The sequence below is a fragment of the Pempheris klunzingeri genome, unplaced genomic scaffold, assembly GCF_042242105.1.
Source record: "Pempheris klunzingeri isolate RE-2024b unplaced genomic scaffold, fPemKlu1.hap1 Scaffold_105, whole genome shotgun sequence".
Taxonomy (NCBI): Eukaryota; Metazoa; Chordata; class Actinopteri; order Acropomatiformes; family Pempheridae; genus Pempheris; species Pempheris klunzingeri.
The window spans coordinates 1-66,533 of NW_027255008.1; the positions used below are offsets into that span (position 1 = coordinate 1).

The following is a 66,533-nucleotide window of genomic DNA, read 5'->3' on the forward strand; positions in this document are numbered from 1 at the left end:
ACTTCAAACCACGGGTGAATGGGAGGATGAGAGAGCAGGTTAAGGGGGGAGACACCCGTGGGAGACCAGTAGGGGGTGGGGTTGGGGGGAGATTGGGTAGTGAGGGAGTGGAAAGGCCTTGATATCCACGGAAAGCACAACAAAGCCGAAGCTTTTTACATTAAAAAGAAAGGAGATTGCCTTTTTTCCACTAGATGCCTTTTCGAGCAGAGTGTCATGTCCTCCCTAGGCCTGCAGGAAGTGAGAGGCTGAGCCTGGCTATAGCATTTGGCACATCTGAGGCACATCTGAGGGGGCTGAAGTTCTTGCCTTGCATCAGATTTACGGGAGACCAGAAATACTAGATGTTACTGTGTGAGGTTGGTGATCCTGGTTTAAATGTACACTGATCTGACCACACCACACACAGAGGTGCAAAAATGAAAATTAATCTAACAAACTGGTGAGTCACAGTTACAAGCAGGCCAATGCTCTTTTATTCTTTATCCACTAGGACTATCCTACTGCTACCTTCTGCTTTGCATTTCAGTACTGTGGGCCTTGACACATACAGTTTCAGTATGGCGGTAATCATGTTGAGTTTATGTACTGTGCTTGCATGGTTTGGCTTTATAAAGTGGGTGAAGAGATGGCAACTTTTTCCAGGTTAAAGAAGCACATTTTCCCACAAATGCCCCAAAAGACAGGCATGAAAATGCAAGTGATTAAAATTAGCACCAATATCAGCCACAGCAGGTGTTAACTGCTTGATGATTAAGCGCGGTAAGTGTGGGGAGAAGAAAAGCTAAAGATTAATCGCCAGCCAATTAAATGCCCATGGTGAGGAAAGTAAACTGTCTTGGCACGGAGATCTCCTCTGTGATCTCAGTTAGCACATCTCTGTGGTGTGCTCACAGATCACTAGCACATGATATCTCCATCAAAATGGGTTGTTTATGCATGTTTACTTGTTTGTTCTGCCTTTGGAATTGTGATGGACTGGGGACCCAAATTTAATTCAATATGGATTTTGAAAAGCATTTTACAGTGAATGAAATTAGATATTGTGCAAGTGGTTGAGATAACAATTAAGGTGAAATATGAGCAGGTTTTGATTCAGATTATGGGATGTGGTAGTACAAGGCACAAGATGTTAAGTTACAGATATGTTATATGTCGTCATTCACAGTATTATTCTATATACTATTTATAAGACCATTCAAAATATCAAGTTTCTCATATATTAGTACATTTTTGTTTAAACTTCATTCTCACAACTTTCATTTCATTTCAGTAACTGCAGTGCGGTGGCACCAGTGATACCAATATCTCCGAAACTCCTTTCTCTCAAGCATCGGTAACACAACAAAAAATGCACCATTTAAGTAAAGAAAAAGTTCAGATCTGACTGGAGAGCTACCTCCAATTCATTTCAAGGTTTTGAGAAAGGTTTGTTGATTATTTTGCCAAAATCTAAAGGGAACAAAACTTCAGTGGAGCCGCATTAACAACAAGATTCAATGTTGCGTCTACTACAGGCCAGCCTTTTGTGAAACAATTCCAAAGTTCTTTAATGCTCAGTTCACTACTTACATTTTCCAACCTATGCTGAGGTTGTGGGTTTATTTCACATCACATTTGATTTGTGGATGGACTCGTCTGCTCTCCAGCTCAAGGTCAGTTGCATTTCCACTAAGGGTTTATTATCTTGTTGTTAGCACCAGCACAACAAAACTGATAACAGAAAACAATAACAGACAACAGATGTAACAAAGATATCATTAAAGATACATATTTTTGCAAGGTAAAGATCTGAATACAAATAATGAATTAGTGATACTTTCCAAACCGCAAGAAAGAGGAAAAGCTACAAAGGTACCAAACAAACAAGCAATGGAACATTAAATTATTGCTCATTTCTATCATATTATTGATTAAGTGAAATACTTTGAGTTATATTGGTAGCCAACAATGTGGACTAAAAGCAAGGGCCTCACAAGACTGGGCTGTTCATTAAGCTTTGATAGAGGCTAGAGATCAAGTCAAGACATACAGTGATTTATGAATTACTAAACAAGGCCAGAATCTGCAGCAACAACACAAACACACATAACCTGTACTCGAGAGAGAGAGAGAGAGAGAGAGAGAGAGAGAGAGAGAGAGAGAGAGAGAACAGAGAGAGAGAGAGACAGAGAGCCAGAGAGCCAGAGAGCGAGTTTGGATGAGGGGGTAAACAATGGATGTGTGTATAAACCACTAAGGATTTGAGAAGGTGACGGATTATAACTACCGTATGTCACTTGAATAAATAGTATATTCTTATATAGATGCACATGAAAAAAAGGACTTGCTAAATGTGGACGATTATATTCGCAATATTCAAATAACCACTAACAAAGATTTAAGAAGGCGTTACAGTACTTACAAAGTCCTTCTCGAGCTTCTCCATCTCCTGCTTGTAGCTCTTCAGTCTGCTGTTGTACATGGCCCGGCTCTGGATGGGGATCTCCCGAACCTCCAGGTCCATCTGCTCCAGCTAAAACCCAGTTAACAAACATTTCAAACATGTTCTCCTGGCTAACACTTTAAAATCAATCTCACAACTAAGAAATAATTCAGAATATGAAACATTACAAAACTGATGAGTTTAGACTCTGTTCAGATCCAAATTTCCATCATTATATTAAGGCGCCAACCTTGGGAAAAGTGCACTTTTAATTATAGTCAAGGCCGCCCTATCCTCTAATGGTCATCTACATATTTCTGTAAATGTTGTATTGCTAAGGATTATATATATGGCTAAAGTTCCTCAAGATAGGAAAATTGTGACAACTCTGAAAAAATTAAACTTTCTGAAACTAGTAACTTCAGCGGCATTAACTTTAATATGTTCCAATGTTGATTGTAAAAAGAAAATGCCTCCCGCTCATGTCACTCTGCTGTGATGAAAGTTGCAACAGAGGAAAGCTGTTCTGTAAATAAATACACAATCAAATATGAGGGCCCCTTCATTGCAGCGACATGCACAGGCCCAACAATGTCACCGCGAGTGAAGTAAAAGTACATTTGATGCGCGGTTAGACAGGTCTCTGTGTGGTGGATTTGGAGGAAACTAATCACTGTGACATAACAAGACAACTGCAACAACAATTTGTCTCTGTCAGGTGACTTTGCTCATTTTTAAACAGCAACATGAAGACTTCCACCTCAAGATAATGGCTTGAAATGTGTCATAGGGGTGTCACTTAAAAGCAGATTACTGGAAAGTAATCATGTGAGGAGGAAGCCTCCTTTTCACCATGTGAGGTGTGTGTGTGCGTGTGTGTGTCTGCAAGTGTGTGTCTGCATGTCATGTCACCACTAGGATAATACAGGTGCTGTTGTCTGGTGCCAGTGAAAATTGTCCCCTCCCTCTTTCCACAAATTCATTATTTAGGAAATGGGAAGAGGAGAAAATTACTGATCAAAGACATACCAACTCTCTGACTTCTTCAAGCTGTTTGTCGACATTTAGAACCAGCTGTGTCTTCTCCTCTGAAAGGGAAAAAAACAGCAACATATTGATCAGCCGACAGAGGAACAGCGCTTCATGACAACAACCTAACTCCCCCGCAACGGGGGAAGAGAGGGGGAGAGAGAAAGAAAGAGACTGGGAGAAAACAACACACGAGGACACATTTGAAGATATATTTACACATTCTCTCTACACGACGAGCCAACATTTGATGTCTCTTAGTTATTGGCGTCTATGAGGCCTTTGTTGGTTTCTGTTGAGGAGCAGTGAGACACCTCGTGCCAACTCAAAGGGAAGGGAGGTGTCAGCTTTGCTCACTTGCCAGAAGTATGAGTCCCACTCAGAATGACTAACGCACCGTTGTGCTCCTCACCCCATGGCTGCTCTTCCACATTTACCCATTGAAACTCATTACAACTTGCGAGAGTTCCAAAGAGGCATGTAAACTACAGTGCATCCCATTGTTATTTAAAGCAACAACATCACCACTTAATTTCTGTACATATCAGAACTGGTCTTTGTTCTGAAATTAGCTCTTTGCCATGAAAGCGAACCACGTGAAATGTAGAGGTCTGGTTGTTGTTTTTTTTAGCAATCAAGCATCATTAAATGTTCATAATTAACACCGCTTATTTTAATGGAGACAAACAAAGAAAGATGATTGAAAAAAAAACGTTGTAATATATAACAAAATTTATTTTAAAACCTCCATTTTAGGTATAGTCACATAATAATAACAAAGTCATTATTAAAGCTATAAATTGAGAGTTTTTTGACAGTTGGGTCAGACAGAATTAGCTATTTTAAGAAATCAGTTGGAGCTCTGGTAGCATGTGGTGGGCTTATGTCATTATTTTGAGATGATGATTAACCAATTAATAAAAGAAATGATAATAAGTCACAGCTCTGGAGCAGAGTTTACAGTAGTAATACTGAACATTTTATAGTCTTACACTAGTGTTTAGATGTTATTATCCAAAATGCTCTCAACAAGGAATGGGATATTGTAATAATGGATAGACCTTTTTCAAAGCAGATATTTTGACATGTTACAGTCACAGGTGTGACTAATAACATGAACGATGGCTCTGTTCTACTAAAGCGTCCCAGTAAGCCGTGAGTTTCTGCGTGTCCCAAATTCATACTATGCAGCACATGCTACACACTTATTGGCTTAGTAAACTAATTAAGCAGTGAATGTACAAAAAGAAAAAAAATTAACAAACTTTACTATTTCACTTGAACAAAAAATGATCCAACATACTGTATGTAACAGGTCAGTCAAACTGTGACTTTGGAAAGTGGCTGCTAATTAGACCTCACAAGTCAAAGCGAAGTGTCTCTCTTAAGATTTAATATGCTTAATTAATTCCAGCTATGAGCAGCTCCATTATTTCCGATGTTCATTGCATTGTGTGAGAATAGTGCCAATCGACAGCACACTCAAAAAGCATTTACCATATTTAGCATGTATGCTTTGTGTTTTAGCTATGCTTCCATGAGTCACTTTTCCAGTGTAGGAATTTGGGAGTCCAACAGTGAACCAATCTGGACCCTCAAACCAAAGCAGCAAAGTGGAATTCAGACATCATTTATTCTATTATTTACGCTTTTCCTACTGTGAAAATGTCTTTTGTAAAAGAGGCCCGCTGAGTATCTCTGATGGTCTCTGAAGTCTTGCAAAGCTGTGGCATTATCTGTGTGTACATTTTACTCTCTAGGGGCATTAGTCACGAACCAACGTTCACCTAGTCACTCCTATCACACCAAAAAATCCTAACTTATATTACATGAAAAACAGAAAGCAGCCTTTTGCAAGAATATTACAGCTGGAAGTATCTATTTCTCCTCTGAGCCATCCTTTTGCAGGAGTCCCTGAAGTACGGCAATCCTAAACAACACATTGTTATAAGAATAACTACAACTACATTTTCTCCACTTTCTGATCACGGTCATCAGGTAAAAAAGAAGCTAGAAAGCACTAAACATCTCAGAGAAGACAGTCAACCTTAGTAAATTAGTTTTGGCATCTTTTGGAGAGGACAGTGAATATGAGCATGTTATTATCTCACTATATAAGCAGAAAAGAGATTATCTGAGACAGCATAAAACCTCACAGATCTCAATTTTCTTTCTCAACAAAACATTCAACAAGTCATTCCAAAAACTTCAACAGTGATCAATTCAAATTTTTCTTTTAGATTGTAATTTTCAGTTCAAATATATTCATATAACTGAAAATGGGTTTCATTCAGCTAAATCAATAATCATTAGTAGAACCTTTAACATGACACAGAATTTTAAATAACTGAAATACAAAATCAACAAATCTTCAATTTCCAAAATAAATCACAAGGCTATAGGTTAAGCTAAGCCAGCCCCTTCATTTCTCAGGCACCTTGGGCCAACATTACCTTTTGCCAGTCCTCAAATTCATTTTTAAAACCTGTGTCCAGCCCCACAACCTACACAGTAAACAGCCAGAGGCGATTCTCTGAAAGGTGAGATGGTGCTTTCTTGCTCAAACTCAGGCCCGAGCAGGACGACTGTGAAATATGTATGGATATTTACCGAGACTAGAACATGCTGATGGACGGATGCGGAGTGTTATACACAATGGTAAGTCAAATAAAGAAAAACTAGGGCTTCGCAAATATTTCTTTACTCGAAAAAATTTTTCCATATTTGAGCTACAATGATTGGCAGGCAATCTCTTTCCATAAAAACTCAAAAGTGGGAAAAAAAATGATATTCATGTTTCATGGAACAAGGCCTAACACTTCATTGTATTCTTATTTAAATATTCCTTGAACCTTGTGTTTTGGGGGATGGTAACAAATAAATATATAAACACACATTCATTTGATTGCTACAGGAATGAAGACATTCAAGGACATTTTTTCCACATGCCCTGGTCATTATCTGCAAATGTGCACATGTGAAATGGAGAGATACAACAACAGCGATGACAAAAGCTCTTTGTCTGGAGCTATATTAATGTATTAAATAGAGGGCTGTCAAACCACGGGCAAAATTCAGCCACTTCAGGAAGAAGTGCCAGAGAGACTTAAGAAATGGGGAAAAAAAGAAACCTTAATGAGAAGGGAGAGAATTGAAATTCAACTGTAAACTATTCTGTTGGTGGCAGAGACATTGAACAACTACTTATGGTTGTAATGCGTTTCCTGGCTTTGTACATATTCATATGGGCTTACACTGACACAGTCAACAGATGGCGAGAGGAAGCAATGTGGAATTACACTGCGGAATGGGCTGCCATGAATCTTCAAAGATGCCAATTCCAAACCAGAAATATTCAGTCAGGCGATGTTTTGCGAGAGGCAGTGCCCTTTGAAAAACACATGAGTGAGTCCGCGTCCAAGTCCACAGAAAGAGACAAATGCTCCAAGTAGGGGTTGGAGGCAGTTTTAGCAGTCAAAAACAACCTACCAGCAGCAGTCAACTAGTTGTGGACAATGCAAGTGGACGGCAGCACCACTGCATTTACAGTAGTAAAGTAAATAATACTTATGCTTATTTATATTTATCATATCTTTTTTGGGTTTTGCTCCACTGTTAATTCAAGCAGAGTATTTCACACTGCAAAATACCAGTTAAATTTAAAATTAATATTTCACCCCCTCCTCTTATTGTGACTGTATTATATTCACCAACCTATAGCAACTCAAATGTATATATAGTAGTGTGTGCAAAACCAGCGTTTAAGTTGTGTAAATAAGGACAGGTCTTCACACACCTACGTGAAACAAAGAGCGATAGTGGCACAGAGATGGCTCACTGATGATGTCTGTTGTGTAGCCGGTAAAACGAGTCATGTGTTCGACTGTGAGAATATAGCGTCCCAGTAAAAATATACCATGACTCTTATTTCCCATTTGTGTCCTAAATGTAAACAAATACATACTCAGTGGCAAGTTTACTAGCTACACCAAGCTAATACTAATGCAGTTTAAAGCAACAGCCCTGCAATAATTCCTCCCTTCAAGAAGGTTATAATGTTCAGCTTTTTGTTAAACAGTGTTTCTTTTAACTCTGTATAATGAAATGCAGTTCAACAGCACTAAAAGTACATCCTCCAAAATTATCATACACTTAAATTTACACCTCTCTAGGGCAGTTTCAACAAACACTGAACATTATAATATACATAGAAGTAGGACTTGTTGCAGGGCTTTGCCTTGGTGTACCAAATAAACTGGCAACCCAGTGTAGCGGGATGGACCAGAAATTATGCTTTATAATAGAAAAAAGGAAACAATTCTCAGCTCTAAAGCCTTTTTTGCTCTCTGGCAGATTAAAGCTTATCACACTAGGTTCCTACTTGTGATTAGAGCAACACTACAAGTGTGTGATCTATCAAATCATCTTTACCCTGTATACAAAAGCTGCTTCCTATTGCCACCCATTTACAAATCCATTTTGCGGCCTCATAGTGTGTGCTTTGGTCAAAACAAACAATACATTTATTCAATCAAATACACCATCAGACAAATAAATTCTGAGTGGGACTCAAAACATGTCATCAGGTCGCAAACTTCAATTCAGACTGATCATCACTGCTGCATGCCAGCCCCACTTTTCACACTGTATATGGACTAAATAAAAAGCTGTCACTGAAAGATATTACTATACAAGACAATCGTGGCAAAGTACTTGAATTGAATATTTATCCAGTCCATCACGCAAATAATATACACCTTGAGCGAATTGCCTATACCTGGCAGCCACTCCGAGGCAAAGTTAGATAAGATAAGATAGATAAGATAAGATCAACTTTATTGACCCCGAAGGAAATTACTTCTATATGCTGTAAATCAGGTCCGGCAGGGACTATTGCAATCTATATGGAGAATACAAGAAATCGGTCTCATTTTAACACTTAATGGTCATTTGGCTGGCATTAAATGTTTAATAATGTCAACCATACTTCTATCAATTTATCTATTTTCATTTTTATTTCTAATTTCTAAGAACCTGTTGGGCAGAAAGCAGTCCACAGCAAAAACGACAGAGAAAGACACATCTATGAACGAGACCGTGACTAATTCACCTGACCTACTTGCCAAATCCACACAAGTTTGACATCCAAATCCAGGTGTGACCTTTTGTTGTAAGACTACAGTGCTTATGATCCTATGTTTGACAATGTTGTCATGGAAACACAGATAGCTGCTGTGCTGCCATGGTGATTTCCAAACTCCCAGTAATGTCCATTCAATCAAATTAATTAATCAACATTAATTTAAAAAAAATGAGTGTTATAATCTAATTAAACATTTTGTTTTCATGAACAAAACTCAGTGTATTGAAGCTGTGTGAGATACACCACAGGATATAAATGTGATACCAGTTAGAAGTTCACTTCCAAGCCATTAATTTCTATAATATCAAATCTATATAATAGAAGCAGTAGAAAAGCATACAAACATTAACTACTGGAAAACACAAGATGTTATCTGCCACTAAGCTCTATGATACACTTTTTCAAACAGGCTAAACCCATTAAATGATTGAGTGATGTCTCATTTTATGTAACAGCCAAGAACACATTGGAACTGTGTTTCGCCATTTAGGGTCATAAATAACCAGGAAATAATATTGCACATTGATAAAATAACACTACAACGACTGTAATCTACACCTGCTACCAGTTAGCTTCTCAGCTAAGAAATGCCAGCTAACTGATAGCTAGTTGTAGCTCAGCGAGTCCAGCTAATATATTCAAGTAACTTACCACCACTTAGTTTAGGAACTCTGCCAATTTTGTTAGTTATTTCTGCTGTAATGGTCCCAAAGTCCTGCTCGTAGGTCTCAAAGTCTGAAGACATTTTGACGGTTAAATTTAAAACAGGTGGCTTTCTGCTTGACAGTTAGCTCAGAGTAATAACAACAAGGCTCGAATGGAGTCACTTCCTTGAGTCGCAGTATAATGTGCTCGACAAGGAACTGGACTTTATTTTATGTTTTTCCGACAGTGAAAATGCTCCAGCTTGTGGATATAAAAATGTCAGCCCCGTTTTTAGTTTGCCGAATTTAAATGCATAAATTATTTTTACAAGTCTGTGGTGTTTGAGTAATAAATTGCTTATATTACAAAATGTCCACAAGGCGTTGAGAGCAATAGTTTCTGAGACACCATGAGGAAGGTTCCTCCCTGTACACACAAGAAATTTAAGGAAAAAAACCAAGGAAGTGTCCAGGTTTGTAATTTAAAGTGACAGTTTTTCCTCCATTCATAAATACTGTGCATATACGTCTACTGGTAAGCATACCTTAAGTCTTTAAGATGCAATATTATTCTCTTTAATTATTATGGCTGTAGTACAGCCTGATACGTTAGTCTTGCCAGGCTGGCTAACAAGCTAGCTAACCAGCTAACTGCTATAACGTTAGCCCCTGATCTGAACCGATTTTTGCCAAAGCAAAATTATTTATGCAGTGTTCATTTTCTTTGCCAAGGTGGTCTCAATTGTCTGGCTTGTGAATACGATGGACAAGGCGTACGCTCACATATCATGTCTTAAAGCACTGTATTTTCTTGATGCGAATTAGCTAAGCTAGCTTGGTAACATAGGCTTATTAGTGAACATTAGGTCGCTGTTGAGTAAATGCTGTGGCTTTGCATCCTGTAAGTCACTGTCCACTGTGGTGTTTTGTCTGTTTTTTACGTTTAGTGTGCTTGCTCGTTCCTTGTTAAAGATAGCTATTTCTGATCGACAATATGGCAGTGATGGCCAAGGTGTGAAGGCTAGAAAAAAAATTGCAGTAAAAATAATAGTAATAGTGGGAGAAATAAAACATACGTTCTGATATTATGTTCACCTCATTTATGTTTGTGAGGTTAGGTCGCATATCAGCACCATAAACTACAGCCTCCCAACAATAACTGAACATTTGTCCTCATGAAGGTATGATTTATTCCAGAGTTGTTGCAAATGCAAAAGGAAAGAAAGTAGAAAGTTCAACAAAGTTTATCTAAATATCTATCGATATTTAAGCAAAAGAAAAGAGGCATAACTACTGTAGTGTGACAGTTAATACAGATAATGGCAGTAACTGCTGACTAATGATCACATGAATGTCACTATTGCGCAGTTAAACACATATTTAATGAAATGTAGCGGTTCTGGTTTTGATGCTTTAACATTTTTCCCCCCTCTCTTCTCTTAGATGGGGAATTTGAGTCTGTCACAAGGATAGTGTGCTCCGAAGATTGTCAGGAGAGGATGCTGCTCTTTGCTTGGGCAAGGAACTATGGGACGCAAAGAGCCCCAGTGACCCAAAATCAGGCCAGTTGCTGGGTACTCAGAAGACGAGAAGAAATATGTGCATCATCTGCACCGCTGACTTTGCAAGATAGTAGAGGAAAAAAGTAACACATTGAAGCTTGGTCGATACATTTCAGGAACTCAACAGCCTAAACATTTGTGTTAACCTTGTGGCGAAAAGATGAACTTCCTATCAACCTTTGTGACATTTGAGAACCTCCATGAGGTTCGGAGATTGTGCCACTGGGGTCCGGTCATAGCCCTGTCTGTCATTGCTATATGCTCCACCATGGCAGTTCTGGACTCCATTATCTGGTACTGGCCGCTAGACACTACAGGAGGCAGCATTAACTTTATCATGCTCATCAACTGGACTGTCCTCATCCTCTACAACTACTTTAATGCTATGTTTGTTGGTCCTGGATACATCCCTCTTGGCTGGAAAGCAGTAAGGACCCTCAAATGGGCTTATGGCATTTTTTCATGTGTATGTGTAAAAAAACATGTTGCGACCTTGTCTGCGAAATTGCCACATAAAGATGTAATATAGTGAAACCACTGAATCACAGGAAAAATGTTGTATCAGACATATGGCTTATTTGTTTGTCCCAAAACAGGAGAGTCAACAGGAAACCCAGTACCTACAGTACTGCAGAGTGTGCCAAGGCTACAAGGCCCCCAGATCCCACCATTGTCGCAAGTGTAACAGGTAGCTACATTTATTACCAAGGTTTTCTCTCACCTGCGTGATATGGACTTATAGAAGAGCACTGGGACAGGGCTAATATAGCTAGAAAATTACCAAGCTATTTCCAGCACACCGAACTAGAGCTGGCTTGTGCGTGTTTGTGGATTGTCCATGTTATTAGTCGACCCATATATATGTAAGGTGTCAGTGCAACCTTACAGCATCACATAATCGATTTAGGTGATGTTAAATAGATTAACATCATATTCCTGTGGTGTTGATCTATTTTTTGAACAAAGATGCAGTGTGACTCGCTGATGAACCTGTCACTCTATGTCCTCCCAAACAACCAGTCAATTCCCCCAGCACTCCTCTCCTCCTCTGCCTCCCCTCCCCTAGGTGCGTGATGAAGATGGACCACCACTGCCCTTGGATCAACAACTGCTGCGGCCATCTGAACCACGCCTACTTCACCAGCTTCCTGCTGCTGGCTCCACTGGGATGCTCACACGCTGCCATCATCTTCATTATGACCATGTACACGCAGCTGTATGAGAGGGTCAGTAGTCTCCTGACTCCACTACACCATGCTTTTGATTATGGCCTATTATCACCACAGTTTTTCTCTTGGCAGTTGCCTCATTTTTTTCATACTGATGTTACCACACATGTCAAGCTGTTTTCTTTTTCCTCACTGTAGATATCATTCGGCTGGAGTACTGTGAAGATTGATATGAGTGCTGTTCGTCAGTTCCAGCCCCTCATGCCCTTCAGTGTGCCTGCCTTTGCTGCCACACTCTTCGCTTTAGGCTTGGCACTGGGCACCACTATCGCCGTTGGCATGCTTTTCGTCATACAGGTAAGAGTTTCATAAGGTTTTCATTGAGGTGTACAATTTGATGGAATGTGATATTTAGTATGATCATTTTCACATTAATCTTGCAATGTCAGACTACCGGTAAGCTCACTTTTCACTAGAGAACAAAAGTAGTTTTGTAAAATATCTTGTGAAACTCTGCATAATATGACAAGTATTTAGACTATGAGGTGACTTTCAAAATTCCCATACTTAAATTAGTTGTATCAGATTTAAACATGCTGCATGGTTCTACAAATGCACGGCAAATTGAGAACAAATTATAGATCCAAAGTGAAATGAATAAAGACACAGAACATAGCACAGAAACAAACAAAAACATTGATTAATAAATGTGAGTCAGACAAATTTGAAATTTAAATGACAGCTGTCCTAAGGAAATGCTTTCCTTCTGAAAGTCACAGAAGTCACAGGAGAAATCAGTGATGCAATAATAAAGTTATTTATTGAAGAAAATATAAGTTGGCTCTGATAATGAAATAGTCTGTCCTTTTCAGATGAAAGTCATCTTTCGAAATAAGACCTCGATCGAGTCATGGATCGAGGAAAAGGTCAGGATGTCTCTTTGATAGCCAATTACTTTGTTTTTTGATGACATTTAGTGTTGTTGGTGTAATTTAAGATTCATGAATTTTTGTTTTTTTTTACTTGTTTAATCTACAAACAATGTAAGATGTCAAACCACTTTTTTTACCACTTTTTTTACCACTGTGGAAGGATTTTTAGTCAATATTGTCAACATTTCATTGTCACAGTTCTTGTGAATTAAAAATGTCAATTTATAACTAATGCATGCAAGTTCCAGGATCATCTCTCACAACAATATAGTGCGCTGATGATGGAAACTTGACACCACTCCGATCCCAGTGACACAAACACTACCACTCCCTGTCTCTTTTCCACTAGGCCAAAGACAGAATACAGCACTACCAAACCGGGGAGGAGTTCATCTTCCCGTATGACCTCGGCAGCCGCTGGCTGAACTTCAAACAAGTGTTCACGTGGTCAGGGACGCCCAAGGGTGATGGCGTTGTATGGCCAGTCCATCCCAAGTGTCACCAGCACACCTTAACTGTAGGTTCAGTTTGTTCGTTATGTTGAGTAATGCATGCAATGCTGTTGTTGATTTCTATGTTCTTATGTTCATAAAAATATCTTGCATGTTAAATGTTTCTTTAATTGTAGATTGTATAAAAGCAGTTTAGGCAGTATGTATAATAGTAAACCCTACTCATGAAACATGTTGTCTTGAACAGGGCGATAAAAGCGACATTGTTGAACAATAGTGACTTTAATTGTCGTATTCCTCTTGTAACAGATTGAGCAACTGAAACAGAAAGCTGATAAACGAGTGAGAAGTGTAAGTACCTGCCAAATCCAAACTGTGGCATCTGTGTGATGTTGATATAGTTAAGTACCATGACTTTTTAAACACGTAGCTGTAACTTGTCTGAATTTAGGTTGTGGTCAGAACAGTAGAATAACCACACATCTTGTATACCTTGGCCAGCAGGTCCAGTACCGAGCAGTAGAGGACTATAATGGAGCTTGCTGCCCTCTGAGCAAAGGTCTCCAAACCTTCTTCAGAACCCCCTGCACAGAGGAGCCCAGGATCCCCCTCAGGAAGAGGGATACCATCCTGGCCACTCGCGGCACCAAGTGAGTTCATTCAATTCAGTTCAGTTCAACAGCAATCATCACGGTTACTTGTGTAGAAGTCTGGATGGTTAGGCATCCAATTAAAAGTTTATTTTGAATCAATGAGTAATGGACCACAACTACGTCGTTTTTGTCTATGTGAATCTGCCTAATGAATGTTTCTTTTCTCTTTAGGTGGTGGATGTATGGAGACAAAGTTTTGAGTGAGGAGCAAATGAGAGGTGGGATGAGATGAGATGCTGCTTTTTGTTTGTATTTTTTTTAATCACAGCAACAAATATGTAACTGTGTCCTTTCTGTCTGTTTTGGCTTTCAGCGGGAGAGCGCATAAGGGGATGGTTTCCAAGGCGATGTGTGGAGAAGTGCCATTATGACACAGCTGCCAGTGATAGCACCAGCGATAAGAAAGTAAATTAAAATATCTGAGCAGGCTTTATGTAGAGCAGGGGAGTTAAACTGAACAAAAGGTGTCCGTGTTCATAAACAAACATCCACTGAAGATGTCACGCCTGATGCTGCAGGCTCACCATCAAGAATTTCATACTTTGATTAAAATTTGTCACAGATTTCAATACCAACTTGAATTTTTTAAAGGACACATAGTTCTGTAAGTCTTACTGAGCACCTTGCTGTCAAATAATGTCTTGAAGAGGACTTCAGAGTCCATGAGAGGACCTGGTCCCAAGGGTTCAGTTTGACTCCTCTGACCAAAAGTGAAACCCAGCACCTGTCTTAATTTCCAAGAATCGCCACCAGGCTTTAATGTGACTGCATTGTGATTACATGACTTTTTACTTGAATCTGTTGTTTTTACTTGTGTTGATGTCCTTTTTTGCTAATTATGCAATGCCTCTGCCCAGCTTACCCCGGGGCTTCGTCATGCAACTCTTTCTACAGTATGGAGATAACACTTCATTTCTTTTTATTATTTTTGTAAAAACAAATTGTTGGCCTCAAACTATAGATTGAAAATTAAAAAATCTTCCACAAGAGTTATTGTTTGCCTCTGTCTTTTTGATTGCTCTGAGTGCTAATGTTCATTCATTCTGAAGTGCTTTGGGCTTAATGTAAAACAGTAATTCTGCTTTTGTATACTGTTGGTGTCACTCACGAGTCTTGTGTGTTTTTGTTTAAAAAAAGAAAAACGGCTAAGTTAAGCCTTGACAACAATCTAGTTATTTTGTTTGCAATATTCATTATATTTACGTCATAGTTACAGGAAAAGCGAAATAAGATTGATGATGAGAACTCATCGTCAATTCATCATTGACGGAAGAAGCATTCAGACAATTAAATGTCAAATCTCACCTAAGTAAAAGTATAGACATATTAGCATCGAAATATACTTGAAGTGCCAAAAGTCAAAGTGCTCATGCAGAATGGCCAATTTCAAATCATATGTATTATATAAATGGGTTATAAAGTGATGCATAATTAGGTGTGTTATTTTAACATTTAACAGCTGCTAAAAGTGGGGCTAATTTTAATTACTTTGTACATTATATGTTATATTATCGTCGGGTGTCTGAGTCTTAGATAATATCACAATTTGTACATGGATTTATATTTTCTATTAAGATTAATCTGCAAAGTAGCTTAATTAATCAATTAAATGTCGTGTAGTGAGTGAAACATTTGCCTCCAAAATGCAGTAGAGTAGACATATAAAGCAGTATGAATTGGAAATACTGAGGTAAAGTACAACAACTTCAAAAGTACGACAGTAAATATACTTAATAACATTTCACCACTGCCATTCATTTATTAGATTAAAATATGACAGTTTTAAACTTTATGATATTTTGTCTGGTCATCTGACAGTGGCTCTTATGTAGTTACATGACTACATGTCCCAAAGGCCACCGCTTCTTTTCCCCTCAACCAATCAGGCTGCATGTAAAATATCACGTGATTATCCAGCTCTTTTCATGTGTGAGTGACTTCCACTAGTGGGTGCTCAGCTATTTGGACTTCAGTGGGCTGGAGAGGACAGATTCCCCGTTGAAAATTATCAGGAAAACGAAGTATTCATCGGACATGAGGACAGGTTTGCTCATAAAGTGCACGATTCATCCGTTGGTCTTCACGTCGCGTTAGATTTGTGCCACACAGGTAAGTAACCGTCATGCTAAATTAGCCGGACTGTCAACAATTTCTCTTAATGTGGGCCGCAAATGTCGCTAAAAACAAAATACAGACAGCTCCGTTATTGCTTGCTCTTATATAACATCACCAAAGTTATTCTTGAGTATTATTTTGACCCTGCAGGGTTTTTTTTTTCTTTTTGTGTTTTTCAGTCAATGTAATGTTAGCACTAGATAGCTAGCTAGCTACATCCTTGAGAGAACACACACAGAAGTTCACCTCAACTAACTAAATGACATTGTTTCAGATTTTACGACTGTCAAACATTGTGTGAACAGTTGTTCTGTTTCCCTCTTGACAGCAGCTAGCCAAAAGGAAGTCACAGTAGGTAAACATTGACCAGCTTGCAGCTCATGTCCTTGTTATGTGCAGGATTATCGTGCTCAAAGTGCGACCCAATAGTGTTACAGGTTTAGGGTCCATGCAGAAATGAGATATTCACTTCATGCATGTCAAACACGTCGGGAAGTCACAATGTAAGCAATGAATGTTTCAACATCAGCACTAAGGGACGTTTTTTTTAACAAGAGAGCTATTGTCAACTTTAGTGAATCATTCAACAACCCATTACATCTGTTAAACATAACAGAGGGCCTGTAGAGACTCTGCAAGTATGTTGATAATATTAAGTCTAATTTAGACATTATTTGACTATTCCCTTGTTTAGACCATGGAGCTTATAACTTACTATAAACAATGAAATGCACACAGCCATGTTAGTAGACTAAAGCATTAAAAATGATCAGGATGTAAAAATTGAATTACTAATACAATGAATGTATTTGTAACTATATATTTTTTTTAAAAAGTATTATATGTATTATTATATGTATAAAATGTATTTCCTCTATATTTTTATACCAGCGTTGCAAAGAAATAACCAGCATTGTTGTGCAGTTAGCATTGTAATTCCATTGTAGTTCTAACTAAAAACTTTTAACATCACAGGTTTAACTACTACTGTTTTTGGCTTGTCTTTCCAGTGTTTACCCACCCCCTGACAGTGACTCCTCAGATACTGTGTCGACTGTGATCCCCTGCGATATCGGCCAGTAACATGTCCATGTTCAGCACGGGCATCCTTGTGCTGACGTCTCCTCTCCACACCCTACCTCTGCGCATCGCTCCAGTGCTCAGCTCAGCTGCTCAGCTTGTAGAGCGCACGCTGTATGTCCACCTCCACCCCGGGCTGAACCTGGGCAGTGGGAGCCAACCGCGACCAGTTTTTATTCCACCGGTAGTGGATCTGTCTACGCTCATCTCCCGCCTTTACAGCAATGCGGCTGATGTGTGCGGGCACCTGGATGTTCGTGTTCTTCTGACCAATGTTCGCGCTCAGTCAGCTGCCTGCAGCGGAACCGCGATCCCAAACTGCCCGTTTCCCACACCACAATCTCTGTCGCACTCCCCGGAGGTGGTGCTAACAGACTTTCCTCTGCAGGACCCAGGTCAGTCTCATCAGGTAACGCAGTGTCTGCAGAGGTACACAGGCCACTGCTACGTCTGCAGCCCCAGCCTGCCCTCAGTGCTGCTCCACCCACAGCTAATGAAGCTGCAGGAGAAAGAGGAAGGGCTTAAAGAGCCTGAGGAAAAGGCAGAACCCTTGGAGACATACAGTGACGTGGTGGTAGGGGGGACGTTTGACCGCCTCCATGGGGCCCACAGGACACTACTGAACATCTCATGCCTGCTAGCCAATAGAAGGTTCCTTATCGGTGTGTGTGACCAAGCAATGCTGAAAAGTGAGTTCTTCATTTTCATGTAATATTTCTGAGGCTAATGTCTCATATTTCGATGATCTGTGAAAACAACAATCAGAAGGCGCTCACATCCTTTTCTTCCCAACTTTAGGAAAAGTGCTGAAGGAGCTGGTTGAGCCTTACTCTCTGCGGGTCCAGAGACTAGAGGAGTTCCTGCAAGACATCAAACCCTCACTGCAGGTGGAGATCGTGCCCCTCGACGACCCTTTTGGAGTGTCTGTGGTGGACCCCTTGCTGCGGTGCATCGTGGTTAGCGAGGAGACTAGAAAAGGAGGCGAGGCTGTCAACAAGAAACGCATTGAGAATGTAAGTTCGGAAATACCTCTACATCTCTTCAGGAATGCCTACCTGCTGGCTGCTCACAGTTAAACACTGAAATTATACAAAATGAGCAAATTGTCATTTTGATCCACCGTAATGCAGGAATGTCACATGACCCATAGAAGAAACAATGGACTAGGACACAACTCAAATTTCTTCCCCCACCAAAATATTCTTTTTGAATTGATAAAATACTGTACACTGGAAAAGTGATCAAATTAAAGAATACTTTACCAGCATGTCCAATTGTATGCCACAGCTGATTCTTTAACATCTGTCAATATCATGCTACCATAGTTTAATTTTTTTTCCTCTACATGTTCATTTTTTCATCTATTCATATGTTTATTACATGACATCAACCATGTCTGAGTCACTGAGCGTTACTGCTAACGATTGCAGGCTGTCCATTGGTTTTTGTGTCACTGTGAGCTGAAAGAAAACTGTGCGCACATATTTGATGTTTTGTGTTCTCTGCTTCCTAAATCAGGGCCTTCCAGCTCTTGTCCTGCATGAGATCCAGCTGCTCAAAGACGCCCACCACACTGAGACAGAAGAGGAGAAGATCAGCTCCTCGAGTCTGCGCTCTCGTCTGCTGGGCACCCTCCTCACCCCGCCTAAGGTAGTTCATGTTTAAAAATGTTTACATTTGAATAAGAGATGTCACTGCAGGATAAAGGATACTAGTTAACAAAAGACCATCAGTGGAAGTCAAATTAATTCTGACTTTAATGAAATGCCTCGCCAGTTTGTGCTCCCAAGTGCATTTATTTTATGTTCACTCGCTGAAACAAAACATTTCACTCTGCTGGCTTTTTCTCACAGCATTTCATTATGTGAGGAACAGTTTTCTCATTTTATAACATGGATCAAACTTTAAAGATCAGTCCTTGGAAACTTAAAAAAAACTTAAAGAGCTGTCTTATTTTAAAAAAAGGTTAGTGGCAAATAAACATGATTTGAGTTCACTGAGTTGACTCTGTTTGTCTCTGGATATATAGATTATTATTACTATGTTATCAGAGAGGCAGTGAACTCCCCTGCAGCAGGGGTGGAGATCTTTGAACAGGCCTGACTTGTTTCAGAAGCTATTTGTGTTACATGCCACCATAAATATACAGCTTTGTTCTGTTATCACCTCCACCCATTGAATCTTCATGCTTTCATGTGCCACGCTACTATATTCTTCCATTAAGAAATATCAAATTTATTTAATTTCCATAATTTTTTTTCTTGTATCTCCTGCTTCTTCTTGACTAGGACACATCCCACCTCCCTCCCGTCCCGTATGTGATTGGCCTGACAGGAGGCAGCGGCAGTGGAAAAAGCTCCATCGCCAGGCAGCTGGAGGCTTTGGGTGCAGTTCGGATCGACTGTGACAAGCTGGGCCACGAGGTGTACCAGCCCGGCACAGCAGCCTATCACAGAGTGCTTGAAGAGTTTGGGTCAGGTGAGGAGGGTTTGGCTGTGGTTAGAGATGTGTCATCCACCCCCCTGTGGTATCTGCCATTGTTTTTTCAATATTTAAACACTGTGATTGAAACATTGTGATTCACATAAATGAGTGCAGTGTAGTGAGTAAAGGTCAGTTATGATGTCTGAGACACAGCTGATTTGATTTTGATGAGAGTTGACTGGGTGACTTCTGGCTTTTACAATTTGGAATGGCCCAATGAGTAGCTATATTATGAAGTCAAAATGTAACATTTTGAAAGGCCATGTCTCCTGCATTACAACAAAAATGTTCTATTTTTTTACAGCATATGCTTATTTTAAGATCTAAGAAGAAAGAGAGAGGGTTCAGTGAATGTCTGAAAAGCTTATGCTCAAACATGATTTCTCTGACACCAATTTTTGACTTTGCTTTAAAGACACATTTTCACCTTAAGACCTTATCCCGCTAGACTTGAGGGAGGGATAAGTGGTAAAAATGAAATGTTGAAATCTGAAACTTCTCTTAAAAAAAATCCCCGAATGCCCTCTGGGTTGTGTCATATGTAGTTGATAAAATAATGATTAAAAGAAGATTCAATATCTTGGCAGCACAGTATCTGGATTTTGGCATAATTCTGTACAATTCTTGTACAAATTACACTGATTCGCTGATCATTAGTATCTGAGATATGAGCACGACAAACTAAAGAATCCACCATCAACAGATTTACTTTACACAATGCAAGCATTCAGTAGCAGAGTCGACTGATTAACTACAGCAAACGGAGGTTCCCCAAAAGCTTGATTTTCATGCTGACTTGTAAATGAATGCCCGTGTGTTGCAGCGCAATGATGACCTGTCACCATCACTTTTAGATCTCCTGAATGAAGATAAAACCATCAACAGACGTGCATTAGGAAGCAAAGTATTTGGAAACAAGGTAATATGGCGAGCATGAATAATGTTTCAGGATATTGTGATGTTACGAAGGACATGACATCACTGTGCGTCGACAAATTTACCAGAGATGCTGTTTTTCATGCAGGAGCGGTTAAAGGCCCTAACAGACATTGTGTGGAATGAGATTGCACTTCTGGTGAAGAACATAATCAGCCAGGCCAGAGAGGAAGGTATTGTATGGATTTACATGTATTGATCTTAGTCCTGTAGAGCTGTATGTCGGTAAAGATGTTTTTTGTGAGTATAGGGTGTTGAAGATGAAGAGTTTTCTGTTTTGTGTAGCCATTAGAATGACTTTACGTTCATACACAAGGACGTTTATTTGTCCCAAAAAGTCTGTCAAATAGACTGCCCCGGTGTTCATGTGAGTCTTTGCTCTTTGCAGGTAAACAGGTCTGTGTGGTGGACGCAGCAGTTCTTCTGGAGGCTGGCTGGACAGACATGGTCCACGAGGTCTGGGTCACCATCATCCCTGAGGAGGAGGTAATGTCCCTTCACAGAATGTAAATAGCTTATTTATGTCCATAGTTCTAATTAGTAAGTGAATAGATAAATGCAGTTGTTTCTCGATGCACTAGTCCACTAGTCGAAGATAGAAAAGGCTGTGGGTTGGAGTGTTTTTTTTAAACTGCCACTGGAGGGCGCCAAAGTCAGACATTTTGAAACTCTGCACACACACACAGTGGCTTTAAACAAAAGCCTTGTTAACCCTAACCCACCTGCCTCCCCTTGTTTCCCCTCCTCTCCCAGGCAGTGTCAAGGATAACCGAGCGAGACGGTGTGACCTCAGAAGATGCCCTGCGTCGACTACAGAGCCAGTGGTCCAACGGCAAGCAAGTAGAGCACGCCAACGTAGTGCTCAGCACACTGTGGGAGCCAGAGGTCACTCGGAAACAGGTCACACACCCATCATGCCATCAGTACAGGGTCTACACATCTGCATTACTTAGAATAATTTGATTCTGTAATATAGGAAAATGGTACTTTTTTCATTATTTCCCCATTGTGTTGTATGTTAAAGGTGCTGAAGGCCTGGAATCTTCTTCAGAAGAGAATCCGACAGAGGCAAGACGGACAGTAGGAACACGTGTGGGACGCTACATCATCTCAGCTGTGACCCGTGTATACAGAGCAGGCATGTGTCATGCGCAGCCACATGTGCACACAAATGACTGATCCATATAAGGAAACTCTGCCTTAGAAAGAAAAGTGAGAACGGTTACTGTGCCACTCCTGCATACCCAACAAGCTCCCTCACTTCTTTTGACCAAGACTCAGTGCCTGATTGACTTTCCACTGGTTTTTAAATTCTAGTTTTATTGTAAGATGCATAGTTGAGAGATGGATGGATGAATGAATGAATGAATGGATGGATGGATGGATGAATGGATGAGGAAAAAGAGCAACTATGTAAATGATCCCCAGCTAAATAATTTGAAATTTGCATGCTGGAAATCATATTTGGGATTAATAAAGTATTATTTTATCCCAAGAACTGTAGGTCCAAAGATGATTTTGTCTTTAAATGAATGCTGTTGTTTAAATTATGTGCTGCATAATTTCAAGACCATACCAGCAAATCATCAGCAAAGTCAAATATTTTGGGCACCTTGTCAACTTTAGAATAAGTTATTATTCTTCTAAGAATAATTAATATGAATGTAACTTAGAAAACCAGCTAATGGTAAGGGAAAGGTGAGATAAACAACATATTGCAAGACTGTGTTATTGCCACTGTTAAATCATGGAATTAAATGTTGTGTTCATCTTTGTGGTGTCAGGGTTGGAAGAATATGGTAGCATATTCACTATTATCCAATGAGGAATTATAAATTACCAAAAAATGGTACATTGTATTGTAGAAATATGTGCAATAGAAGAGGATATTTAGAATTATTATCAGTCTAGTTGTTGAGGGTGGATAAATACATTGAACACTGAAAAAGACTGACATGATGAAACTAAAAGGGTTTAAAGATTGATCAATAAAGGAAAATGAAAATCCATAGCTAACTTGAAAATACATTTTGATTGCATGATCTTGCCACAAACTCGCCTGAAAACTCAAATACTGAAGGGACAGCAGAGCGGAAACTAAAGTCATGACGTGTTTATCTTATGGTCACGTTGCCAGATCCCATAATATGATTAGAAACCAGTGTTTTCCTACCAGGAATAAAATACCCTGTCGTTACTGTAGCCTTACCCTCAGTGTTACAGGGATTGTCCAATGAAATCAGTAAAGTGTCATTTGCTCGTACAGATGGTGAGAAATTTGCAGTGTCTTCGATTTTGTCGTCTTGCATGTCATCTGGAAAGTCTTTAACAAATTAGCATTAAATTTAATGTTTTCAACCCATGAGTGGTCTTAGGGTGGTTTTCTTTTTTAGTTTTAAGGCATAGGCTTTGAATTTATGGACCAAATTTCTTTTTATTTGATTTGAGGGGTCCTGGGTGTGTATCATGTTTTATAATCCAACAGTCAAAGGTGCAGTTCCATTTATACGTGGGCTAATCTCTAAATTAGACTGCCCTAGTAGTTGTACCGCATGGGAGCATCGGTAAGGGAATTGAGGCTACAATTTTGGAAAGAATTCACTCCTATGTGCGCACAACGCCCTCTGATTCAATTTTAAGTGGTGCATCAGGTGCATCTCTTCAAATCTAAACTAGCTAAGATATACCCACAAGTTAACCCTATACGTGATAGATGTAAGTCTGTGGATGCAACACTTGATTCACATCTTCTGGCTTTGTCCCAACTTGGAAAGGTACTGGAAGGCTATTTTCGAAGCTCTCTCTTTAGTCTTAACATTTAAAATTGATCCAAGCCCTCTTATGTCACCGTTTGGAATTATTCCTGAAGGGATGCAACTACCTGCAGCGGGCCATAAAGTCGTTGCCTTCACTACCTTCTTGGCACGCCACCTGATAATTTTGAGGTGGAAGGAGGCCGCTTCGCCCTCATTCTCCCACTGGATAAGGGATGTGCGGTCTAACCTGAAGCTTGGAAAAATTCAAATATAGACTAAAGGGTTTTTAACTCAATTTCGTGTGGAGATCTCTCGTCATTCTTTGACAAACCCTTCACACAAGTACAGGAATAAATACTCAGTGTGGTTTATGATATTTTAGATCTGGACATGTTGTTTCTGCTTGACCTCTCGTGATAACTAAGACGATTTTAATTTCTCAATTTCACATCACATTACGAACTGTCGTATTAACTATGGTCTTTCATTGTGTACACCTTGAAATACATGCATGCCGCCTTGTACTTTCCTGTATAAAGTGGAGCAAGTCTAACATCACTGGGTGACAGCAGGGTGTCGGAGATATTCACTGTGAGGTGGGAATGGAGTTATTTTTGCAAATGTAAATTGCAAATTCAATAGAAAAGAACGGTAAAAGAATGAAAAGTTTGTTTGAAAGTTTATTGGAGTCTCTATGCTCTTTCATAAAATAATCCAAAATAACATGGACATTTTTATTTCAGTCTTACTGCTTTTTTGGATGTGAAAAGAATCCCTTTCAATAACTATTTATAACATTCACTTTCAACATTCATTCATTCATTTTCCTAAAATGTAATCTTTACTTTGAACAATATTTAAATGTGCAGAATGTACAATTTTCATGTGAGCATAATATTACCTTATTTCAGTACAACTAAACTTTGTGCATTGGTAGTTGAACATGTTAACATAATAAGAATAAAAAACAACAGATTTAGTAAGTGCACTAGTAACTGGTCACGTGTGAAAAAAAGGGCTCTGGGTATGAATGTCCAAACCTTATTATCCCCTTGATGATACAAGACTGCAACACACCCTTTTTGCCTTGAAATTTCTGTGTAAACAATGTTTTGTAGCAGTAAATAAACTGTCCATCCTCTTTCCAAATAAAGGAAATCACATCTCCACTTTCAGTTTAGCAGAGCTAATTGCTTCCCCTAGCTTGTTGCAGGCCCGGCACACATAAACCCCAGAGTCAGAGGACTCCAAATCAGCCACAAGCAGGGAACAGAGCCCGTCTTCATTTTGCTCCATGGTCACTCTGTGCGATTCAGACACTGGCTGCTCATTCTGAAGCCACTTCACCTCCGGCTGTGGGTAACCTACAATTGAGACAGTAGGACATTACTGCAGAATCAAGAATATAAAAATGACACAGGACTGAACAAATATATATACACACATACACAAGCCTAAATGGTTTGTATTAAAGCTGGTCTTTGTGCAACAGAGGTCATTATATATAACAAAAAGGAGAAATTCATGTTTTCTTATTCAAGATAGCTAAAGTCTGTTGGCAGTTAAGATGTTAAATAAATCTGTTCTAAAAGTTTTAAGTTTAAAAAAAGGTATAGTTCAACATTTTGGGAAATACACTTACAGTAAACATCATCACTCAGCCAGCAGATGGTTAGCTTAGCACAAAGACTACAAAAGGGGAGAAAATAGCCCGGCTCTGTCAAAATGCAACAAAGGACTTCCTGTCAGTTTGAGGGTGTTGGGAAACCAGCTGAGGTCTGCTCACAGTGAAGAAATAGTTTGGCACATAACGCCCAATGAAACCACAATGTGTTGTTTTTAACAGCAGCAGATTTAACAGGTAAATTAGTGAAATTTTAACACGTGGTGATGGGAGGATTAATGTACCTTTAGACAGAGCCAGGCTAGCTGTTCAAAACAATTAAGTTGCTGACCGTGAAATTAAAACAATGAGCTGAAAGATGGTGAAACGCTCCACGGAGCTGATGGCAACAGCAGAGCTGGGTAACAATTATCTGTGGGTTCATCCCCACAAGCAATCTCTCTTCAAAACACGTTGTAATTTGATCTATAGTTGAAAGAAAACTTTTTTTTTTTTTTTTTTTTGTTCTTGCCCTTGTAGAATGTGGTGGGGCATTATTTAATGAAGTTCCTCACAGTTGAGGCACTCTACCATTGACAAGGCATGTTAGCTGAGCAGTTGCTCCTTTGGGAAGGGTGGTGTCCTTAAGGGCCTGCTGGAAGCGAGGTTCACTCTGAAGCTGCTTATCCAGCGACTGGATGGCCTCCTCTGCCTCTTGGCTCCAGCCTGGCTCTGGATGAGAGGGAGGATGGTGACGAATAAAACAGAAACAAGGCTTTACTGATCACAAAGGGGTAAACTTGAAGTGACAATCGCAAACTGTGAATCATCCACCATATGTGTGCAGCTCTAGGACATGGGAGGGCTTTGTGCGCATATATATCTATGCGTTTGTGTATGTGTGTGCCTGTGTGTGTGTCTTTTTATCGGTCTTACCCTCTGCTGAGGAGCTGCCAGGAGAGTCTGGCCTGTTGGAGAGGTTAGCCATCCGCTGTAGGGCCAAAACAGCCTTGCCAGTTTTCTAGAAGTTTAAAGGACAAATACCACTGGATGACAAAGTACACTCATAACCAAGCTTCAGGTCTATATGGGGCAATGGATTAAAAAGGTCATCACACGGAGGCACCGATAAGAGAATTGTACATCTGTCCTCTGCTGCACTGTCATCACTTTTCAGCGGCGTTACCTTCCACTTGCGCTTGGCCAGAAAGCGTCTCATCTTCCCCTTATTGAGGGACTTGGTGGGTCTGCGATTCAGAGGGGTAAAAGAGACCATCCAGGGGTGGGCGAGGGCCTCGGTACATGACAATCTGCATCTAGAGTGCAGGTGGATGAAGAGGGAGAAGCAAAAGCTGTCAAATGCTGCCATTAGTCTGCTGAACTCACTGGATTACCTGCTGCATAAATAAGACAAAATATAAATGAACTAAATAATATCCAGATGTTGCTAAATAGTTTGCAAACATGCATATTCTATGCAAATAGTTGCAGATGCAACAAGGAATATGTTGCTCATGTGAATTTTCTTTTCTCTTGTAGCTACGTAGACGCTAAGCTAGAAACTTTATGAATGCATCACAAGGACGTGCTTGAGTCTGAGCAGTGAGTACAGCGATCATGTAGGTGACCATGGCTTTGGTATTTGCTATGGGCCATGATCATAAAACTAGACCAACCTCCGGTCTTTTTTCAGCAGGGAGCTGATAAAGTCCTTAGCTTGATCAGAGATGTCCTCAAAACTCTCCTGGTCAAACTCGTAGCGTGCAGCAGTCACAAGAGCAAAGGTCTCAGCATCGCTGTTCCCCTGGAAGGGAGATTCTCCACTGAGCCTGGGACACAAAACAATAAAACTATGAATGAAACATGCACACAGCCCCATGCAAGCTTACAGGTTTATCAGGGTTCTGCTCAGACTACATATCCTCATCTGTGTACCCATTAAAAAGGGAAATATTCTTTAGCATTGACCTGAGGGTAAATTTATAGTCTTGAACTTGTGGTTTCCTTCAGCTTCTTCTGGTTTTGGTTGAAGCTATGCACACTAGAGCTGTACCACTACTGCCATGTCACAGAGGACTGTAGTAACGCAACTTCACCAGGTGATGGTGCCAAAGCTGCATTTATAGAATATATGGACACATTTTTCATTTTACATATGTCATTTCAACTCTTCTCAGTTTAAGTTTAACTGTAGTTATATTTTAAAACCACCACAGCCTTTATTCAACTTACAAGATGAAGCAGATGACTCCGATGCTCCACATGTCCGTCTCCAGGCTCACAGGCTCATAGCTGATCACCTCAGGGGCCACAAACTCTGGCGTGCCGTGCATCACCATCAGAGGTTTACCCTCCTCTGAAGAGCAGGACGAGAGTAAGAAGAAACACAGTCCAAACTTCAAAATGTCACCCTGAATGTTTTGTATTTGTCGGTTTGTATCAGTCTATTTACAGATGGCTCTAGTCAGCTCTAAATAGACCACCCAGTGTGGAGCAGCAGCGTCTAGAGCGTCACCAAATTTTCTGCCTCAATTGGCTTAACAGGCTTTGTTGCATTTCAGTTGAGGTATTTGTCTATTTAAGGAGCTTTTATTGCGTAATTCGCATTGTAGACATCTAGGAATTTCAAAACAGCTCTCCTTGATGTTATGTTGGGTTATTTTTGGCAAGCATTAAAATGAGTGATCCTGCGTAGACATTGCTGTGCTGTCAGGATAAAATATGGTTATATGGAATATTTCTGTATCGACTAAATAAATTGTATATTTCAATAAATAAATAAAAAAACAATTAAAATTGTAAATTTCCCCATTGTGGGACTAATAAAGGTATCTTATCATTAACTTTTCTTTCTTCATTTTGATGTTATTAAGTGAGCCATCACAGGAAGCATTTTATTGTGCATGCTGACGGCATCAAGTTGAGCTGCACAACATTGACTGCTGCTGCCTTATAAGGACACTCTGATTTCCCTGTATTGTAACTTCTACCAAAATACACACAGGATTTTACATTCAGTAGAATAAACACAGGGGTCTTCGTTCACTGTCCCTCGTGAGTGACTGTAAAAATCAAGCCAATAGAAAATCTGCTGTATACAAGAGAATTACTCTCTCACAATGGTCCTTTTTAGTTTGTGATTCTAGCTTAATGTGTGCCATATTAGGACACAAGATCCCAGTGAGATCATTATGAGACTGTTTGCACAAATCCAGCAAACTCACCCAGTTTTCTAGCCAAGCCAAAGTCAATGATCTTGATCCGTGTACCAGTTGTATCTACACAGACGATGTTCTCTGGTTTGAGGTCCAGGTGGACGATGTTCTGCTTGTGAACGTACTGCATGCCCTCGAGGATCTGCTGCACGTAGCGGGCACTGGTGGGCTCTGTGTGCTCAAAGTTGTCATCCACGATGCGTTCAAAGAGCTCCCCACCTGCAATACTGGGCAAATAAATAACACCAGTCAGGTCCATGCTTCAACTAATGTAGCTCTCACCAGTTATTCAATGATTTTACCGGATTAAAGTCACTTTTCTAGTCCACAGTTACTTACTACTCCATGACCATGACCATCTCTGAGCGTGTGTCATAGGCAGCCACACACTGGACCAGTTTTGGGTGGTGAAGACAGTTCATGAGTTCGATCTCTTTGCGAGCAGCCTCCTTCTCCTTAGAGGTTCGCGCTCGGTAGAACTTCCCAGCAGACTCCTGACCCGTCTCTTTGTTGGACAATCGGTACACATCACCAAACTTCCCACTACAAAAGTTATATCCAAAACAAATAAGAGACAGTCCGTTTTCAGTTGGCAAGATACAGGAGAATTATCTGAACTGTATTGAAAGCCTAATGTTTGTTTTCCATGCTTACACTCCCAGCTTCTCATGCACATTGTAGTGGTCCTTGATCTTGTGTTTGGTGTCAATGGTCACCGTGATGTACGGCACAGACTCTTCCTTCTTTTCTTCTTCAAAACACAAATAATGAGTTGGCAAACAAGACGTAAAACCTCAAACATTTTCCAAATTCACCATATTACCTACTTGCAGTTGCCATCTTGATACACTTAGACTCCCGGCTTGGTTCGCTGACCCCTGCTGAGTTGTAGGCTCGGACGCGAAAGTGGTACTGCCCCTGAGGCTGCAGGCCTGAGCGGATGTGGTAGGATGTGTTTTTACAACGGCTTGCTACTTCAGTCCAGCTCCCAGGCTTGTCTTCCAGGCCCTGTTGTTTGACCTCCACGATGTAGCCCAACACAGCTGTGCCTCCGTCGTAGCTGGGACCCGTCCAGGACAGGACCAGGGACTGAGTGGAAAGCTGGGAAACAACAGGCTGGGATGCCGGTGGGTCGGGCCGGTCTGAGGTGAAATTCAAGAAGGAAACACCTTTAGTCAAATCCTTAAACATGAGGCAACAGGTGCACTGTTCCAACAAGAACAGAAGTACTGATTGGACATATCTGAGCAAATATTTAAGGGACGAATACCAGTGTTGGGTCATTTCAAATCACTGCAGAACCAAAGTGAGTCTCACCTATGACACTGAGGGAGACGGTGTGCTGTGCAGAGCCTTTACTATTTCGCACTATGACAGTGTACGAGCCTGTGTCTTCTGGACAGGCCTGAGAGATCTCCACGCTGCTTTGTGTTTCACTGCTCCTCACAGACGTCCTCGGCCTACCTGACACCACCTGAAGAGAAGGAGACAAGGAGGAAGCAAACACGCAGACCTTTACTGCCACAGAATTTCAAAGTGACACATAAAGTAATGGATCAAACTGCTGCACACTAAAAGCCACTGGGACTCCTGTCGTTGTTACCTTGTCTCTGTTGTAAATCCAGCAGCAGGCCACAGGGATGGAGCTGCTCCTGAACTCGCAGTGTAGCCGGGCCTGCTCTCCTAAACGCGCATCCACCTGCTCTGGTGGGTCTAGAAACTCCACAGGAGGTCCTGAGGGGAAGCAGAGTTTACTCATTCAACAAAACCACAACTGTAACCTTTGCTAGTGGAGACTTTTCTTTGTGAAGGTTGATATCACTGATATCTGTGGAGACTGAAGAAGTAGGTGGACTTACAGGTGAGTGTGCTACGACAGGCAGATTTAAGAAGCATTTAACCAATCACATGCGAGCAGTCATGCTTGGTTGCAGTGGCACTGAAGGTAGTTTTTGGACATTGTATGCATTTGAATATTCAGCTAATGGAAATGTTATTGTGTGAGTGGGTAGATGGCGCCAGGCCAACTGAGTGAAGTTTAAAACAAAATCATTTTTTATTTTTCGTTTTATTCACGAAACAAATTTTACTTGCCACTATGCCGCACTAACTTTGTTGCTGCTTCCCTGCCCTCTATTATCAGCAAATTTATTATTGATTTGCTTTATTTCTACATAAGAATGAGGTGGGTAAGATTTTATGGGTGTGTGAGAATAAAACAGACTTTTTTATATAAGGTTTTAGTCTACCTTGCTCTTCCTCTTCTTCTTCCCTGTGTTGGTTTTTCCCTTTAGAAGGTGATTGGGTGCTTTCAGGTGACGCAGCCTTGAATGTGACCTCACTACGCAGCTCATGGTTGCTTAATCTGGAGATTTCCTTTGGTGCTGTTTGAGAGTGAGACAGCTTTACGTCAGTATGGTTAATTTAGGAACAGGTTATACTGTATTCGATGTTTGTGCTGAATTTTTAACCCATCACTTTGCTCTTGCTTTACTTTACCATACCTGTGATTTGTAACACAGCACTGCTTGACTGTTTCCCAGCAATATTCTCAGCTACGCAGGTATACGTCCCAGCATCTCCGGCTGAACACCAAGTCAAAGCCAGACTGGCAACACCATTTTTGAAGGTAGACTTACTTGAATGCAGCCTCTCACCTAAATGACAAAATAAAAATGGACAAACATGCTTTTACGGTAGGTGATAATCATTGATACAGGATGTTTGGCCTTGAAGTTCCTTATAAGAACTTTGGCTAACATATTCTCATTCATCATTTACCAAGGTATGGTAATCGGTCATTTACCATTGTGCTGCCAGGAAACATTCAGAGGCCGACTTCCTGCGATAACACCTTCAAAAGTAGCATCACTTCCTTCACGGACTGAACAGTCACTGAGCAGTTGTTTGAAGTGAGGCTTTTCTTGTGTCTGGACGGGTGTCAGTCTGGAGTCTTAGCAGAGAAGAGAGATGAAGGACAATGGTTTTTGTTTTCAGATATGCTTGACTGGAATGCAAACCAGTGTTTCCTCTACCACTGACCATTCAGGGTGGGCCAACCTATTCAAAACAAAGGTGTTTCTGTGCAGAGTTGTTATGTGATGCAAAACATTTCTTTTCAGTTGCCTTTGGATCCTGGCCCTAATGTAACTGATCAAACTGTGGATGAACTTTGAATGCACAGTGTGCTAGTTGTAAATGTGAATAGGAAACAGAAAACAGAAGTTGGTGTAGGGTATTTATTTGTTTTGCCTCCAGTCAGAGCAGCTCATAAGCTACCTTCTGCTGCACCTACTGTCGTATGTTACAGCTGTGCGTCCACGTGTGGGTAGTTTGCCATCGTGTTTACAAGACTTTCTCACCACATGTGTGTTTGCACATGTGCATTTTGGTGTTGGAATGTCCAGCAGGATGTAGAGGTTTGTGGGAGTGGGGGGGGCAGGTTGTATGTCAGTCATATATACTCTGAGAGCCTGAGGACATTTCTGACTACAATATCACAGTGACTACAAAAACAACACATCTCATATTAATAATGTTACATGTATATAGAGCTGTACCCTAACCGCTGTTACGAGAAGTAGCAAACTAGCTGCAGGGGAGCTAATCATACATATGTAATCTAACAGATTCCAGTATTCCTGGGTTCCCTGACAGGCCTCTGCAATGTCACCATGCAAAGGATTAAAGTTTAAGAAGCTGAAATTAAAACATGAAGCACCCACAGGGGAAGCAGGGACCTGAGGCTCGGGGTGGGGTATATTTGTGGTAAATGTAAAGAATATATTCCAGTTATTGAAAGTGACACATTCAAAGGTCTGCAAGTCAGCTGTTTTGCTATTTTACTAGTTACTGGTCTTTACCTGTTGCAGATGAGACTCCCAGTTTGTTGCTTCCCTTTAACATCCTGTTGGTGGCTTCCAGTCCATCCTCTTTTTGCCTCTCCACACGGAAAGGTCTGGTCTGAGGCTTGATGGCCAGCCGGAAAGTAGACACAAAGGTCTTGGGCTTCCTACCATCTTTGTCCATCCTTGATCAGAAATGATAACCAGAGTTTCAAATAGCCACTCATCAATCAGGCCTCCTCTTCTTCTCTTGTTTTGCTGTGTGTTGTGCTCAGTACACACGTACAGTGTGAAGCTAGTGTGTTGAACTTTCGTCCTATTTCACACATCCTCAGTGATGCTAACAGGAGGAGCCTCTGCTTTCAGACTGCCCCTGAAATCACTACCCCACAGTTCTCAGGAAACAGCCTTGTTTGATCGGACGGCCAATTAAAAACACACATGTCCAACCCCCACCGTCCCCCTGCACCGAGAGCAGAGGCAGAGAGAGTGAAACACATGTGCTAGAAAACAAAAGAGATAGTATGAAAGAGTAGGAAATGTGTGGGAGAGACCAAACATTCAAACTGAAGAGAAACAGAGAGCAATGAGGTGGATAGTGATAAGAGAAACACACACTGGCAAAGTACAAAAACATATTTTACCTGATGGTTCTCTTCATAGAAACTACCTCTTCTCCCAGAGCATGATTACATGATTACACTTTGTTGTTCCCTGTAAACACCTTTTCCCTGTAACCGCTCCGTCACTCAGTGTGTAAGTTGAGTCACACAGCCAGAGCGACCACAGGAATCAAGAAGAGCCAGAAGGGCAACTTAGTGTGTGCAATGACTCCGCTTGGTGACAGACAGCATGTAGAAAAATCATTGAAGTGACTCTTTCAAACCGTGGATTTCCAGGGTAGAGTTATTTTGAATGAAAGTGGAGAAGTGGGACCATGTGACCACAGACAATAGATGCCATGCTTTTTATTCTATTGATATGGGAATAGGCAGGGCTGCTGGTTGGGTGTGTCTCCAAGGCAGCTCTCATTTACCCTTTGTTGAATGGCTGTGAAGCACAGACTCTTATCCATATTCAAAGCCTGTGATAGCTAGTTGACGGCCATTAGGGTTTGCTGAAAAGCATTTTCACTGAAGGTCGCTGGTTTGGATTTTATTCCACTTACAGCATGTAAATAAAAGATTCTGTCTTCTGCAGGTATTTTGAAGGTTGTTGCTCTTTTATTGTTTTAATATACATTTTCAAAGAATTGCACATTATGAACCAATAAAGTGCTTTTCACTTTTACTCATTACACAATGTTTTGCCTGTCAGTGCACTAAGCCTATGAATCATTATGACTTGTCTAGATACACCTCATACTGATATGGGACTGTACAAGAATACTGACGTATTCCTTTAGTATGGAAATATGTAATTTACATGAGAAAACTGATGCATCTGTGTCTGATTAAGACAAACACAGAATGACTCTTGCGCAGCAACAATGGTTGCAAAATACTTTTTCTAAAAGCTTCCCTCACATTTATGAGTAAGTATGTTGTGGGTTTAAATGGATGTATTTCACTCGAATTCAGTGGTCAGCACAAGAATGTAAGGAAACAGTTACACAGATTGGTATGCATAAGTAGTACCATATGGTGGGAGGCACATAATTTACTTAAGACTACAAACATGTCCCCCTGCAGCTAAAAGCAGGTTGATTGATGGACCAGATATCAACAGAGGCTTAACTGTTTACTGACAGACAGCACCGCTCTACCCACTTCTAAGCTCTCTGATATAAAAAAAACTCACAAAATGTGCTTAACACACACACACAAGCGCAAGCATTTTCATTTTTTCCTCAACGAACACAGTTTACACAGATGTAGCTGAAGAAATAAAGAAGCCACATGAAAGACAAAGAACAGTGAAACAGTGAAATTGAGAAAAAAGAGTCAGAAGTTTCAAGTCTTAGCCAAACTGACACATATATAAGTTATAAAACCTTAATTTTATTCATTTTTAGGTTAACAATTAATGAAAAAAATTAGATACCGTGCCCTATGTTTGGACAATAAAGGTAGCAGGGACGACACGGTAAACGCATCGAAAAATAACAAGTAAGTATTTTAAGCTGAGGTCTCTCATTTCTAAATTTAAATGCTAATTATTGTTTTTTTAGATTATTTTCTTGTTTTTGTCTTTTTTTTCCCTTTACTTTCCTTGTTTCTTTCCTCTTTTGACCATTTTTGACTTGTATATTATAAAAACTGAGTCAAATCTGATTATTTTTTAAATGTGTAAAGATAATAAATGTAAGAATATGGTATAAGCATAGGTCCTAAATGGTTTGGCCCATTCTTTAGAAGAAGCCATATAAGGTAAGAATATACCACAGAAGCTGAATAAGGTTTAGTGTATTCTTTTCTCACCATAAATGGATCTTTACATTATATAATAATGTCACTACTTTACAAAGAGCTTAGGTCCGAATATTCCATCGAGTAAATAGCTCAGCCCCACCGCCCCACCTCTTTCCTCCACAATTATCCTTATCAGAAGGAAATCGTGCAAGGTTTTGGCCAAGTCTTAAGGAATTCAAAACAGGAAAAGCAGAGAGGGGGAAAACAGACTCTCTCTGTGTCTGACTACTCCAACTATGGTAATAATTTTACTTCCTGTTCCCATGAAGTCCTTCAAAGACATGCAGGCTCCTTATTTTCCTGTTCCCACAAACTTCTTCAAACACATGCCTACTCGATCACTCCATTAAATTAAAGTGATGGAAGCCCAAATGTCAGTGAAGTGGGCATGTGACTGGCTGATAACGGTTTGAATGCCTCTTTAAAAAAAGTGGAATGGGGCCCTCCGGTGGTTGTACATCTCACATTGCAGAAATGTGACCAACAATGTGGCCATACAGGAGATGGTCAAACCGAAATCAGCAAAGTCTGTTAAAGTCCTCGATCAAACTTTAAAAACAATGAAGTAAATACATTGTATTTAACACTGTGAGAACCGATGCAGCTTCAGTCATCTAAAATATTCTTCTTTATCTCTTCAGCCTGAATAACTTTGCAGGCAAATAAGAAGAAGTAGATAAGGCTTCATAGACAGAGAGTCAATGATGAGCAGAAGAAAGATGAAACCACACACTCTGACTTGCCCTCTAACAGATAAACTATTCTCTTGCCAGTCAGACAAGCCTCTGTATGCCCTTCTAATAATTACAGTTTTTTTTTAGGTACATCCTCACAAGGATCAACCTACAGCTGACTCTGTTTTGTCATGCTCTTCCCCTCATATACATTCAAAGAGCCTGCTGTGATTCCGCTGCGCTAATGAGGACAGAGTAAAGAACAGAAGTTCTGATGTTATGTCTGAAATTAGAAAGCAGCAGGATGCTTCACAGGCTGATGCGCTCTGGCTTCAGCTCTGAGAGAGCAGAGAAGGGGGAGAGGAAAAACAGTGAGGAGATGGAGGCAAAAAAAAAAAGACATGAATGGATAGAGAGAGGTTGTGAAGAACAGAGGACACCCTGGCAGTGTGTCACAAGCATCCCGGCCGCTCACTCCACTGTGACGAGGATTATTGTGCTGCAGCCAGAGGCCTCGGCCCTTTTCCAGCCCGTGGAGTCGGGTCAGTTTTCCTCCAGCTGCTCCATATGTTGGCTGGAGAAGCTCTGGGGAAGAGCTCGGTCCTCAAAAGGATGGAAGGAGCCCCGAAGCAAAGTCCAGTTGTCATACAGCTCGATGTACTCAGACACTTTAAGCTGTGACAGAAAGAAACTGCATTTCGGCATTTCTTTAAGAACAAATATTCATTCATCACTTGTTATTTGTTTATAAATGTCGCAGCTAATGTAGAAGTAGAAGAATGGCTCATAAGGTTCTCTAAAGTGGATTTATATTGGAATTAAATTTCTCAAATAAAGTATGCATTTGGAAAAGACTTTCTCGTTGCCATCTTTTCATCATATCGTATTATCATATTACTCACAGAGGGAAAGAAACTATTCAAATAGTCCAACAGGGATGTTTTCATGTCATCAATGTCAATTTAAATTTTGTCACCTTATCTGTTCATTTTCATAAGGTCACATGACAAACTCACTACTGAATTAGGTTCGGATGGCCAGCCCGTGTCTCTCCACTCTTAGGCTGAGGAAGCTCTGCCATTTTCTCTCTGTTTGCAGTTTTCTTTTTTGGATTTCCCGCATCAATCCTCACAATGTGCAAGTTTTGCAGCATCAAATGCTGGTTCATTTTCTTCAATGCGCTCTTCTTGGTGAGTAATGTGAGCAATTCAGAGAATTGACATATTGACATGACATATCTATTTATTATTAGCAGCTGTAGAAGTGGTACAAACAAACATACAAGCTACTACCTCCTGTTAATGATTTTTCAACTAAACTGCTGCTACAGTTTTTATTTTATTTTAAGCCACAACGAATTCATCACACTACCACGAAAAGGTCCCACCTAAATCCTGCAGCAAATGATTGACAAAAACTATATAACTCTCAGGACAATACATGGCTGTCTATTATCTTTGAAGAAGCACAGAATGTCTGCTGTGACTGTAATCCTTCATTTGTCTGATATTGTTAATGCATGCAAGGGAATGCAAAAGAAGACGCAGGAGAGTGGAAGCAATTTGTAGCATCATTTGAAAGAGAATTCATTTGTTCTTCCAACGGTATCAAACACATTCATATTAGATGGTCTCAGGGGCCTCAGTGGAAACACCGACGAGAGGGAGCAGTAACAAATGTGGAAGATAATCAGTCCGACTCACGGCCAGATGCAGCGGCAGGGGGTCTTGGGTGAGCGCGCAGGAGCTCAGCATGCTAGTGAGCTCCTCCATGTGCAAAATGAAAATTAATAACAGTCTTGGTTATTAACTGATGTCGGTAAAAAAAAAAAAAGTAACCCACTTGCACAGAATATATAACCCAGGCTTTTCATATTTTCATTTTAGAGAGGACTATTTTATAACTTATTAAATCTTTTTTTTAAAGTGATGATGATGTTTTAGTGAGCAAATCTGGCCATTTAAGAGGATTTTAAGTCAACATGCAGGTTGGCAGTAGACTGGCATGAACTCACCAGCAGAACTGTGTTCACTGAGTTTAATGTTGATGCATAAAGCACTGCTTTAATATCCACTTGTTCCATTTGTTTCACAGGCCTCTGGGGTTGCCCTCATCACTATCGGAGCACTGCAGTACTCAACCTACTCAAATTTGGCCACTTTTGCAGGGAGAGGCCTGTTTAAGATCGCTATAGTCCTCATCGCAGTCGGCGTCACCATAGCCTTCATCTCCCTCATGGGCCACGTTGGAGCATTCATCAATAATTCTTCTATGGTGGCTTGTGTAAGTAACATAATGCTCCATAATGAGTTTGAGGTGGTTTCTTTATAGTATTCATTAAGAACGTGCCTGTGGGACAGTCTTGGGAGGGTGTTGGATGTCAGTAGTTTGGTTCTGGATTTTTGTGGAGCAGATTAAATGAATAAAATGTTCTAGGATGGTCACCAGAGATGTTTCAATAGATATGCAAATTTCCTCATTTTGCAACAGAGAAGTGATTATGACTCAGGAGGCTTGTTGTAAGGTTTTTGTTCAAGGGATACATGACTGACCTCTAACGCTGCTCACCTTGTTTCTTCATAAAATAGTTCATCTGTCTGCTGATACTGATAATCCTTATGGAGATAGTCGCAGGAGCTGCTCTTTACATGTTCCGCAGCGGGGTGAGACACTTAAGTCCTGGCCTGAAGAAATGATCGTGATCCAAACGCTACCAATACTTGAAAATGATTCAAATAAATGAATCTCATCATCTCTGTAGACTTCCCTCCTACAGATGAACAGTGCTATCAACACCAAAGCACGCGGGATGATCTATGAGTACAGTCAGGAGAACAGACACGCCATCAACAGGATTCAGGAAAAGGTGACATGCAGAGATTTATGCTTTGTATCTGCAAGAGGCGCTTGATAGACTGGAGAGAATGTATAGTACGTGATAATGTGCAGGGCCGAATAACACACTAGAAGGCACAATAGAAACTGAAATGATAGAGTCTTAAAACTTTTTTGATTTTAAAAGTAGAACAACAACTATAATTAAAAAAAAAAAAAAAAAGGGCGACTTTAAAGGACAAATACATGATTTTTCAATTCAGTCTTAGTTTTTGGTCCCTTCTGTCTTTACTGGCCATGAAGAGATGTCTTCCTGATATAGAATAATGTAAAAGATGAGGAAAAAATCCACTGGATTCATTGGATTTTACAGTGCACCATGTACAGACAGATCAACAAACAGCAGAGGCAGCAGCAGAGCGTTCTGTGTGATCTTCATGTTTTATAAACCGTGTTACAGTTCAGCTGCTGCGGTGCGGACAGCTACACAGACTGGTCCAGGAGTGTGGGCTGGGAAAACCACGACGCCCTGCCAGATTCCTGCTGCGTGGTGAGGAGTGAGGGTTGCGGACAGAACATGGAGAAAGTACACAAAAAGGTCTGCTGGGAAATCTCACTTCAAGTTGCCACTCATTACATCTGATCTCTGATGGCACAGTGTTTTATGACCGCACACTCCTCCTCAGGGTTGTATCTGGGCCATCAAGCTCTTCCTGCTGAGGAACCTGGTGTGGGTCGGTGCTGTTTGCATTGCCCTCGGAGTCACAGAGGTAAACTTGTCTCATGTATGAGAATTTAATGTAAAAGAAAAAAAAACATGTTATTCTGTCATGGGCCTGTTAAATGTGAAATGTAAAGGTGCTGTAGGTTGTTCCCCTCTCTCTGCCATCAAGTAGTTTAGTTCAATCGACTACTTAATGATCAAAAAGGCCAAAAGGCTAATTGTTTTCCGTTGTGATTGGCAAGAATTCAAAATTTTACCTTTGAGTGGTTTGATAGAATTAGAAATGCCTTAAATATATCTTTAGAAAAACACATGTAACTCCCTGTATGATTTATTTTAAACACTTATTTATATGCACTTTCCAGCAATTTGCATAAGAAAATGTTCATGTAAGCAAGGGCATTGCAGACATTTGAAAAGTGAGTGGAGGATGACATGAATGATAATCAAGCCTATCTCATCCTGTTTGCCTCCGGTAGAGAAATCCAGAATTAATTTGAGTTTACGGAGAGAGAAAAAAACCCTTTTTGACCTGTTGTTGAGTTCATTTGCTGCCAGTAACTTCTAAGTAATATAACTTATAGCAACTTTTTTCTTTTTTTTACAGGTTTTTGGAGTGTTAATCGGCGTGTGCTTGTGTCTCAACATCAAACGAAAAAGCTATGAAAACCTCAGCTGATGCATCATCGTATGATCACATCCAATCACACATCAGTGACATTTAAAATAAAAAAAAAATCTATTTTGTTTGCTTTTCCAGTTTATTCTTTCTAGACTATGCTTCATTGTTTCCAAACTGTCTGATTTCTAAAATGTGACATGTATGACAATGTAGTTCATCCGCTCATGTCATTGATATGTTTGAAAAAACTGAAAAATACTCTCTTGCTATTTTAATGTTTGTTATCTGACATATATATTTTTTGTTTTGTCCACTACTGTCTATAGCATTTAAAAAGCCCTGTTATGTGATAGTCTCATGTTTAGACAGCATGCCTACTCTGAGTATTTTCAATAAATGTGTGATACATTCTGGTTAAGTGGTCGTGTGGTTCAATTGCATATGAGCTAAGAACTTTTGAAAAGATTTTCTTTTGTGATCATTTTGAGTGAGGTTTGTGAGTTACAGATTTTCAGATGAGTTTAAGATTTCTTTTTCTATTGAACCGGAAGGTCGACCACGGTGATGCAGCCCTGCAGACATTAAAACTCCTCTCGTCTAGTTTTAGAATCTGGTCTTCAAATTCAGTGTATCTCTACTTTTCAGCCAAACGGCATTTTTTCTCTTCTTTCCTTTTCACAGGTATCCAACCTTTTATAAAAGAAAATCTATTAAATGAAATATAAAAACAAAGAAGAAAGTATCAAGTAACACCCTTCCTTTTTTTACACACTGTATCCTAGCCTAAAACAATACATTTGCACTAACAAATGGACTTAATCAACCAACGCTGAGCAACGTAGTAGTAAACTACATTTCCCAGAAGCCCTCTACAGGAAGTGCTTCCGCTCTCAAAAGTGGTCCGCCTGTAACAAAACTGCATGGAAAGTAACGTGAGCGCTGGCGACACAGAAAACTCGCTGAAAAATATAAATTTACCAGCTACAGTGAGACTAAAATCGCAGGTAAAGATAAAGTGTTATTGTGGTATTATTTACAACCACTGTCGGTTTAAATATGCCTTTGTTGTTAACGTTTTCACCCGAGCTAACAGACTGTAGCGTTTAGCCTACAAACACACTGCAGAGTTAACGGTAAACAAAAGTATAATTTACGCTGCGTTACTTAATTTGACACTAATGTACATAAATGATTAAACATGTATCTAACGATGTGTGTGTTAATGCATTAACCGACAGTGGTGCACATTATGTTTAATATTTAAGTTATACTTAGTATAAATAGTCTCTCCTCGCTTATTTATCAAGCAGCATGTCAGAGGCTCTAAACCAGCGGATAAAGGAGCTGGAGGCAGAGCTTGAGAAGCTCAAGTCCCAGCTGAAGGAGAGGAGTGAAGCTGGAGACGACATGGAGAAAATGTCCAATCCACCTCCTAATGGAAACACCAACAGCAGTAAAAAGGGCAAGAAAGCAGGCAAAGAGCGACCGTTTGACTTCTCTGCTCACCCTCGGCGCCATGTTGCTCTGCGGCTGGCCTACCTGGGATGGGCCTACCAGGGGTTTGCAGTCCAGGAGAACACAGACAACACCGTGGAGGCCAGACTCTTTGAAGCTTTGCTAAAGACGCGCCTGATTCAGGACCGACAGACCTCCAGCTACCACCGCTGTGGTCGCACCGATAAAGGAGTCAGTGCCTTTTCTCAAGTGAGTTCACTGAGATTCAAAGTGTAAAGTATTGTGTGTATTTTACTAATAGAAATCAGTCATGTCTGATGTCCGAAACGATATAACGGCTCACATGCTCCTCGTCTCCTCTCCACAGGTCATAACCATCGATCTGCGCTCCACACAGTTTTGTGAAGGACTCGGCATCACGCTCCCTGAAAATATTGATGTCAGTACCAAGAACAAGGCTGCTGGCTCTGAGCTTCCATATGTGAAGATGCTGAACAGAGTCCTGCCCCCGGACATCAGGATCCTGGACTGGGCACCAGCAGCAGACGGCTTCAGCGCACGGTTTGATTGTCAGTCCCGCACCTACCGGTACTACTTCCCCCGAGGATCCCTGGATGTGGCGTTGATGGCAGACGCTGCAAAAAGGTGGGTGAAGACGTAAAGTGATAAACACTGACGTCACCAACCTGAAATCATGGTTCTGATTTGAGGACTTCTTGGTGCCCAACAGATACGAAGGCACGCACGACTTTCGCAACCTGTGCAAAATGGATGTGGGCAATGGAGTCCTGCAGTTTGAGAGGAGCATCTTGTCGGCATCAGTCAAGCCTGTGCAGCCTCAGCACACCTCCAGAACAGACCAGTATGACCTCTTCGTGTTTGAAATCAAAGGGCTGGCTTTCCTTTATCATCAGGTATCAAGAGACACAAACTCATGACTTTTTTTTTATCGCAGTTTTACAGCTCTACTCAACAATAACTCGTTAATTTCAAACTATTGTATCCATATAAATTAGGCCTTTTTCAGTAATAATAGATCAATGCAAAGTTTCATTAACAGCGTGGCTTGTTCGGATTTTTGTGTTTTAGATATTCTTATGGAGCTAATGTCTCTCATTGCATTGAATTGTGTTTTGTGTGCAGGTGCGATGCATGATGGCAGTGCTTCTCCTGATAGGGCAGAAACTGGAGGCCCCAGAGATAATTAATCACCTCCTGGATGTTCAGAGTAATCCCAGGAAGCCCCAGTACAGGTGAACCAACTGCTGCTGAACTGATGTCTTTTTCCCAGTCGTCAAAATCAAATCAGAGTTTTCAAGTTCTCAAATCCCTACACAAGTATAAATAGATAAATAAAAACTCTTCAGTGCAAGCAACAGTTGCACAACAGTTGCATCAGTGTGAATCGTTCTTTAACATTTCCCCTGTTGCCTCTAGCATGGCAGTAGACTACCCGCTGGTGCTGTACGACTGCCACTTTGAAGGTTTGAGCTGGAAGCAGGAGAGTGAAGAGGTGAACTACGCCCTGTCTGTGCTACAACAACACTGGACCCAGAGTGCAGTCAAGAGCCACGTCCTCCACGGGATGATCCAGGGTTTGGAGGCCATCGGTGAGATGTTCAGTTGGATGAACAGACCCTGACAAACCCTCATGTTTTCAACTTTTTAGTCTGTGATATTTCAACATAAATCTGATTATAATAATTATAATAACACTGATTTTGAAATAGACCTTATGAGTGAGATAATAATTCAGGCCAGGAATCTATCAGACCATAACAGGCTACGTATGCTGCAACTGTTATGCTGAAATATGTTTTACTGTTTACTCTTTTTTTCAAGCAGTATATCCTTTAGTTTTAAATCCAAACTATTTAAAAACAGCCAAGTGTCTTCAATTTGATGATTTACCCAGTTGCACCTCTATAGGCTGCATGAGTAAATATTCATATGTAGAATTTTTGTGCTCTTTTTGGGTGTTTTGTTTTGTTCCTGGTGTTTCCTCAGAGCTTTAACTGTTGATAATCATGAAGCTCTGGTAGCTCTGAGTAACTGGAGTACCTCCAGTTACTCAGAGCTACCAGAGCTTCCATGTGACTATAAAGATAAGACTCAGTATCATAATCAGCAGGAATGATGTGGATTTTAGACACCACAAGGAGAAATAGTTTTAGCCTACCATGCCTTAAAGAGTGCTGTCTGTAGAGAACAAAAACAAAAGTGTGCTCTTGCATGTCACCATATATGTCACCATATATGACACCCGGGGTATGATTTTCATGTATTTTCACCACATACTGCAAAGCTTAATTTGGTTATAAATGTCCTCAACACTGACAGACTCACAGCCTTATGCATCCTTTCAATATTCTACTGAATCCTAATCTATTGTACACATCAAAAGGCCAAGCGGGTATTGATTGTTTCTCTTCTCTCCATCCACAGGTGGCGTTTCCTCCAAACATTGCTTGCTAATAGAGGGCAGCAGGCAGAAAAACTATCGGCCTCTGCTGGAGCGTCCGTGCTGCGAGAGCCTGGAGTCCAGGATAAACCATTTTGTCAAAAGGGGCAGGCTGGAGCGGGAGGAAGGGGAGAATGGAGGAGAAATGGTCCACAGAGGGAAGAGGTCCAAAAATTTCCACAATTCCCCCAGCCTGCCCGTTTCTTCAGAGTCGTCAAAACAAAGCACAGATCAAAATGCCAAAGATTAATGTTTTCTCACAGGAGAATGGACGTGCTAAGGTATATTTTATGGTAATTTTTGTTAATGTGAGAACATTGTATTTACATTTTATTTCAGAAAAGAAAACATTGGATTTACCTTTTTTATTTAAGAAAACACAGAATATACATCTTCATTTATGGTATATTTGTTTCGCTTTGAAATAAACATATTTTGGAGAAAAGTGAGCCTGAGTTTGGTTTAGTGCACAGCTGTAGTAACTCAATTTGAACGGGAACATTAAAGTAGCTCGTCGGAACCAACGTGAAGTAGTAAGGAACGTGGGAGGATTTTTGAGGTGGCGCTTGACAAGCTAAGAAGCTACGTCGTTAGCAGTCAGTTTAGTTTCATGCCAGAGTTGCAGACCAAAGTATCCACTAATACGACTGTGTCCAACCAGTTCGTCTGGCTTCATATTTGACAGGACGGAGTGGAAATGGCGGCGCCTTCGTTTAATGTCGCATTTGTGGTCGTTCTGACCTAAACACGACTTGTGCTAGCGTTAGCTTGTTAGCTTTAGCTTGTTAGCAACCCTGGTTGTTTACTGCACCACTGTGGCTCTGCACGGATCCCCACTGTACACTCATTTGGTTTAAGGACTATCACCCGTTTACGAGGTAACACAAAAATTCATAACAGGAGTGTTTGTGGATAAAACTAACAAAATAACAGGAAACAACCAGTTGTATCTTTTATAGAGTTGAGTTTATTCCACCGTGGAGGAGCTGTGAAGTCTGGTCAGGGTTTATCTTGGCGTTGGGTCAAAAATAACTTCAAAGCTGACCCTCTGACCAAATTTGACTCCCATGTTGGGTGCTAAGCCAAGTAGCACATAAAGTGAGTGTAGCTCAGCACCTCCACAGCAGGGGGCGTGTTATTAAACCTCATAACAGCTTCAGAAAGACTTTACAATACTCGATTTAATCTAGAAAAAAGCTGAAATTATTTGAGCTGACAGTGAGGCCTCTCCTGGACGGGTATACACACCTAGAGCACTTTTATGTGTGTAGAACTTTGACATTTGTCAGGTTAAAATTGTAATAATTACCCGTATACTGTCCCTGTGTGTGTGTGTGAGTGTAATTTTACTGTTTATAACTCGTAGTGTTTATTTGTCAGCCTTTATTTCCTCATGTGCTTTCTCTTGTGGTGCCCTGAACCTCCTAAGTTTCATATTTCCTTGTGTTGTCATTCTATTTTATGCCAATGTAACAATTATTTTAAAATTCTGTTTAGTCTCTGAGTCACTTAAGCAGTCGCTGACATCTCTTGGCTACATCTGTCTGTGTCATAGCTCTAAGATGTTCCTGGTGGGGCTGACGGGAGGCATTTCCTCAGGGAAAAGCACAGTGTCTTCAATGCTGCGGGAGCTTGGGTGCCCCATTATTGATGCCGATGTTGTAGCCAGGAAAGGTAGGTGAATATCCCTCCCCTGCAAACTTTTCAGTTTTACAACATGAACTTGGCTGAATTACCTGTCAAAACACTCACCTGGCTCAACTTTCCTCTGAGAGAGAGTCTCAAAAAACCACTGATTTGAGAATAAGGATTCACCTACATGTCCTTCTCTGACTGAACTATGCTTGGTGTAGTAATGTTTATTATCTTACTGAACCGGACATTACGAGCTTGAGCCTGTAGGAAGATAATTAAGACACTTGGAGAGCATGAATCATGACAGCTGTCTGCTTACTGCGGGGATGATGTTTTAGTTATGTGATGAAGATAAAAAAGGTCAAGTAGAATAATGCACAGCTGCATGTTGTAGAAAATAGAAGGCCTATATACAGTATACGTGGCAAACAATCATCCAAGATAAAGATACAATTTGTATCTTTGGCTGGTGTACTGTTTTTCAACGTCTTAACTGGTTTTGTCTATATGAGAAATGAAATGAAAAACACCCAGCATTACTGCCGTTTCTTGAACAGTTGTGGAGCCGCACACTTCTGCCTATTCCCGCATCGTCTACCACTTTGGGCCAGAGATCCTACTCGAGAACGGGGAGATCGATCGGCAGAAGCTGGGTCAGCTCATCTTCGCCAGTGAGGAAAAGAGGAAGCTGCTGAACTCCATCACCCATCCAGAGATCCATAAAGCCATGCTCAAAGAGATCGTGTTTTACTTTCTCAGAGGTGAGGAAGGCGTTTAGTTTGGCTCAGTTACTGGTTAACAGGCAAAAGGTGAAAAGTCTGCTGAAACTGAGCCAAAGCTGTTTTGCAGTGCAGCGATGGGCATTAGGGTTTTTGGCTGTTTCTCACAAAGCGTCAGCAGAATTCTCTCAACGCTTTATGAGGTAGAAGGTGAAGGTAGCTGAGAGAAAAGTAGTAGTTGTTGCATTCAGGTCTTTTACTGTAAATATTTCAAACTGTAAATAATAACATAAATAAATAGTGCATAATGGGGGGAAAATGAGAGGAGGAAGATTTTTTTTTTTTTTACTTATTTTGCTTTTCAAAAATAAATTTTGCAAATTAAGCGGAGGAAGATATATATGCAGAAGGAGAAAGAACGAGAGAATTGTTTTTTTATTTTGCATTTTGAGAATAAAGTTGAAATACTCGACTTCTCAACATTTTGGCTTCATTTTCGAAATGAAAAAAATCTCTACTCATTTTTTCTCCTTATGCAACAGGCATGACCTCCACTCGCCACATGAATTCTGTAGCAAATCAAACAAGTGCCTTAGAATTAAGTTCTCATTCACCACTTGTATGTTATTAAAAAGTAATTGATTGAATTGTGTTACCGACGTTTTCACAGTGTTACAGTGTAAAAGTGTTGGCACTGATTGATTCTGTTTCACAATGCTTGTCCTGCTCTTCCGTCTCCAAAGGGTACCGCTACGTGGTGCTGGACGTGCCGCTGCTCTTTGAAACCAGACGTCTCACTCAGTTTCTAAACCACACTGTGGTAGTTTACTGGTAAGACCGCTGCCCAGTTTTCCTGATGAGTTTTACTTTTAGACCGTTTTTTTTTTTTACAAGTTTCAAATTTTAAATCATTAAATATTCTGAGGTCTGTTTTTGACAGACTGTCTGGCCATTAAGCCCAATGTTGTGAGTTATTGGTTACCTCTCTCCAGCTCTGTCTTATTAGCATGACTCACCGCCTCTGGATTTTTTAACAAGGCACCCCGGCTGCACCATAAATAACCTCCATTGTCTGTTCCTTTTCAGTGACCCTGCCACTCAGCTGTTGCGCCTGATGCAGAGGGACGGCCTGACCCAGGAGCAGGCCGAGCAGCGCGTGGCTGCACAGATGCCGCTCAATGAAAAGCGCGGCTTGGCCAATCATGTTATTGAGAACTCAGGCAGCCGAGAGGACACCCACCGGCAGGTCCTACGGTTGCACACAAAGCTGGAGGACTCCATGGACTTCCTTTTAGTGAGGGTCATTGTTATTGCCGCCACCGCCGGCCTGGGTGGGATACTGCTGTATGCAGCCAAGATACTTTTATCCTAACAGAGGACAGACGAGGGGAGGAAGAGGGGGTCTGGACCAGGATATAGTCAGATGTGAGGTTGTGAATAGGAGAAGGCACGTCAGGGCGCCGATGCAATTTACTGTGAGATTAGTTTTACAGCACCCACCGCTTCTGCTCAGAAGTGTGACGTGCTTTGTTGGCAATTAACACGGACTTACATTACTGACACAACATGCACTGACAAATGTGGTTTGGTGTGAAGGGTTTCTATGTGCAATTTCAGTTGGTTTTACTCAGTGACATTAAAAACATAAAGGCGATACCGTAAAGGCTCAGTAGCTGCACAGGCTGGTTGCAGTTTGGAGCCTATAAAACTGGTTAAACCTTTTATTTTGGTGCAACAGTCAACTCATAGCAGACACTAGCAAAAAAACACGATAGTTGTACAAACTAAGATTTTATTTTTATGAAATTTCCAAATTAGACATTTTGGGTGATTGCATTGATTTTAAATACAAACACCAGACAATGGAGAGAGCAAATTAAAGTACGATGCAGTACATTCTAGATGTGCAGAAGTCACTGCAGTTTCTGTACTTCACCAGTCACCAGTTTTTAGCACAAAATGCGTGTTGTATTCCCACTCGTGAATATGTTTTAAATTGGATGCGGTACTGCGTATGAAAAACAAGTACAGAATGGGAATGATCCGATGCCTAGAGAAGATGTTATGATTGTATATTAATGACCTGTATAATGAAGATATATGACAGAATGTATTTGACAATCCATTTTTAAGGGGAACAGTGTGGATTTAGATGAATTAACAGACTTTATATTTATCACTGTATTTTCTTACACTTGAAACTGTTCTCTGTAAATACTAAGTCTATGATTTTAGTGTTTTCTGTTCACATTCACGTGTAACTAAAGCACCATTTGTAACATTAGCTGCTTAACTGAAATATAAACGATCCAACACTACTGTTTTAAAGTAACAGATGGTGTTAGCTTTTCAATTTTCTTGTTATTTTAGCTGAGTGCTCTTTCATAACTTTTCAAGTCCCCTTTCACTCAAAATTGTGTTTATTTTTAACAAGTTTTCATGAGATAATTCAACTTTTTTGGTGAAATTCATATCCGACTGAAATTATTATTTAAAGCAGAGTATTTTTATACTTTTAAGCTTTACTCAAGTGAAGTTGTTTCAGCGAATGAAGAAATTAAAGGGGAGTTAATGAGTTACTCCAATGATAAAGTATGGACCCTCATTAAGTTAAGGGACTCAGAAGAGACAGATTTAAAAAAGAAATGGTAAAAACTTAAACAACACAGGACGAGATATCCTGTCAAACTCCCAAAACACTGGATCCTACATTTCCCATAATGCAACTCAGTGGATGCAAATAGTGTTTATTTTCATCATTTAATCCATTAAGCAATGTAATATTACACAAAATAGTTGCTGAATAATTTTCAGTTGATCAACTAATTAATCTATTCATTACCTCCTATAATAATGAATCTATATCGTATAAATATTGAACTGCATCAACTTGTAAGTAAATATTCCTTGCAAAAGACATTGATGTAATTAGGTCCTACAGGAAAATGTGTTAGTGACAGGACTTCAGGAGAAGAAAATAATGAACGTGTGTTAATGGTCAGTTGTGATGTCCTTGCTCGTGTCCACATTAGAGTTTAGGCATGAAAATTCAGGCCCACAGGCAGACGTGGTGACATCATCTTGGCACTGAGGTCCCACTAGCCCGCGTGGCTCACTTGGCTCCGTCTAAAGCCCCTACTGGTCTGCTCTGTGTTTTTATCAAGCCGCTGCAGAATTAATGCAAAGTGACGTGGGCTGTGGTGGGCAGGAGGGAGGGGGGGGACAGTGAACCAAGGCTGCGTGGCTACACTTCTGGATGCATATGTAAGACACAAAATCACACAAGGCAATGTTTTACACACATGCGACATACAGCTGTTTATGTAGTACACAAAGTCACGCAGAAACATAATCATAATATCCGCCATTCAGACCCATGATGGTGAACATGATCTCTTTTTTTTCTTTTAAACCTCTGTCCACTGTGATCCAGGAGGTAGCGTGCTTTACTCGGCAGCCAGCTGTTCAGCATAGATTTTAAAGAGTGTCTTTTCTCAGTCTCTCTCTCAGACACAGACAGAGGCCAGATGCAGAGCATGGAAGGAAGACTATATCTGTACCAGCAAGTGTGAATGCCCCGGGCAGAGAAGGGTGGCGAAGTCTAAGTCTGAATATAAATTGGGTTTAATTCTGAGGGTGTCAAGCTAAAAGGTGAAAGTCTCAAGTTGCCTTGTTAAACTTTGAAAAAAGTGCATGGATGCAGGCGCAACCCGCCGCTTTATTGTGTGTTTTGGGTCCTCTCCTGGAGCAGAGCAAATAATTTTGTGATGGCAGGGGGTAAAGACTTCTATAATCTCACCATCATGTTCAGAGAGTTGGCCTACGGCACCACAGTGTGTCGACATTTTGGAATCTCCTGTCTGAGTGGTTTTTCATCATTCCCCCCGCCTACTGCCGTCAGGGAAGGTAAAACAGCTTGGGCAAAGGCAAACAGAATAAATAGATTTGCACCAAACTGGACCGCAACTCTGGATAATTGAAAGTCAAAACTAATTTTCAGTAAGTTTTGCATCACTCAGTGTTCTTTGAGTCTGAATTGTTCACTCAAGGGGCTCATTTTTTATCATCACAATGACGGTACCTAGAGGGTAATAGGCTTTCAGTATTCAACAGGGGTTGTTGAAAGCAATTCAGTTGTGCCATTTTAGTGAATTATCAACTCATACAAGACATTCGCAGTCAGACACATTTCATTATTTATGTGTGCACCACATCAGGTTTGGAGCTTAATGTTAAAGCCCCTATACATTGGAGTTGATTCAAAAAAGCCAAGTTTATTTATCTAGCGTGTTTGATATGACAGGTATAGACTCAATCTGCAAGAAAATAAAAGTAAAGAAAAACAGGCAAAAGATTATACACAACCTTTAAACCTAACTAAAAGCTTGCAGAATAGATATGTGTCTTATCTGCTTACCTCAGTTCATCTGCTAGAGCGTTAGAGAGAGTAGGATCATAATGCCCAAAGGCATCATAAACTATGTCTAATTTATTCTTGGTTTAGTGAGGAAACCTTTACCTGATGATCTAAGAGACCTGTCCAGTCAGCGTGCATTCAGTCTTCAATCTGAAAAGACCTCAATCTTATAAAATGACTCCTAAAATCCTTTTTTTCCCCTCTTGTTTTACAATGTAGTTAGAACATTTTCAAGCTATTTTTAAATCAATCAAAAGTTGATTTAAAAAATTCAATTCTTTGAAGAAATGAATTTGCTTTGAAAACACTTTTTCACTTTTCATAAGAAAAATAAACTCTCTGGATTAATTACAAGCAGATCATATGTAAAATTTGCATCTGAAATTGTACTTTAGGTGTACTGAGATGGATCTAACATAACATAGCATAGCATGATATAGTCTAGTGTAGTGTAGTGTAGTGTAGTGTAGTGTAGTGTAGTCTAGTCTAGTCTAGTCTAGTCTAGTCTAGTCTAGTCTAGTCTAGTGTAGTGTAGTGTAGTGTAGTGTAGTCTAGTCTAGTCTAGTCTAGTCTAGTCTAGTCTAGTCTAGTCTAGTGTAGTGTAGTGTAGTGTAGTGTAGTGTAGTGTAGTGTAGTGTAGTCTAGTCTAGTCTAGTCTAGTCTAGTCTAGTGTAGTGTAGTGTAGTGTAGTGTAGTGTAGTGTAGTCTAGTCTAGTCTAGTCTAGTCTAGTCTAGTCTAGTCTAGTCTAGTCTAGTCTAGTCTAGTCTAGTCTAGTCTAGTGTAGTGTAGTGTAGTGTAGTGTAGTGTAGTGTAGTGTAGTGTAGTGTAGTCTAGTCTAGTCTAGTCTAGTCTAGTCTAGTCTAGTCTAGTCTAGTCTAGTCTAGTCTAGTCTAGTCTAGTCTAGTCTAGTGTAGTGTAGTGTAGTGTAGTGTAGTGTAGTGTAGTGTAGTGTAGTGTAGTGTAGTGTAGTCTAGTCTAGTCTAGTCTAGTCTAGTCTAGTCTAGTCTAGTCTAGTCTAGTCTAGTCTAGTCTAGTGTAGTGTAGTGTAGTGTAGTGTAGTGTAGTGTAGTGTAGTCTAGTCTAGTCTAGTCTAGTCTAGTCTAGTCTAGTCTAGTCTAGTCTAGTCTAGTCTAGTCTAGTGTAGTGTAGTGTAGTGTAGTGTAGTGTAGTGTAGTCTAGTCTAGTCTAGTCTAGTCTAGTCTAGTCTAGTCTAGTCTAGTCTAGTCTAGTCTAGTCTAGTCTAGTGTAGTGTAGTGTAGTGTAGTGTAGTGCAGTCTAGTCTAGTCTAGTCTAGTCTAGAATAGTACAATATTAGTTACATGCTTTTCCTTCTATGAAAAGTCAAAATGTCTGCTATGAGAAAGGCCAGTTGTGCTAATCGTTCAAGTATTAGCTCTTTCTGCTTTCTGGTTCTTCTGACTGACTAAAGGAAGGAAAACTTTTCATCATTTTAGACAGAAATGTGGGTTGTTAGAAGCACTTTAGTTTAGTCTCCGACCCTGTAATAGATTATTTCCTCATAAACACTCCGAATTAGAAAAGAAGAAGAAACAGATATCCAAATTAAGTTGCTATACTACGTTACACTGAAACCACAATTTCAGCGCAAGAAATTCTGCAGCTATGTGGCCCCCTGATGAAACCTTTCTCTGTCCCGCTCAACAAATAACCATGACATGATTTTGCATGATTATTTATGGGTTGGCAATCAGGACCAATTCCTGCAGAGTCACCAGCTGCTGAGACTGGTGGGGCAGACAGATGCCTGGTCGATTTTGAAAATTGAATTCAGCTTTTTTAAACAAGTGGTCTGATTTAGTTAGTGGAAGTGATTGAGCAGGGAGGTGATTTATGAACAAAGCACTGATGGCTGCAGACACCAGCCAGCAGGTCAGGATGATTTGAAGGAAAAAGACACCTAACGATACTTCAACTAAAGTCCGAGCCATGCTAGTGAGGCTGTTCTTAGAGTCACAGCGGTGCTTTGAGCTGAACGCTAACACTAGCATGGCTAAGGTGTTTGTTTTCATTTCTTCTAAACTCACCAATTTGCACAGATAATAACACTCATACTGTGAAATAACCCACATAGGGGATAGGATAGGATAGGATGGTATAGAAAATGTTGCCTAAAGGGGTTTCATCTCTGGGAAAAATCTAACTGAAAGAGAGATGGGTACAGGAACAACGTAATAACACTAAAATATAAAACACTTGAAATGCTGTGTCTCCTTGAATGCAGAATATCGGGCATCTAAAACTGCTGATCTCTGGGGAGGATTCGTCTTTTGAATCTCTTCAATTTTCCGAGTTATTGTTGGTGCACAAATCGACAAAAAGAGCATTAATGAAAACTGAACAGAGCCACCAATTCTCCATAAGTACAACAGGTCACAAATGCAGCTCGACACCAGCGGGTAGAATAAACTGGCCAGAGCGACTGTAACAACTGTAGTGTTCTTGAACTCTGGCATCTGGTGTCATGCTGAGGAAGGGGCTCTTGCAGCGCCTCCGTAGCCCGTTGTCAGGCTGCATCCACGAGACTGTGGTGAGGTGAAGAGACAGGCAACACGCCAGCGGAGCGTCCCCAGCCACATGACTCAACCTGTCCTTATGTGTTAGCCCCGGCTCAGTCAGGGCCATGAGGCAACAAGGACGTTGGTATTGAGTCACTGACACACTGGACAGTCCCCAGATTAAGCATGATGTTGGGGAAGAAAGTGGGGGATGCATGTTGTCATGCTCTCCCAAGGAGCGCTAGGACAAAGGGTAAAGCACCCATGCGTGATTATCGATTGCAGTGCAGGATGATTTTTGAGCATACATTTCCATCCTACATCCTCTACTTTGAGTATTCACACCACACAAGTTATATCTGTTCACAATATTAGATTTGGACCACAGATTAACAGGGGCTCTTTGGAAGTAAACAAACAGAAGTTTGGTGTGTATTCTTGAGCTCTAAAAATATCATGAATGCATTTCCTTCCTCATAAAACATTTGCTAAGCAGATTTCTTAAGTATTTCAAGTATTGTTCACATCCATGTTTAACAGCTTGCAGTCTTCCTCTTCCTTTGCTGGCATGTTGCTGCATATCTTGGCATGTTTGTGACTGTAGATCAGTGGGTCAGTGTTTAACCTGTCCCCAATGTGGCTCAGGAGGCAGAGCGAGGTAAGATCAGCAGTTTGACCGTGTCAAAGAGAGTTGGCGCCTTGCATGACGAAAGTGAATGCGAATGTTAATGCATGAATGTGGTGTAAAAGCACTTTGAGTGATCAGACGACAAAATACCATTTACAATACACTCTGCTGTGATTGCAGTCAAGTCAAATATTAGTACCCCTGTTCTTCAAGCTTCGTACCCCAAAACTTCATCACTGTACCCTGAAACTGACAAGTACCCCTGGTGTCATTTAGAGACATATCAACTTTCCTAAAACTACAGTTTTGTTTCTCACTATCTAGCAGCTGCCAGTTTTTTTTTTACAAAAATACTCAGGTTCAGACATTTGCATGTTATGTAACTATCTGGTAAATCATATCAAATCAGCTCCCAAGCTTTGGCAGGAGAACTTACACTTAAAAAACACAACGGGGGAGGGGGGGGGGGGGGTGGGGGGGGGGGGGGGGGGGGGGGGGGGGGGGGGGGGGGGGGGGTGGGGTTTATGAATGCATATCCCCCCTCTGGCTTTGCCCGACCATTCTGCCTTAAAGCTGAGAAAACGGATGAAAATGTAGCAGATACTGATGATAGCATTGTCCTTTTGACAATACAGGCAAGATTTAAGATCAGTCACCTCCTTATAATCAAGCCCTTTATTGTATTCATTGAGATTCTGAGGACATGTAACATGTGTACCAGGCTTCCATGTTAACAGAGCCAGAACTTACGCAGGCGTGGACGAGGAATCTGTTAACCTACCTTGTTCAACGATGTATAAACATACCACTGTTGGTCATGTAAGTTGACTCTTGAAAAAGATTGACATTTATTGAAAATAGTGAACATATAGGTGTTATAAGTTTTAAGATGTGTATTGTCACTCCGGTTGTACAAGTACACTCGTGTGAAATTCTTTGGCTGGGAGCTCCGTTACAGAAAAGCTATGTATATACGATGAGGAAATAAAATAACGATATGGGGCAAATGAATATGAAAATATGAGGAAATAAGGTATAACAGCTGTAAAAGATATAAATGCAATAAAGATATATATATAAGGCCTATAATTAGAAAAAAAAAACATCTAAAAACAACCATATTCCCTGATATGAAATAAAAACAATAAACTTCTACAATTGTATTGTGGCTTCAAAGACGAACTCAGCTACTGTGCACTTAATACTTACTGTGTATTTTTTAGTGTTCAAGGTGATACATACAGGCTACTGGTGACCTTTTAGATAACAGGTCTGAAGATGATGGCAGAGCAGCCAGAAAGATGCAGTTCAATGTCAGTGGTTATTGACAGCCAGACAGTGCTGAACAGACAATGATTTTGAGGAGACACTGATTTTAGTGGCATGGCTTTAGGGTTGTCAATGTCAGCCTGACAGTCGGCCTGTCGATCCACCACTTTGGTCCAAAGTGAAATATCTCAGCAACTACTTGATTGATTGTCATAAAATATTGTGTAGACATTCTGGCATCATCAGCAGGTTGATTTTTTTTTTTCTTTTAGTAAAATGTCTTGATTGCCTTGAAAGTTTGTACAGGCGGTCATTGTTCCCTGATGATGAATCCTAATGACTTTTGGGATGAAAACCACTAGCAGGTCAAACTCTTCATTGTTATCTGGTGAAATATCTCAACATCTACCAGATAGATTGGCAGAAAGGTTTGTACAGACATTCACTACTGGATGGATTACTGTGAAATTATGTACAGACCCCTTATCAAAACTCAACCCTGATCCAAGATGGTGAACATGGTGTGCAGTATAGTTGCCTCATACCAGCGTGTTAGCAAAGCACCGCTCAGACTGCATCACTGAAGACTCTGTTCATTTTATTCTGTGGCGCAAGACAAATATTATAAGATATCTGTATGAAAGTTAACTCACTCAGGGGCTGGTGAGCTTATTAATTTTATTATTATTATAATTTTTAAAGATCTTTATTTCTTGTACACGTGGTTCAACGATTGATAGATAAGATTAGTGTTGTGTAAACAGTTGTTTACACAGAACAGGATCAAATGAGAATGAGTTGGATCAGGGTCACCAGGGGCTTGTTGAACATTTACAGTAAATCTGGATAAAAGAAGAAAAAAAACAGACATTTAAGATGTGAGTGCTGCAAAGTGACTGATACTGAAATCTGGCTCTTGATTTTGTAGTTGGGGTTTCCCTAAACTTTGTCTGACCTAAAAGACTTTACCTAAAAGATAATCTTAACATATCTGAGCACAAGAAAGGTGCAAATAATATAAAATGGTGACTTTAGAACAGCTGAATATTCGTTTGTTTTGGTACTAGCAGCAGTACTGACTGGATGCACACAGTATAGAGTATAGAAATCTCTTTCACAGCTTAATAATTAATAAGTTTATTGATGATGTTGGACATGTTAATCAAGTTAGGCCAAGACCAAAGAAGAGTTTAGAAAGACAGGATGGCAGGATAATGATACGGAAGACTTCTGTGATTGAACCACATTAAAAATGAATTAGCTTTTTTATTGGTTGCTGTCTTGAATGTCATTCAGTGTTTTTCTTTGCCCATGTAAAGCCCTTTGAATTGCCTTTGTGCTTGAAATGTGCTACATAAATAAAGCTGCTTTCATTGCCTGTTGACACAATTTGTTCCACCAGGTAGAATTTTTTTTTTGTGGGCTTTGAGTGAAGATCTAAGAAAACATCGTCTCAGGCACACACTCACACAAGTGAAACCGCTTGTGCATGTGAGTGTGGGGTTGTGGCTGCACATTTAGAGGGAGAAAGTTTACAGGAGCATAAAGGGCAATTTAGCTTGACAATTAAAGTATCTCTGATTTGGATCTCCCCCGGTGAGTTAAGTGGGGACGCTCAAGATAACAGCACCAAGGGCTCATTAATGTCACTTCAGACATTTCGGTGGAGATCCTCTCTCCAAGCCTACCATTCTCCTGTCTCAGTGACACTAAAGACACATGCAGGGACACACACGCACGCTGACCCGAACACTGACCCGAACACACGCACACACAACCAGACCCACAAGCGTGCACGCGCACTCTGCAGTGGCCTGATAAGCCTCACGCCTTACCAATTGGCCCCTGCAAATGTCAAGCTGAAGCTGAAACAGTTTACTGATAGGGAGTGGAAGTGAATGAATCAAAATTTCCCTCAGTTGCGTTTGCATATGCAGGAGATTACCTCAATTAAAACAAGTCTGCAGTAGAGTCCTAATCTTTCAAATCCCTCAATTTATACATGATGAAAAGAGGTACAGTAGAAAATCTCAAAATATCCCCACAGCAAAGTCCAAGAGACGAAGCTTATGTCAACAAAAAGCAGCTTACAGCACGTCTCGCAGGAATATTTATCTTCAAACCCCGAACCTGCTTAAAGTCAGGGAGAAAAAATGTGAGTCAAAGGTTCCAGCGTCACATACAGTCCAGATGCTGTTTCATCACAAATTAAAACACTGGCCACAGAGTGTCCTGTTGGGTAGGTTGTTCGGCTGAAGTCACAGTGAAAACCAAACACCCTTGAGGAGGAGGGGTTTGTGTCACTTGCACAAGCATAATAACTTAAGTAAGGATCACCCACTTTTGCAGGATGAGGCAGAGACGATGCCTGCCAAGAGAATCTATGTTTTACACAGAGGTTTCCACACATGGTTTGTGGCTTAACTTTGCTGCCCGTATGACTCTGACCTCGATAAATAGCTCACGGGTAGATGGCTAGATAGGGGGTTCCTTTTTGCAGTGCGATGCAACAGTTAGTTTTATTTGCTAATGTGATGGCGCAAATAGAGTACTTAATGTTCGGGGAAAGAAGACATAAACAGAAAGCAAAAACAAACTGCCTAAGATTGAATTGAGGTGCATTTTCATTTCAGTCTATTCACTAACCTCTGGCTCAATCTTCAAGGTCTCTTAAGCGTTTTTATATAAGAACGGTTTTGGTGCGTTTGTGTTTCTCCCTGAAGACGTCAGGAAAAGTACAGATGTTGCAGACTCTCAGGCAATGCTGACTTCCAGTGGTTACAGCAGTGAAAGCTGTTTCTCGCAGTCCGGGGGCGTTTGTCTTTGACATTGTGACATGAAGTCTCTAATTTGACGATGTGCTCATACACCCTGCAAGGAGAAAACAGCCTGTGCTAGTGCTCAGCTGCCCCGTGGCTCGGGTGACCTCTGCTTAGGCACGGACCCTCGGTCTTAATTGTGTCTGGAGGAATTCTGCTGTCTTGAGACAAGCTTAGGTTTAGACCAGAGGGCTTCCTGGCTTTTACTGCATCAGTTAAACAGACCACAGGATGTTCAAACACTACTCAGAGTGGCAATGCACTCTCATTGTCATTCATCAGCTGTGTACTATTAAACCAATTAAAAGCTCACAAAAATTCAGAATTTAATTGAGCCACAAGTGGCATTTTGAGAGGTAACATTGGGCTGACATTCAGTTTCATTAGCTTCAGTGGATGAGTAAATGTGCATTTTACCATAGTGTTCATATTTTTTGACACAAGAACTTCTGTTCTTGAGCTCCTAACTTGGTGTTTCAAACTATATGAGAGACAGTTGTGGACCCTACATGGCCCGTGTCAAAGGCGAATTATGTCCAAAGAATTTCACAACATCAAAGTGAGCTCTTAAGAAAACAGAAAAATATATTGGTTTTTACAGTTTAGGCCTGGAAGCTATTTTCTTGTCTCTGACACTTGTGTCGCCGTCACAGCAGATCCTAATTTGCCCTGGATTACTTTCCGACACTGATCTAAGCTTCGTCATGATATGTTCTAGCACCCATCCCCTGACTTTCTCCCGCTACATCTCAGCGTCTCCACACCCATCACATGGAAAAAACACATGTCTCCTTTGTGAAATACAATCATCTCCCGCTTCATTTGGCATTTAAACAGCTGTGATTTCCTCTCCCCTTTCCCTCAGTGATCATCTCTGCGCTGATTGCCTCTTGCTGCGCTGGTGGGGACTAAAAGCTGGTTTCACTGGAAAAATGAGAACTCAGAACAGCTGATCAACAAATAGGTGAGGTGAGTGGTATTAATCACATGATGTGTGAGGAGATGCAAAAAACCCATTTTTAATGAAAAATCATGGACATTGGAAGTCAAATCTTAGCAACAGATGCTCCTTAAGCCCACACCTGGCAATTTAAACTTTGTTTAAAATCACTGTACTTCTCTTTATCATTTGTCAAAACATACAGAACATTTTAACAGGTGTTGCATGCATCAACTAAGTGAATAAATCTTTATAAATGAGCACATTAACCATTACATGATATAATTGCACATCTATCAACAGCTATAATTTTTAATAGACACACAATATGGTGTATGTACACTACTTTGACTGTGTTCAGACATCAAGATTTAATATCAAATTTACAGTTTATACACTAACAATATGCCAAAAATAATGGGCTGATATGGTATGATTTTCCAAATCATCACACTGAAACGCACTACATTTTGTGACACTGTTTGCTTTTCAATACTAATTTTAGCGTCCAATTTTTGATAATTTTGCATTTCTCGGGACAGAATATATCTCCTCAGTCATTTAAACACAACATCTTATCATAAAAAATAATGTTAACAAAAATCTAAACAGCACATTTACAAACACAGCAGTGGCCACAACTGTTGGACCTCCAGACTGGAATTTGACATGACAGCTCAGAAATGATGGCGAGGCGTCACTGTCATAATTGTTACTGCACCTCAGCATGACACATGGCGGTGACTGTCACTGTTACATTGCTCGCGTCCATAGGCCCCCTGTATACAATGGAACGTATGGACGAGGAGGCAGGCAATTACCAATAACCACAGATCCACAGACGTAAACTCTGTATCAGTGCTGACGTTAAACACCTGCAGTAACAATCTGACTGCAGATCTGTGGCTATGGGCAATGTTAACCTTACTGCGAGAGCCAAGTCAAAGTCCTTTGGCTGTGACCTTTCACCTCTGAGCCCACGTCCTGTCCACTCTTCAGTCGGCATAGAGGATGAACCCTGAGAAGGTGCTATATTTGTTGCTGTTGCCCCCGTGAGCCTTGCCCCCATCCAATTTTATGAAAACCTCATCGCCCGCATCTAAATGAAGGATGACACTGTTGCTGGCGTAGTCATAACTCTGGTCCTGGTCTTGGGCAATGGCGCTGGCCCTGACCTGGAATTTGACACACACGCACAGACAAGGACAGAAGAAGAGAAGAAATGTAAATGGTGCAGTGCTGAGGGAGGAGATTTACAGTGAGGAATTGTTATAATGCATCACTGAAATAACAGAAATTGGCAAAATGCATTCACAAAATGCAAATTATCTTAATTGTATTCATTTTTATTGATAAAGCCCAAACAATCATATTGATATTACATTACTGAAGTCGAGAGTGATATTAATACAAGTGCTTAATTTGATGCACACAAACATTACATTAGTTGTTGACTTGAGACACATATGAGATGACCAATAAGATCTTATTTTAAGAAAAGAATATTTAAAATGTGGACTGAATTTGAGACTTTAAGTGCATCCCCTGTGGTGAATATCTTATTTTCCTCTCATGACTCAACTGAAAGGGTCAGGATTGACTCAGTCTGCCTCTGAGGAAGGATGGCAGTGCGTACTATCCCTTTTTGCCTCCGTTCTACTCTTACAGTGCATCTACCTTTCTCTGGGTGGAGTACTGATAATGCAATGTTTTCTCGAATATAAGCATCATCGTGACAACACAGGGTAATCACTGAGGGTGTTAGAAGTCCCTTTGCATGTACAGCTGGCCACTGAGAGACATATCCCCTCTAAGCTTTAGCTAATGTATAATGATTTGGGTTGCCAGGTTGGCTGTTACGCTGCAACTTCACCGGACCAACGATGAAAGCGTAATCCCTGCTTCAACCAGATTGTGGCGAGCTTGTGAGCTAAGTTAGACCCAAAAGGGGAACATTGAGGTGTAATTATTGCCTATGGAGTCTGAGAGGAGAGGTTGAGCCACAAATGACAGCATAATGAGGGCAATGTGGCCTAAACTCCCCTCCCTCCCTGCGTCCACACTCAGCTCTCCCTCAGCAGCATCATGACCGCTTGACACCACTTAGCCCTCTGTGGATGGACCAAATAGATAGGTTACTTACAATCATATTGTTATTGTTAAGCTGCTAATTAATTCCTCTGCACCCTTTCTTTTCTTTATGTGTGAATAAACAACGCACAAGATTGTATCGTTATGTAGGTGATTTAATCTTATAGTTGATTTGCATGAAGTTTGCATGACTGCTTTGCTCTTAATTGGTCCTGGATACTTTAATTTCCAGAAATATTCCACCCCAACTAAGGATGTTATCTGTTAGTGGTTTAATCATGTTTCATTAGAAATCCTGGAGCTCATAGTTGCACCAGACTGTGTTAGACTCTAATAGATACATTTCCGACTGTAGTAAATTAAGGTAAATGTAGCTCTATATGTGAAACTTCATATCTGGTGTTGCACACACCGTCATTGCCTTCTACAGAAAGCAGACAGAGGCAGAGAGGTTAAGAGCCGGAGGAGGCAGCTTGAGGAAGTCTTTACACGGTAATCGTCAGCCAACAGGTGAATCATGATGATTAAAATATCTAGCCACCAGCTCTGTTTCCACAATATGTCTCCAGTGTTCATATTTGTCTCTTTTTCTTTTGTTAAAGTTAAAAGTAAGCAGGTTTTATGGAATGAAAATCTAATATTAATTTTATAAAAACCTCTCTGTTATCTTTTTACTGCTTATTTTTAGATTTAACTAGTTTTTTGTGCATTTTTGTGGAAGTGGAGAATTAAATTGTTTGTAGTGAAAAGTGACGAATGTCTGTTTGGAGCCTTGGTGTAGTGTAAAAACATCACAATGAGGTGTGGGGAAGGGTGGGGGCGCCCTTGTTTTAATTTAGCTTGATATGTCTGTGCACACACCTGGTTGTAACTCTTATTCACAAGAAGCCTACCGTAGCAATGCTTAAGTGGTAGAGGGTATGATAACAAAAACCATGGTCACAGAGTTGAATCTACTGTTCTGTGAAACAGTATCTGTATGAAATTGATCTCTACTGAGGGGCCATTGTTCTGGATTGCATTACAATGTACAGGTGTCTGTGTTATTGTGTCTACTCTCTGCACATTGTGTTGCAGCCTGGCTGAGATGTTAAGAGGAAAAAGCAGAGGCTCAGATTTACACGGAGTTTAATCAGTGCCATCACCTGGGGCTTGAAAGACATTACAAAATTATCCATGAATATAGCAAATATCCCAATTTGATATTGCTACTCCTGGGCCTGACAGGCAGTCTGATAACGCATACTAGCACATCATGGTTCTGTGGAGTTTGTTGTATTTCAAAGGGCACCAGCTTTGAACTAGCCACAACCCCAGGCTATGTTTTGATGTGTGCAGAGTTGAGATAGTGCCGCACTCCTTCCACTCACTTCAACATGTACATCATTGGATGTGTAATATGCACAGATACACAATCTGGCAGTGTGCCACTGTGCATTGTCATTTACTGGACTATAACACAAGACCAAGACCTAAAATCACCATCCACGTGAATGCATGACTACTCAATTTAGACTGCCAGAACCCTGGCTACACTGTTCCCTGAGCATTTTGATGTCAGTTCATCTCAGTGTATGATTTAGAGTTTTTAACAAATAATGTCTGTGAATGAATGATTCTCTACTATGCTCTGCTTCTAGAAATTGTGCTTTCTCCATCTGTTAAAGTAACCAATGAATTACAAAACATCAGGAGGTGTTAAAGGTGTCTGAAAGGTGTTAATAAGTGTTACCCACCAGCCCGTTCTTGATCAGGTCAGCCCACATGCTGGTGCCATCTCCTCCCCTCATCAGCACATTGTAGATGAAAAAGTAGGTGCCGGGAATCTTACAGGTGAACTTGCCCGTTGAGCCCTCAAAGTTACCACCAATATTAGTCACCACATCATCGAATCGTAGAATATCGTAACCTTCTTGAGGGTTTCGTAGTCCGGCGTAAAATGCCACCCGAGGGGTAGTGTTGTAGGTGGTTGTACTGACTGCACCTTTGCCCCCCAGACCTAGAACCCCGGTCCGAACAATGTCCACACCATCTCCTGGTGGCCCCTTAGGTCCTGGAGGGCCTGGCTCTCCAGGTGGTCCTGGGGGTCCAGGCTTCCCTGGACGTCCTGGTTTACCTTGTGGGCCATGAGCACTGTAAGTAGGCAGCGGTGGGCCGATGCTGTGATCACTCAGATCTGCCTCGTTGTCTACCTGTAGGCCTGTGGTCACTGTATCTGTTCCCGTGTTGACACCTGTTCCCGAAGTGCCTGTGCTGGGGAAGGGGTCACAAACCATGCGGCAAGTACCCAGCATCTCAAAGTGGCTCGCGCTGTCATCTACGCCACCTGTGCCAACGGAGCTGACAAGCACAGGGATGAGGACCACCAGAACCAGGACCAGCATGACCCCCACAGCAGCTGCCACCAGGGTCTTCCGCCCGATGCTCAGCCGGGGAAGAGGCTGCGCAGCCACCGTGGAACTCTCCGGGGTGGAAATGGTGACTGTGGTTAGTGCGTCCACCTGGCAAAACGCAGACACAATGAGGCTCCCCGATGGTGGAGATGATGCCCAGGGAGAGCTGTTATGAGTGTGTGAGTGAGTGACAGAGCAGTGTAGGAGTAAGGGAGAGGGAGAGGAGCAAGGGACCGAAGTGATCAAAAAGAGAGAGAGATTGAGAGAATGTGGAGAGAGAGTAAGAAGAGAGGAGGAGGGAGAGAGTAAGACAGCTTGAGAGGGAAAAAAATAAAAGAAGCAAGGGGAGGAGAGAGTGAGCAACATACACTTGCTAACCCTCTGAGTCAGGGCTGAGGTGGGCACTTTCCTACTGACAGATAGGAAAAGCCAGGGAGGACATAAAGAAGGTGTGTGATATATAGAGCATAGAAAATCGTTGTATTCATTCAATTCGTGTTCACTGGATGATTAAGATAGAGATGGAGAAAAAAAGATCTGAGGGAAGCTCGTTCAGATGAGAAGGATCTAAATTTTAGGAATGGTCATTTATGTTCTAACACTCCATTCTTGTATCCATATTAAACAGTTAGCATTGATTTTGTGCACAAGCGTAAAATATTTTAATTTCAGTTCCAGAAGAACTTATGTGAGACATTTAATAGTCAGCAGCCAGGTATAGATTTAGATATAGATTTAGATTTAGCCTGACGTAGTTTTATTAGTTTGATATGAGACCATAATTATATCAAGGTCAGAATGTGTGTATCTGCCTACGTGTGTGTGTGTGTGTGTGTGTGTGTGTGTGTGTGTGTGTGTGTGTGTGTGTAGCGGGAGTTCTTATATACTGGAATGATTCCAGGTATCTGTGGTCAGGCTGTGACCTTCACAAAATCAGCAAAGTTTTAAAGGGGCAGGTCACAATTTTTAAGTAACTCTGTGTTGTATTGCAACATTGGTCTTATGATTCCTATTGACTATGATAGGAATTCACTCAATCAATTAATTGCTGAGACCTGAGCTTGTGGCCAGCAGAGCAGGTGACACAATTAAACACCCAAATCCTACAGTACTTCTGAAATCAGAGGTGATCATTAAAACATTATACAAACCTGGCTTTAAAATGTCACAGGAAGCCATGATAGTGAGCATGGATTCACAAGAGGAAGGACCTGGAACTGGCACACTTCAACAGAAAGAAGCTAGTAGAAATATTTATAATTACACCTGTGGTTTTCCGGCCATGACATGTGAAATGTCGACTCCTACAATAATTTAGCAGCTGTAGCAGTTAGTGTGCAATAAATATGTAAATGCTGTGTAACAAGTATAAAGGTTATTAATACATACAGGGAAAAGATTAGCTCAGGCAAACTTACCTGCAGGCAAACTTTCTCTTCCACTCGGCTCGGTCAAATTTCATATTCATTTGGTAAATTACAGCAGTCGTGATGACTTTTGCCTGAGCCTACAAGCTACAGCTGTTCAAGCACACAAATGGAGTTGTCTCTACTGGCCCGACATCTATCAAATGCACTTTTAGCACCAACCTGCTACAACTGCTGGAACACTTGTTGCTGCCACTGCTGCCCCTCATTAACAATCTAAGTGAACATGTCATTTTTTAGGAAGATTCAGCGGACATGCTACTGTTTGCTGTAATTCGCCACAGGGTTTTCCTCTCCAACAGCTTGTGAGCAGGGAGCAGGGACTTTTCCTCTGATATGTCAGGGATCACTGCTGCCCTCCACCAGCCAAGCAAAGTATTTGTTGCTTAAGCTGGTTGATCATCTCTGTTCTTATGCTGTCATCTACTTACTGTATGTTGATATTTACATTGGTATTGACTGCTGATTTAATTCTTGCAGTGGCTGAGCTTTTTTTTTCCTTCATTTGTCTCATGATCATGCTCATCATTTGCATGGTGTTGAGATATAAAAATATATTATGAGCGTTATATTAGTTTAGCACATTTCAGGTTGATGTCTTTGGAGATTCAAATAAACACTCATAGGGGTAACACCGTTTTGGCCACAGGGATATAAACTTTGGTGGGTCTTGCACGCAATCCACTCACATAATCAGTTTAACTATTTCTGTAATATTGGCTGCATAGGAAATTCTACATATATTTGTTACATACAAGATAGATAGACAAATTTAGATTTGCTGCATATTAAACATATATATATATATATATATATATATCATGTATGCTTATGAATGCTGCTGTATAACATTATATAAGCAAAGATTGTCTGCTCCAAGCCATAGTTTTTAAGTTAATAATCATATCTGCATAGCTGATGAGTATACGTTTGCTGACATACAGAAGTTCAAGGGGACTACCAGGTTTACATGTGTATCAGTCTCATTTGTAAGATGGTATGTATTTTGTTTTAGAGCGGCCACGTGGAGGCTGCTGTCTCGATGTAGTCGATATAACACCTGGTATTGGGCTCTGTAATTAATGCAGTTACATCTTTTAGACTTGACTGTGCTTGACTTGGTGTATACTTGTGGGAAATGATGATGTCGAAGCCTACGCGCTAATTATAAATTCAGTACATATTCTTATTAACAAAATAAATCCGTTCCACATGAGGTGGCTGAGTAAACTCGTGCCCAAACTCAGTGTGCTGGCAGAGAAGGCTCTGCATGATTCAGGAATCTTTGCCAGCAGTCTGTTCAGTCATTTTTTAAAACTAAGTTGAGGTACTAATCTGATTTACAATATATTAATGTGTCTGAATAATTTCCCTTGATGACTGACTTAAAATTCCTAATGTGCACAAAGGCATTGTTCAAACCTCCACAATATTTGTAAAACATTCTCATCAAGAGCCCGCTGTTCCACTGATACTAAATATGTCATGCTGAAATATGAGACAACGTGTTTTAAAGGATGTCCAAGACATCTAGATGTTTCAACTTGATGCAATTTAGAAGTCAAAATCATTTTGGTTTGTTTCCATGAAGGCACGGTGTAACCTCAATGAAGGACTGAACATGATGTTTGTGTTTTTAACTTCTTAAGACCCGAGCTCTCGTTTGATATGCATTTTTTATTACTCCTTGCTATTTGAGCTTATTGGACCCTGATATAAAACCTAAGCATCATCTTTTTACATGGTGTAGTTTTAGAGAAACATTATGTCCACATATGTGGACAATCGGTTTTAATTTCCAGAAAACACAATAAAGTCACCTTTGTGCAAAACTCTTTATTTCCACCCTGAACATAGCAGTTTTTTTTCCTGACTGCTTTTGCATGTATTTATAACACATACAAAACATATTTTGAACATGTTTTGAAAATCACGGTGCAAAAAACAATATGAAATGTCAACAATTTTGCCCACATACATGTCCATATGGCCCCAGCTAAGCAGAATTAACTACTATGGTAATATAACCCAAAATGTGATGTCCACGCATGTGTACGCCAGGTCTTTAGAGGTTAAGGTACAATGTACTCACCTGTCTGCTATATAAGGTAAACCTTGCACATCACCTCAGAAGATAACCACCAACAACAACCAAGTTATACTGAAGTCAGTTACATGCACATGGCTACAGTATGACTGCAAACCTTGAAGTCATCCAGTGATATTTGATTTTCATGACAGAAGTAAGCAGAGAGCGGTTTTGTGCGCCCCCCCCCCCCCCCCCCACATTTTTGATGCTGCTGTCACAGGATGCAACAATGGTGCTGGGTCAGACACCTCGAGTGGTGCTTTCTTGCTGAATCTCTCTATCTGATGACAATACACACTAAACCAGAGAGATGTCCACAAAGTCAGTATTCTACATACAATACTCCATAGACAATTTTAGGTTT

General features: G+C 40.6%; 8 protein-coding genes across 12 annotated transcripts; 5 read left to right on the forward strand and 3 right to left on the reverse strand.

Moving 5' to 3' along the window:
- Positions 1 to 1,592: 1,592 nt before the first annotated feature.
- LOC139225247 (vesicle transport through interaction with t-SNAREs homolog 1A-like) lies at positions 1,593 to 9,414 on the reverse strand. The gene is made up of 4 exons (XM_070856217.1): positions 9,249 to 9,414; positions 3,455 to 3,513; positions 2,405 to 2,515; positions 1,593 to 1,713 (listed from the first exon to the last, which is right to left on the reverse strand). Exons 1-4 carry the CDS (start codon positions 9,340 to 9,342, stop codon positions 1,672 to 1,674), a joined length of 306 nt encoding a protein of 101 aa, XP_070712318.1. The 5' UTR covers positions 9,343 to 9,414; the 3' UTR covers positions 1,593 to 1,671.
- A 207-nt stretch (positions 9,415 to 9,621) lies between these two features.
- Positions 9,622 to 14,998, forward strand: LOC139225242 (palmitoyltransferase ZDHHC6-like). 3 transcript variants are annotated; one of them, XM_070856208.1, is made up of 11 exons: positions 9,622 to 9,714; positions 10,685 to 11,230; positions 11,400 to 11,491; positions 11,870 to 12,029; positions 12,171 to 12,329; positions 12,845 to 12,898; positions 13,254 to 13,421; positions 13,666 to 13,707; positions 13,858 to 14,006; positions 14,181 to 14,227; positions 14,323 to 14,998. In XM_070856208.1, the coding sequence occupies exons 2-11, from the start codon at positions 10,964 to 10,966 to the stop codon at positions 14,421 to 14,423; spliced, it is 1,239 nt and encodes a 412-aa protein (XP_070712309.1). In that variant the 5' UTR covers positions 9,622 to 9,714; positions 10,685 to 10,963; the 3' UTR covers positions 14,424 to 14,998. The 3 variants fall into 3 exon arrangements, with proteins under 3 accessions (XP_070712309.1, XP_070712312.1, XP_070712310.1); XM_070856211.1 differs by having other exon boundaries at positions 13,861 to 14,006; XM_070856209.1 differs by having other exon boundaries at positions 9,692 to 9,776.
- A 965-nt stretch (positions 14,999 to 15,963) lies between these two features.
- On the forward strand, positions 15,964 to 22,009 carry LOC139225241 (bifunctional coenzyme A synthase-like). Of its 2 annotated transcripts, XM_070856207.1 has the most exons (10): positions 15,964 to 16,118; positions 17,135 to 17,893; positions 18,003 to 18,217; positions 18,723 to 18,854; positions 19,493 to 19,682; positions 20,543 to 20,607; positions 20,713 to 20,797; positions 21,013 to 21,110; positions 21,378 to 21,524; positions 21,649 to 22,009. In XM_070856207.1, the coding sequence occupies exons 2-10, from the start codon at positions 17,209 to 17,211 to the stop codon at positions 21,706 to 21,708; spliced, it is 1,677 nt and encodes a 558-aa protein (XP_070712308.1). In that variant the 5' UTR covers positions 15,964 to 16,118; positions 17,135 to 17,208; the 3' UTR covers positions 21,709 to 22,009. The 2 variants fall into 2 exon arrangements, with proteins under 2 accessions (XP_070712308.1, XP_070712307.1); XM_070856206.1 differs by lacking the exon at positions 21,649 to 22,009 and having other exon boundaries at positions 21,378 to 21,587.
- A 2,158-nt stretch (positions 22,010 to 24,167) lies between these two features.
- On the reverse strand, positions 24,168 to 32,227 carry LOC139225243 (myosin light chain kinase, smooth muscle-like). Its single transcript, XM_070856212.1, has 15 exons — positions 32,062 to 32,227; positions 30,703 to 30,855; positions 30,448 to 30,582; positions 29,802 to 29,932; positions 29,516 to 29,672; positions 29,026 to 29,340; positions 28,853 to 28,949; positions 28,538 to 28,741; positions 28,208 to 28,425; positions 27,216 to 27,339; positions 26,660 to 26,812; positions 26,170 to 26,299; positions 25,920 to 26,004; positions 25,575 to 25,715; positions 24,168 to 24,744 (listed from the first exon to the last, which is right to left on the reverse strand). The coding sequence occupies exons 1-15, from the start codon at positions 32,225 to 32,227 to the stop codon at positions 24,539 to 24,541; spliced, it is 2,415 nt and encodes an 804-aa protein (XP_070712313.1). The 3' UTR covers positions 24,168 to 24,538.
- A 4,034-nt stretch (positions 32,228 to 36,261) lies between these two features.
- On the forward strand, positions 36,262 to 39,376 carry LOC139225239 (CD63 antigen-like). The gene is made up of 7 exons (XM_070856205.1): positions 36,262 to 36,318; positions 37,223 to 37,411; positions 37,717 to 37,791; positions 37,890 to 37,994; positions 38,424 to 38,561; positions 38,650 to 38,733; positions 39,295 to 39,376. Exons 1-7 carry the CDS (start codon positions 36,262 to 36,264, stop codon positions 39,364 to 39,366), a joined length of 720 nt encoding a protein of 239 aa, XP_070712306.1. The 3' UTR covers positions 39,367 to 39,376.
- An 841-nt stretch (positions 39,377 to 40,217) lies between these two features.
- Positions 40,218 to 43,567, forward strand: LOC139225246 (tRNA pseudouridine(38/39) synthase-like). Of its 2 annotated transcripts, none has more exons than XM_070856215.1 (7): positions 40,218 to 40,313; positions 40,620 to 41,013; positions 41,132 to 41,409; positions 41,495 to 41,678; positions 41,908 to 42,017; positions 42,202 to 42,374; positions 43,210 to 43,567. In XM_070856215.1, the coding sequence occupies exons 2-7, from the start codon at positions 40,621 to 40,623 to the stop codon at positions 43,473 to 43,475; spliced, it is 1,404 nt and encodes a 467-aa protein (XP_070712316.1). In that variant the 5' UTR covers positions 40,218 to 40,313; position 40,620; the 3' UTR covers positions 43,476 to 43,567. The 2 variants fall into 2 exon arrangements, with proteins under 2 accessions (XP_070712316.1, XP_070712317.1); XM_070856216.1 differs by having other exon boundaries at positions 40,225 to 40,313; positions 40,617 to 41,013.
- A 228-nt stretch (positions 43,568 to 43,795) lies between these two features.
- Positions 43,796 to 47,895, forward strand: LOC139225245 (dephospho-CoA kinase domain-containing protein-like). Its single transcript, XM_070856214.1, has 5 exons — positions 43,796 to 44,103; positions 44,781 to 44,899; positions 45,418 to 45,621; positions 46,323 to 46,410; positions 46,666 to 47,895. The coding sequence occupies exons 2-5, from the start codon at positions 44,788 to 44,790 to the stop codon at positions 46,949 to 46,951; spliced, it is 690 nt and encodes a 229-aa protein (XP_070712315.1). The 5' UTR covers positions 43,796 to 44,103; positions 44,781 to 44,787; the 3' UTR covers positions 46,952 to 47,895.
- Positions 47,896 to 59,164: 11,269 nt separating this feature from the next.
- Positions 59,165 to 62,662, reverse strand: LOC139225244 (C1q-related factor-like). Its single transcript, XM_070856213.1, has 2 exons — positions 61,997 to 62,662; positions 59,165 to 59,344 (listed from the first exon to the last, which is right to left on the reverse strand). The coding sequence occupies exons 1-2, from the start codon at positions 62,642 to 62,644 to the stop codon at positions 59,165 to 59,167; spliced, it is 828 nt and encodes a 275-aa protein (XP_070712314.1). The 5' UTR covers positions 62,645 to 62,662.
- Between the last annotated feature and the right edge of the window lie 3,871 nt (positions 62,663 to 66,533).

Excerpts from the sequence above, each read along its gene's own strand:
- LOC139225244 (XM_070856213.1), bottom strand. The coding sequence starts at position 62,644 with ATGCTGGTCCTGGTTCTGGTGGTCCTCATCCCTGTGCTTGTCAGCTCC. Across the intron at positions 59,345-61,996 it reads ACCTGATCAAGAACGGGCTG|GTCAGGGCCAGCGCCATTGC; the intron begins GTGGGTAACACT and ends GTCAAATTCCAG.
- LOC139225246 (XM_070856215.1), top strand. The coding sequence starts at position 40,621 with ATGTCAGAGGCTCTAAACCAGCGGATAAAGGAGCTGGAGGCAGAGCTT. Across the intron at positions 41,679-41,907 it reads TGGCTTTCCTTTATCATCAG|GTGCGATGCATGATGGCAGT; the intron begins GTATCAAGAGAC and ends TTTTGTGTGCAG. Across the intron at positions 42,375-43,209 it reads CCAGGGTTTGGAGGCCATCG|GTGGCGTTTCCTCCAAACAT; the intron begins GTGAGATGTTCA and ends CTCCATCCACAG.
- LOC139225241 (XM_070856206.1), top strand. The coding sequence starts at position 17,209 with ATGTCCATGTTCAGCACGGGCATCCTTGTGCTGACGTCTCCTCTCCAC. Across the intron at positions 18,855-19,492 it reads CCCTCCTCACCCCGCCTAAG|GACACATCCCACCTCCCTCC; the intron begins GTAGTTCATGTT and ends CTTCTTGACTAG. Across the intron at positions 20,798-21,012 it reads CAGCCAGGCCAGAGAGGAAG|GTAAACAGGTCTGTGTGGTG; the intron begins GTATTGTATGGA and ends TGCTCTTTGCAG.
- LOC139225247 (XM_070856217.1), bottom strand. The coding sequence starts at position 9,342 with ATGTCTTCAGACTTTGAGACCTACGAGCAGGACTTTGGGACCATTACA. Across the intron at positions 3,514-9,248 it reads AGTTCCTAAACTAAGTGGTG|AGGAGAAGACACAGCTGGTT; the intron begins GTAAGTTACTTG and ends TTTCCCTTTCAG. Across the intron at positions 2,516-3,454 it reads TTGAAGAAGTCAGAGAGTTG|CTGGAGCAGATGGACCTGGA; the intron begins GTATGTCTTTGA and ends ACTGGGTTTTAG.
- LOC139225242 (XM_070856208.1), top strand. The coding sequence starts at position 10,964 with ATGAACTTCCTATCAACCTTTGTGACATTTGAGAACCTCCATGAGGTT. Across the intron at positions 12,030-12,170 it reads ACACGCAGCTGTATGAGAGG|ATATCATTCGGCTGGAGTAC; the intron begins GTCAGTAGTCTC and ends TCCTCACTGTAG. Across the intron at positions 12,330-12,844 it reads GCATGCTTTTCGTCATACAG|ATGAAAGTCATCTTTCGAAA; the intron begins GTAAGAGTTTCA and ends TGTCCTTTTCAG.
- LOC139225239 (XM_070856205.1), top strand. The coding sequence starts at position 36,262 with ATGTGCAAGTTTTGCAGCATCAAATGCTGGTTCATTTTCTTCAATGCG. Across the intron at positions 37,412-37,716 it reads ATTCTTCTATGGTGGCTTGT|TTCATCTGTCTGCTGATACT; the intron begins GTAAGTAACATA and ends TTCATAAAATAG. Across the intron at positions 37,995-38,423 it reads TCAACAGGATTCAGGAAAAG|TTCAGCTGCTGCGGTGCGGA; the intron begins GTGACATGCAGA and ends ACCGTGTTACAG.
- LOC139225245 (XM_070856214.1), top strand. The coding sequence starts at position 44,788 with ATGTTCCTGGTGGGGCTGACGGGAGGCATTTCCTCAGGGAAAAGCACA. Across the intron at positions 44,900-45,417 it reads CGATGTTGTAGCCAGGAAAG|TTGTGGAGCCGCACACTTCT; the intron begins GTAGGTGAATAT and ends TTTCTTGAACAG. Across the intron at positions 45,622-46,322 it reads CGTGTTTTACTTTCTCAGAG|GGTACCGCTACGTGGTGCTG; the intron begins GTGAGGAAGGCG and ends CCGTCTCCAAAG.
- LOC139225243 (XM_070856212.1), bottom strand. The coding sequence starts at position 32,227 with ATGGACAAAGATGGTAGGAAGCCCAAGACCTTTGTGTCTACTTTCCGG. Across the intron at positions 30,583-30,702 it reads TGCTGTGTTACAAATCACAG|CACCAAAGGAAATCTCCAGA; the intron begins GTATGGTAAAGT and ends ACTCTCAAACAG. Across the intron at positions 27,340-28,207 it reads TGGCTTGGCTAGAAAACTGG|AGGAGGGTAAACCTCTGATG; the intron begins GTGAGTTTGCTG and ends CCTGCTCTTCAG.